Below are 71,225 nucleotides of genomic sequence, written 5' to 3'. Positions count from 1 at the left end.
GATTTTTTGGCTTTATTGAGGTCTCATTTACACACCCTAAAATGTACTGGCTTTAAATGTACAATTCAGTAGATCAGAGGGGTGTTTCTAAAGCGCAGATCTGATCATGTCACTCTACTGCTTAAAACTGTCCGTGATGCTTCATTGCCCTGAAGACCAAGATTATATATAATCTCATTCTTTCTGGAATGCTTCCTGGCCAATCCATACGCCAGTCAGGGACCCTGCCCTGATTTTTCTCCGCCCTCAAGGGTTCTTTTTGCCCCTTGAATGGGACTAAAGCTCAGATGTGTGGTCATTTGCAACCTGAATGCACTTTTGAAAAACAGCTTTATTGTAATGTAATTTACATACTGTGCAGTTCACCCACTTAAACTATACAGTTCAGTGGCTTACATTCCAGTTGTACAACCATCATCGCAAGAGATTTTAGAATTGTTTCATCATTCTAAAAAGGAATTCCACACTCCTTGGGCATCCATCCCTCCCCCCCCCCCCCCCCCCCGTTTCCCATTCCTAGGCCACCAGTAATCTCTATGGATTTGCCTATTTTGAACATTTTATATAAACGGAATCATACAATATGTGATCCTTTGTGACTGTTCTTTCACTCAGCATATTCGAGCCGAATTCACTTTTAAATGTAGATATTGATGGCGTCTTTATTTGGGGCAGATGTTTTCCCCTTCTGGGCCCCAAAGTGAAGGTGGTGGACTGGATTAGGGATCATCACAGGAGGGTGTTTACATGTTTATGTGGGGCTTTGCATGCATGTTCTTCTGGCGAGGAGACTAGCCAGCTTGCATCCCATTTATAAAGGGGTCCTTTTCCCTCCAAAGGCAAGAACGACTCTGGTCCTGAATATTCTGTGTTCACTCTGCCCATGAAGATACAGGAGAGGAAGCCAGAGCAATGGGGCTGCTTCAGGGGGGCAGCCCACGAGCTTCCTGTCGGGCCTGCTTCCACAAGGGCTGTTCCTCCTGGGGGGCTGGGCGCTGCACCAAGGGCTTAAAGGCTAAAGATTGATGCCTGTCTAGCCCAGGAGCCCGGCACACTGCCACTGGCCTTTCTCGTGGGAATGCTCAGTGGGCTCTCTGCTCCACTTGTCTCCATAGGAACCTGGTGGTGAAAGCCCACCTCTTCTGGCAGCTTTGATTGATGGGAGGGTTGGGCTCAGCGCTGCCTCCCTTCATCTTGTAATTGGGAGGCCCTGTGCTGGACAAGTAAGGGAAGCAGGGACCCCTGGACAATTCTGTCCTGGACCCAGTTTGACCCCAGGCCCCAATTCAGGGGGGGGAAGCTGCCCTTCTGTCTGCCCACCTATATGGGATTGACCCTGAAAGAGGGTTGGAGGAGATGACTTCAGAAGAGAGGCATGAGAGCTGAGACAGGAACAAGAAGTGGCCTGACGGGAGGAAGAGGGTGCCTACAACCTGTAGCAGTTCCCAGGCTGGAGCACTGCTGGGCCCTCAGCAGTTTCCAGACTTTCCCATCTTACCACTGCCCTTGCCTCGGGATATGCACGCCATGAGCTCTGCAGGAGAGGCCCTAGCCCCCATTGTGCAAGACCCAGATCAAATGTGACCCCTTCCAGCCCTGGCCATTTGGCTCAGTCGGTTGGAGCATCATCCTGTACACCAAAAGGTGGGGTCGATCCTCAGGGCGCATATAGGAGGCAACCAATTGATGTTTCTCATGTCGATGTTTCTAAAATCAATAATAAAAATGTGACGCCTTCCAGAGAGCTTGCTCTGGTTGCAGATCTGTTCCTCTTTCCCAGACACTCCCCGAATGACTCCTGGGGTAGGCGTGGCGGGGAGCAGATGAGTGGGAGGTGAGGAGAAAGGATCGGGGAAGCAGAGGGTACCTTCAGTCATTTTCTACCATAGAGACTACCTTGCTGCTATGTTCTTCCAAGTTGCACACCCCCCCCGCCCCTCCTCCCCCCCCCCCCCCCCCCCGGTATAGCTCCTGAGTCCACAGGTGATAAGGGGATGGGAAGAGACATCACTTCTAACAACTAACCCAACTAACCCAACGCCTTCTCTCAGGCCCAACCAACCCCTCCCTTCCCCCTCCCTAGTGCCTCCACTGTGTCTTGTGGCATCTGAAACACTAGGGTTAACAGGTCTGTCTCTCCCATCCCCAAGCTCCCCATAGTGGGAGCTGCTACAGGGAAAGCAAGGCCTGCGTCCTCTGTCCCCACTTCCAGTCAGGCCTGCAGAGTCTGGGCTAAGAAGGGGAAGACCAGAGCAGTTGGAACCCCACACTGCATGTGAACTCTGTTCATTGCATAAAGCTCATTGGTAAGGGTGCTCCCCCATGGGAGTGGGTTATAGGATCTGAGACCTATGGTCACTGGAGTCCTGAAGGGGAGACAATGGCCATGCTTCCCGGAAGTCCTGAAATTGTGATTGAAGAGGGGTTGCAAGGCAGAGAGACAGGGTCCCTGCTCCTGGGACACTCTGATTACAGGAAAGGGAAGGGAGCAGCCCCTTGTGAAGCCCTCCTGAGTGCCAAGTTCCGCATGAGATACTTGATGAAGTTCCTGTCAGACATGCAGGAAACAGACTCCTCAAAAAGCAGACCTGGCCCAGGCAGATCAGCCTGGCAGAGCTGGGATTCCCACCAAGTCTCTGTGAACCTACAGCCTGTGCTGCATGACAGAAGGGGTTCAAGGTAATCATCCTGCTCCCTAGGAAATCCTTCACAGTGCTGTGGCAGGTGGCAACTCTGGTGCTATAGCCAGATTGGCCTTGTTAGGCAAAAGTCCATATTGTTGAACTTGTGCATAACCTCCATGCTGGCCTATACTCCTTATGTACTGCTGTGTAACAGATTACTTCAAAACCTTAGTGGCACAAAACAATGAGTATCCCACAGATCCTGGAGGTCACAAATCTGGGCACAATGTAGCTGGGATTCTATTTCAGGGTGTCAGCTGTGCTGTAGTCGTGTATCTCAAGGCTTGACTGGGGAAGGATCTGCATCCAAGGTTACCTGGCTCTCACAGAATTCAGTACCTTGTGGGTTGTTGGACGGAGAACCTCAGTTTCTGTCTAGCTGTTGGTGGGAGGTCACCCTCAGTTTCGTTATAAAGTGGACCTTTCCGTAAGGCACCTGATAATATGGCTGCTTGCTTCATCAGACCAATCAAGTGAGGAGAGAGAAAGAGGAGAGGGAGAGGGGGAAGTTAATTGTGCATCTGCAAGGTGGAAGTCACAGTTTTTATAACCCAATCACTGAAGTGAGATCCAATCACTTTGTTTTTTACCCTAACTCTAACCCTAATGTTAACCCTAACCTCAAACTCTAACCTTAACCTCTAACCCTAACACTAACCATACGCTCTAACCCTAATCCTAAACCTAAGATCTAACACTAAACCTAACCTCAAACTCTAACCCTAACCCTAACTCTAAACTCCAACCCTAACCCTAAGCTCTAACCCTAAGTCTAACCCTAAGCTCTACCCCTAACCTCTAACCCTAACCATAACCATAACCTTAAGCTCCAACCCTAACACTAACGCTAACCCTAAGCTCTAACACAACCTAACCTCAAACTCTAACCCTAACCCTAACTCTAAACTCCAACCCTAACCCTAAGCTCTACGCTCTGACCCTAAGCCTAACCCTAAACTCTAACCCTAATCCTAACCTCTAACCCTAACCCTAACTCTAAACTCCAACCCTAACCCTAAGCTCAACGCTCTAACCCTAAGACTAACCCTAAGCTCTAACCCTAATCCTAACCTCAAAACCTAACCCTAAGCTCTAACCCTAACCCTAACACTAACTCTAAGCTCTAACCCTAACCCTAATGCTAACCCTAAACTCTAACCCTAACCCTAAGCCCTAAGCCCTAACCCAAACCCTAACGTCTAACCCTATCCCTAACCTAACCCCTAACTCTATCCCTAACCCTAATCCTAACCCTAACCCTAACCCTAACCTCTAACCCTAGCCCTAACCCTAACCTTAACCTTCCTAAGCCCAGCATGGCTGGCCTGCCCTACCCCCCTGGTCACCTATGAGTTGTTCTCTGGGCCAGGCACTGTTTCCTCACAGCACAAGAAACAGGAAAGCGGGAACATGCTCGTTCCACAAAGAAGTGCTGTGCGAAGAAGCACGGGGTGACATGGGGGGCCAAAAACCCACAGGGACCTCACCTGGGCAGTCATTCTGGATGGCCCAATCCCCTCTTCCCACTCCAGCCCCCGCCACAGCCCCGTGGACCCCAGTGGTCCAGGACAGCAGACCAATCGCTTTGACATCCCATCACTTTTGCAATATTCTACTTATTAGAAGCAAGTCACCAGGTCCAGAGCTCACTCAAGGGGAGGGGATTACACATGGCTGTGAATACCAGGAGGTGAGGATCATTGGGGGCCAACTTGGAAACTGACTACTATCATTCATTCTCTGACCCCAATGATTCACATTCCTTCCACATGCAAAATACATTCACTCCTTCCCAAGGTCTGTAAAAGCCTCATTCTATTTCAGCATTGCCTCAAAGTCCAGAATCTCAGGGGTGAACAAGGCTCCTTGGGTGTATTCCTTAAGTATGGCTCCTTAAGTACTATTTTTCTCCATCCATAGATCTATGAAACTTAGACAAATTATCTGTCCCCAACACACCCAACATACAATGATGGAACAGGCACAAGATAGCTGCTATAGGCATTCCAGTTTAAAAGGGGGGAAATGGGAGACACAAAGGAGTCGTTGGTCTATAGCAATTCTGAAATCCAATTTGAAATGATGTTCCTTGATTAGTTTTCAAAGCTGGGGATAATTCTCCATGGCTCTTGGCTCTGCTTCCTGGGCTCTTGGTTCCACCCTTGGTATCTTCCTTTCTTTTTTTAAAAAAATATATTTTTAGTAGAGGCCCAGTGCATGAAATTCATGCACTCGGAGGGTGGGGGTGTCCCTCAGCCTGGCCTGTGCCCTCTCACAGTCCAGGAGCCTCGCAATTTATTGCCCCAAAGAGGTAGGCCCCGCTCACCCTGCTGGGGCTCCGTGATCAATCACCCAACCTGCTGCAGCCTGCCGGTCAGTGGCCTGGGCCTCCCTCTTTGGGGCCATTGCAAAGCCCTCCCCACCCCCCAACCCCCGCCCGATCGATCGCTCTGCAGGCCAGGGGTCTGGGCCTCCCTCTGCAGGGCAATCGTGGGGCGATGGCAGGGCCCCCCGGACCAATCACATCGCACCTGCCTTGGCTGGACTGGCACCAGTGTGTGTCATAGTGTGGTTGTCTGGACGGTCATTCTGCTGTTCAGCCGTTAGGTCGATTTGCATATTATGCTTTTATTATTATAGACTAGAAGCCCAGCATGTGAAATTGCACAGCCCCACCCACCTGCGATGGTCTTTGGTTGTTAGGCGTTAGGGCCACAGGCCTTTTATAATATAGATTGATTTTAGAGAGGAAGGGAGAGGGGAGAGAGATAGAAACATTAATGATGAGAGAGAATCATTGATAGGCTGCCTCCTGCATGCCCCTTAATGGGGATCAAACCCAAAACCTGGGCATGTGCCCTTGACCGGAATTGAACCCAGGACCCTTTAGTCCACAGGCCAACACTCTATCCACTCAGCCAAACCGGCTATGGCCCTTCCTTTCTTTTTCATGAAAGGTAGCACATGTTTGCTGCTGAATAATTTTCCCAGTCTGCTTCCTGCCAGTACAAAACTTGGGGGTCCAATGTACTGTTTCTGTAAACAGAAGCTGCCACTGGACAATTATACCATAGAGGGACCTGGTGTTTCTGTCTTATTGGCAGGTTGGAAGTCCATATTGTGGAGCCCATGCATACCACGCCTACCACCATGGCCATTTTGTTCAGGAGTCCGTTGAGTAAGGAAAAAGGTATCAGAGATAGACGTTGACTGACATCAACAGAATGGGGCATTTGTCCATCTGATGGAGATCCTCCTTCACAGTGGATTCTCTCTGGTGCTCCATGTATGTGGGATGTGAATATCCTCACACTCTGTGCCCATTCCAAGAGGGATACCCATATGCCTCTCCCCCAGACGTTATTAACAATATTTCAACCCAGTTCTTTCTATGTCATTGACAATCCAGCCAAATCATTGGAAACTGCACGAATCAGTGGAGATCTATGCCTCCCTCTATCTTTGCGACAGGCCAATCTTTCTGCTGGGGGAATTTCCCTACAGGATGAACCCTAAGTGAGGCTGTAACACCGCAGCTAGCTACTACCAGCTGGTGGCAGCATATCATGCAGAAGCACCTGTAAACCAAACTTAAATATTGGATCCCTTAGTCATCTGGTCACAGGGAAAGGAGGCCTGAGTGAGAAAGGGATGGCAGTGCAGCTGGTGGGTGTACGATCCACCTGCTCAGGCAATGTACTCGTGTCTTCTAGACCTGCTTGTGTAAACCTATTCTAGTTGGCGGTGGAGTGCTGCTGCACAGAGACAACCTCATGGCTTGATGTGATAGTTTAACACACAGCTCACTTTTAGTGTCCTATGCTCAGGCATTCATTCACAAATCAGATCTGCTTTTCCAGTTTTATTTTTCTCTTCTGCTGAGACTCCTACTATCACGATGTGGCCACTTCTAATTTTACCCTCCATTTCTTTCAAAAATATTTTGTATCTCTTTATACTTTCCTGTTGATCTTTCCACTAACTAATTTGTTGTTCAGCTGTAGCCCTCCTAACCTCTATGCCATCTATACAGTGTGTGCTCCAATAATGTGTCCAGGAACTAGGGAAATCACCACAGGATGGGACTTAGGATTTCCTGGGCCCAAAAGGAGAAGGACTTAAGCAGCTACTTAAGTGGACCACAGTGACAGTCTAGGTCACCAGAGATTAACATTAACACAGAACCACTATCCAGTCTCTTTAATTTAATTTAATTTTTTGTTAATCCTCCATTGATTTTTAGAGAGAATGGAAGAGAGGGGGGAGAGACACAGAGAAAGAAAGCTCGATTTGAAAGAGACACATCGATTGGTTGCCTCCCACATGAGCCCTGACCTGGGCTAGGGATTGAGCCTGTAACCAAGGTACGTACTCTTGACTGGAATCGAACCCAGGACCCTTCAGTCTGCAGGCCAACACTCTATTCACTTAGCAAAAACCGGTTAGGGCTCCAGTTTCTTTGAAAACATCTAGATATTTCCCTGTCCCCAGGGCACAAATACACTGGCTGCAGGTCCCTATGGGAAAAGCAAGAAGGGAGACTTTACCATATACACTTGTAAAAAGTGTAGCAAGGTCCCTCTTGAAATGGACCCTCCCCTTCATTCAACGGCTCTACTTCATGAACTGTGAGAGAGGCTAGGACTCTACATTTTGAGGACTAGATTAGGAATCCATTTGCTAGACTAAATTTTTTTTTGTTATATAAATCAAATAGGACCTTATCAGGCTGTTCATCTATTTTAGAACTAGGGAAACCATGTTAATTAGCAACCACTACAGAACCCCATAAGTCAAACCATTCCGATTACTCCTATGGCTCTGCTGTTCATTATAGGAATGAAACCCAACATTTGTCTTTGGGCATGACCCTCACATCCCCATTGAAATCAGGGACCCATTATCATGATTACTCACTGTGACAATGACTTACCGAAAAAAAAAACACTTGCCCAGACTGTGTGGCTCAGTGGTTGAGCATTGACCCATGCACCAAGAGATCACCTGTTCGATTCCTGACACCCACCATCAGGGCACATGCCTGGGTTTCTGGCTCGATTCCCAGTGGGGGCCAGGCAGGAGGCAGACGATCCATGTTTCTCTCTCATCATTGATGTTTCTATCTCTCTCCCTTCCTCTCTTTCTAAAAATCAATAAAAACAAATTAAAGAACACAAAATAACACTGCAATGCTTTTTAAGAATGCTGATGTTCACTCATGTTAGTTAAGGTAAAGTTAGCTTCTGAGACAAAAAAAACAACAACAACACTCTGTACTTTAAGGCAATAAAAGTTTACTTCTTGCTCCTGTAATATTCCAAAAGAGATTAATAGTTGGGTTTCCCTCTTCTAAGGTGCCTGGGCACCTTCTGTCTAGAAGGTCTTCCATCTTCAAAATGGGATTACTATAAAACTCTTAGAAGAAAACATAGGGTAAGTCTTCATGACCTTGGATTTGGCAAGAGGTACTTAAGTATGACACCAAAAGCAAAAGCAACAAAAGAAAAAATAGATAAATTGGACTTAATCAAAATTAAAAACTTTGTGTACCAAGGAACATTATCAAGAAAGTAAAAAGATAACCCACAGAATGGAAGAAAATATTGCAAATCATATATATGATAAAGGTTTACAATCAGAATATATAAAAAAAACTACAACTCAATGACAAAAGACTAATAAACCAATTTTAAAAATGGGCAAAGAATTTGGAAAGACATTTCCCTAAAGAAAGTATAAAAATGACCAACAAGCAAATGAAATATTGCTCAACATCATTGGTTATTAGGAAAATAAAAATCAAAACCACAATGAGATACCACTTCACACCACTAGATGGCAATAACAACACACAAAAAAACACTGAAAAGAACGTGGAGAAATTGGAACCTTTGCACATTGATGATGGGAATGTAAAATGGTGCACCCACTGTGTAAACATTTCGTCAGTTTCCCAAAAAGTTAAATAGAGAACTACCATATGAACCAGCAATTCTACTCCTAGGTATATACCCAAGAGAATTGAAAACAAGTACTCAAACAGATACTTGTATAGCAATGTTCATTGCAGCATTATCTACAATAGCCAAAAGGTGGAAACAACTCGTGTTCATCAATAGATGAATAAACAAAATATGGTATATACATATACTGAAATATTCAGCCATGAAAAGGAATAAAGTTCAGACACATGTTACAACATGGATAAACCTTGAAGACATTATTCTAAATGAAATAATACAGACACAAAAAGACAAATACTATATGATTCCACTTATATGAAATATCTAGAATAGGCAAGTTCATATATATAGAAAGTAGCTTAAAAGTTACCAGGAACTTGGAGAGGAGGTTATATACATGTCTGATCACTAGGTTGCACACCTGTAACTAGTATAATATTGTTCATCAACTGTAATTGAAAAATAAAAATTAAAAAATCTGTGATGGCAAAGAATTGGAAGCAATCTGGGTGGCCATCCTTGGTGAGTAGATAAGAAAAATGGGAAGCTTTCACACCATAGAGTGCTATGAGGTAGTTGAGGTTGATGGAAGATATACACATAGCCTCTTGAATATATCTGCCATTATTCATGATAGCCAAAAAGTGGAAACAGCACAAATGTCCAAAACTGATGGATGGGTAAATAAAAGGTGGTAAAGCCATACAATGGACTATTATCTATACTAATAAATGGGTAATATGCTAATTAGACAGGACATCTTCCGGACATCCTTCCAGACAAAGTCATGGTGGCAGGGGCCGAAGCAGAGGCAGTTAGGGGCAACCAGGCCAGCAGGGGAGGGTGGTTAGGGACAATCAGGCCAGCAGGCAGAGGCAATTAGGGGTGATCAGGCCAGCAGGCAGAGAGGTTAGAGGCAAGCAGGCAGGCAGGGGAGCAGTAGGGTTATCAGGCAGGCATGCAGAGTGGTTAGGGGCAATCAGGCAGGCAGGCAGAGTGGTTAAGAGCGATCAGGCAGGCAGGCAGGTGAGTGGTTAGGAGCCAGCAGTCCCAGATTGCAAGAGGGATCCCAGATTGGAGAGGGTGCAGGCCAGGCTGAGGGCCCTCCCCCTGCCCCATGCACAAATTTCATGCACTGGGCCTCTAGTTTAGTAATAAAGGGGATGAAGTACTGACCCATGCTATAACATTAATGAAACTTGAAAACATTATGCTAAATGAGAGAAGCCAGACACAAAGGCAGGGGCAGTGGGGGGAGATTGGAGGGAAATGGAGAGTGACTGCTAATGGGTACAGGTTTCTTTTTTGGGGTGATGGAAATATTTTATTTTTATTTTAAAATGTTTTTTATAGATTTTAGAAAGAGAGAAAAGAAGGAGAGAGAGATAGAAATATCAATAGACTGCCTCCTGCATGTTCCCTATTGGAGATTGAGCCCACAACCCCGTTGCATGTACCCTGACCAGGAATCAAACTGATGACCTCTTGGTGCATGGGATGACAATCCACTGAGCTGTACCACTGGGCAGGGTGATGAAAATATTTTAAACTTAAATTGTGATAATGGTTGAACAATCTGTGAATATGCTAAAAGACACTAAATTGTATACTTTAAATGGGTGACTTGTGGGATATATGAATTGTATTTCAATAAAGCTGTTATATATATTACTAGGGACCCAGTGCACAAATTCGTGCACCTTGAAAGGAACTGTGGGCTCGAGAGGCTGCGGTAGGCACAGGGGCGGGTCTTGGTCCATCCTCCACGACTCTGCATGGCCCCTCCCACTGCCCCCTCCCAGTCCCTGTCTGCCGGCAGCATGCGCTGACGGCACTGGCCCCGCTTGCACCTGCTGACAGCGTGGAGCGATTGGGGCTGGCGCTGTCAGTGGATGTGAATGGCGGCTGCTACCCCAATCGCCCCTCAGGAGCAGGGGGAGGTGGAGAAGCCCTCAGGGGCAATCAAGGCCAGCAGCCGCCACTCGCACCTGCTGATGGCACCGAGTGATCAGGACCAGCGCTGGGCACCAGCAGTGGGTGCGAGTGGTGGCTCTGGCACCGGCTGCGGGTGCGAGTGGGGCCGGTGCTGGCAGCAGGTGCTAGTGCCGGGTGGGACCACGGTGCGTTGGAGCAAAGAATTTTCAGTAACCACCAGAGGCTCACCCCGATGACAGTGACAGTGACTGGCTTCCTGCCTTGGTCTGGCGCCCTGGCTCACCTGTTGTACCATCCTGCCATGGCCAACACCCACCATGTTCTGCACAAGCTCCCTGGTGGTCAGTGCATGTCATAGCGACTGATTGTTCAGTTGTTCATTTGTTCGGTCGTTCTGGTTGTTCTGCCATTCAGTCTATTTGCTTATTAGCCTTTTATTATATAGGATGTATGTATATCTCAATAAAGCTGATATACATATAAACATATTGCTGATATATAAAACATCACCAGTCATCTATCTAAACATGTTGCTGCCTCTTTGGAGAAACCGTTGATTCCAGGGATGGGATCAGAGAGTTAGAAAAGGCTTAAAAATGAGAGAAACATGTCAAAAGCACACAGGAGCCAACTTAAAGGATCCCCCAATGGCTAAATCTGGGACAACTTGAGCAACAAAATAAGTAATGGATGTAATAAATTATAATCCATAAAATGAAATAAGAATTCATGAGCACATACAGCTATAAATGAATGAATGAATGAGAGAGAATTTAGAGTCTTCATTACAGTCAAAGTCTAACTAATAAAGTGTAATAAATGTAGAAGAAATGGTGGAATCAGAAAATCACTATTTGGCAAACACCCACAGTAATAATTGTGTGAAGCATGAATCATCAGTGGGTGCTAAAATTAGTGGGTAAAAGCTTGATGAAAAACAGGATGTTTGCTTAGATACTTTGGCTATCTCCTCACAATTCAGTTCATCACAAAGGTAAAAATAGAACTTGACAGTGGCAACACCACCTAACCAAGTGATGAGGATTAACATCATCATCAATAAGACATTTAGACATAATATAACCCGTTATGATGGACTGAGAAGGATACATTGCACTGCTTCTGTGGTTTTCTTGCCCAATATGCATAGCCTAAATGTAAACATGAGAGAACATCAGAAAAGCCCAATTGAGGGATATCCTACAAAATAACTGGCCAGTCCTCTTCAAAAGTATCAAGGTCATGAAAGATGGAAGGACTGAGGAACTGTAACAGATGAGAACAGAAAAAGAACATTAGGGGAAAATCTGGTGAAATCTGAATAAATTTGAAGGTGAAATATGAATAGATTAATTAATAGTATTGTATCAATGTTAATTTCTTAGTTTTGATAATTGTACTATGATTATGTACAACAGTAACATTTGGGGAAGCTGGGTGAAAGGTATATGAGAATTCTTTGTATTAGTTTTGTAACTTTTAAAAAAAATGATTTCAGGGAGGAAGGGAAAGGGATAGAAACATCAAAGATGAGAGAGAATCACTGATCGGCTGCCTCCTGCACACCCCCTACTGGGGATTGAGGCTGCAACCCGGGCATGTGCCCCTAACTGGAATCGAACCCGGGACCCTTCAGTCCACAGGCCGATGCTCTATCCACTGAGCCAAACCAGGTAGGGCATAGTTTTGTAACTTTTTATAAGTCTGATATCATTACAAAACAAAAGGTTTTTTAAATTTTAAAAATTAAAAGCACATATTGCTGTGTCACTCAAGTAGGAAAGAGAAAATATACAAGATAACACCCTTAGATATATTACAAATACATGCAAACAAAATGCTTTGCCAGAACACATACAAAGGTTATATCTTTTAAAATTAGCTTGATTCCCTGAGAATGGCAAATGGGAAAAAAAGGAATCAACCAACTAGTCAAGTCATCATATGAAGAAACCTAAATTGGACCCTAGAAGTTTTTTCTGGAGGAAGTGAGATTGGATTTGAACTTTGCAGGAGAGTGGAGGGACTTGGAGGAATTAAGGGTGGTCTAAACAGGTAATAATGGCAAAATGTGGGAGAGAGCTAGATGGGGCTTGGCGGTAGTGCCAAGAGTCTGCCTTGGTCTAACCAGAAGGAACTGACTAGTCCAGAGGGTTGGGAGTTGAGGCTGGCTGTAGAGGGATTCAAGATGCCCTCAGGGCCAGTCTCCTCTCAGGCTATTCTATCCCCTCAACTACTGCCAGGGGGCACTGTTGGGACTGAGCCCTTTCCTGCCCTTTACCTGGTTTGGGGGCCTAATTCTCTTCTAAGGACCTCCCTGACCCCTGGACGATGGCATCTGCTGTGTTGTCCCGTAATCAGCTCTAGACAGGAGGGTAGGTAGAAGGCCAAACCTTTCCTCTCGACTAGGCTTAGGGTCAGGCTCTCTTTTTTCCCCAACTTTAGTCAGCATCACCATCTGAGCTGTCCTGCTGTGTGACTGCTGTGGTCACCTGGTCAACCTGTAGTTTGGCCTGGCATAGCCCTGATAGCCTCCACACAACTTACCACTGCAGATGAAAAGCTGATTCCAAGGGGAGCAGAAAGGGGCCCAGAAGGAGTGGGCACATTGAGGGTACTCAGGGGGGGAGGAGCTACCTACCCAGGGGCTGCAGAACTGCCTGGGTGCAAATCCTGCTTCCATCAATTGCCTGCTCTGTGGTTTTTGGCAAATTACTTAATCTCTTATAGTCTCAGTTCCTGCATCTTTATATTGAAGGATAAAAGAATAATAGTACTTACCACAGATGGTTATTATGATAATTAAATGAGATTACATAGTGTCTGGCATAAATTAAACTCTCAATAAACATTAGCTGCCATTATTATTACACTAGAAGCCCGGTGCACGAATTCATGCACCAGTGGGGTCCCTTGGCCTGGCCTGTGGGATTGGGCTGAAACCGGCTCTCCGACATCCCCTGAGGGGTCCCAGATTGTGAGAGGGCACAGGCCAGGCTGAGGGACCCCACCGGTGCATGATGGGGGGAAGGGGAGAGAGATGTGGGAGGTTGGCCAGCCGGGAAGAGACCACAGAAGGGCTCCAGGGCGTGTCCAGCCCATCTTACTCAGTTCAGATGGGCCAGACCCCAGCAGCAAGCTAACCTACCGGTCAGAGCATCTGCCCCTGGTGGTCAGTGCACATCATAGCAACTGGTCAATGAGTTGGCTATCTGCCCCCTGGTGGTCAGTGCATGTCATAGCGAGCAGTTGAGTGGCCTATGCATATCATTAGCACATTATGCTTTGATTGGTTGAATGGCCGACTGGTTGACTGGACACTTAGCATATGAGGCTTTTATTATATAGGACTATAGGCCCGGTGAGGTCCCTCAGTGCGGGGATTGGGCCAAAACTGGCTCTCCGACATCCCCCAAGGGGTCCTGGATTGCAAGAGGGTGGTTCTCGGGTGACGCATCCCAGAATTAGGCTCCCTCCTCTCTGGTTCCGGGTGCGTCATCCGAGAACTACAGCTGCCAAATCACTGCAGCTCAGCAGCTCCTGCATTGAGCATCTGCTGCCTGGTGGTCATTGCGCATCATAGCTACGGGTCAGATGGTAGGACGGTCACTTAGGCTTTTATATATATAGATGTTCTCAGTCCTGGTTCTTGGGCTCCCAGAGCTGGAGCAAAACTACCTATAGCTCAGAGGAGATAAGTAGAGCCTGGCAGTGGCTCTGGCTCTGATTTGGAGGAGGTATGTGGGTACTGCAAGGGTGACAGAAAGATAGCAAACCTTTAATTTGTATAACTAAACTATTTTCACACTTTAATGACACACATGAGCATCTTCTGTGAATGTACATTTTAGCTTAAGATTTTATGCTGAAAATGGCTACATACAATTCTTGATCAGGACTTTTCATTAATGATCTCTTCAAAATCTTGATTGTGGCTATTAAAGAGAAATGCTTTTTTTTTTTTTCTCAAGTAGGTGGTGGTAAAAAGTTAAGGATAATTTGTTTTTTTCCCCATTAGCCAGAATTTCTATTTCATTCTTAAAATCATTTAAATCCAGTTGAACAATTTAAGTTTTTAGATGGCTATTCTTTTCCTCGGGATATACACAGATGATACTCTAATCCTTTAATCCAAATTATACCACCAACATTATAGAGAAGACAAGCAACAGTAAAAACTGATCAAATCAAAGCTGGTCTTCGAAAAGACTAATAAGGGAGACAGACCTTTGACAATTTAAAACCCAACACACAGAATGAAAAGGTAGAATAACTATAGACAAAATAAATTTTTTTAAAAGAACAAGTGAATCTTTTTTAAAAACTTTTTTAAATGTTAACATTAGAGGTGTTTCCCCGTCCCCCCCCCCCTTTGACCACTTCCACCCTCCCTCCCTTGGCCTTCACCAAACTATTGTCCATGTCCATGAGATATGCATACATGATCTTTTTAAACCATAGAGGCAATTTCCAAGAGACAGTCCAACATAGGACTGTACTTCTTTTTGAGGTATGAGGGTTTGGTCTTTTCCTCTTGTAGGGATACCAGTTTAGTCTCCTGCTTTCTCTTTTTTAAAAAATTAAATTAGTGGGGTGACAATGGTTAATAAGACTATATTAGTTTCAAGTGTACAATATTATAATACATCATCTGTATATTGCACTGTGTGCTCATCACCCAAAGTTTAGTCTTTCTGTCACCATATATTTGACCCCCGCTTCCTCTCTGGGAACCTCTCTATTGGTTTTCAAGTTTTATTGTGAAATGGGCTAAGCCAAGGGCTGCATTTGAAATCCTTCAGGAATGCTGGACAGCAGAACACAGATGAAACTTTGGAGAAATGACCACTCAGAGGGGCCTTCAAAATCCTCCACCTGGGAAAACCTTCTGTAGCAACCATTTACTTGATTATAATACTCTTTGCAGTATTCATGTGATTTGGTTTCATACAGCTTGATTTTGGACCAATCAGATTTAATAAGGTTCAGCTTCTTTATCACATTCAATATTCTGGTGCAGAAGGTAGAGGAAACTGTACTCCATGGTCACATAATTATCTTTGATAAGTAGAATGTATATGTTATTTATTTACTAGAGGCCCAATGCACAAAATCCGTGCATGGGGGGGAGGGTTGTTCCCTCAGCCCAGCCTGTGCCCTCTTGCAATCTGGGGCCCCTCAGGGGGTGTCTGATTGGGCCTAAACTGGCAGTTGGACATCACTCTCACAAACCATGACCCCTTGCTCCTAACTACCCACCTGCTTGCCCCTTACCGCCCACCTGCTCACTTCTTACCACTTGGCTCGCCGCTCCTTACTGCCCACCTGCTCACTCCTTACCACTTGGCTCACCACTCCTTAGCACTGCTGTGGAGGCGGCAGAAGCTCCCACCACTGCCATTGCATTCACCAGCTGTGAGCCCCACTTCCGGCTGAGCAGTGCTCCTGCTGTGGGAACGCACTGACCACCAGGGGCAGCTTCTGTGTTGAGCATCTGCCCCCTGGTAGTCAGTGAGTGTCATAGTGACCCATTGTTCTGGTTGTTCCAATCATTCTGCCATAATGGTCGCTGGGCTTTTATATATATAAATTTGTGCATCCCATTTTCTCGTTCTCCACTCCCATTTCCAACCCTCTCCCTCCATAGGCAGGTATTCTGATGTGCTTATTGTGATTATCTTTGATTCTATATGTTCAGTCAGTTGTACATATTATTTGGTTTGAAAATTGTGTTTCTGTTAAAATTTTAAATGCACTGAACATATGGAACAGTTTCTAAAACTCGTACAGTTTAAGGAAGAATAATAAAATTCCCATCTACCTGCCAACCATGCTAAGAACTAGAACATTAAAGTATTTTAGAACCCTCCTGTTTCCCTTCACATACCTCTTCTCCTGCCCCAGAGGAAACCATTATCCTGACCTTGATGTTCTCTCTCTCTCTTACTCTCTCTCTCTCTTTTTTTTTCTTTTTTTTTTTTGCTTTTCTTGAAAGTTTTGCTTCCTGTGTAAGTATCCCTAAACAATATATGTTTTTGTTTTGAAAACCTGAGTGGCGAGCACACACCCCACTGGTTACTGAAGTCACTCCTGGGTGAAGCTGCCCAGAAGAAGAGGAGCTGAACAGAACCTCTCAGTCACTGTCTGGCTTCTGCTTCCCGAAGAGGTTACAAGAGCCCCTTCTGGGGAAGTCAGTGGGTGAGGTCACACGGGAGTCCAGGGAACTAAACACGTGGCTCCCCTCAGTCAGTGCACCGGTGGGGTTGTTGTGTGGACCAGAATGAATTGTCTGATAACAATATGGGTTGACGGAGTGGGCCCATCTATCTTCTTCTAATCTCCCCATAATCCCCTTTGCCCCCCAAGAGTAGGTGACAGCAGATCACTTCTGTGGGGTGGAATGCCTGTCCGCTCCGGAGCTGGGCTGCTGCTGTGCTTGGAGGGAGGGCTTGCAGGAGCTTTGGCAGCACGTGGTCAAGGTTAGCTAAGTACAGGTACTGTGAGTCAGGCTCACCTGGGCATTCTGTCCTCGGGTTAACAGATGACAGGTGGTGTTGTTTTCTCCTTAGCGAAGAGCAGATACTAAAGGATGAATGTCATGGAGTGGGTGACCTAAGACAAGGGAATATACACTTTATTTTTTCTTTCACCCTTTCTTGTTTATTCCGTATTATCCACATTCCCATCCCTCCCCAAGCCCTGCCATATAGGTATGTCTTTGAATGGGTTTATTCCACAAATATTTATTGAGCATCTACTAAATATTACTATGCACTGTTCTTGGAACTGGGGATACAACAGTGAACAAAACAAAAGGCCCTGCTTTGTGGAGCTTACAGTCTATTGGGGAGAGACAGACACTAATCACAATAAATAAATATGAAATATTTCAGGTGGTGATCGGTGTTTTGCAGAAAAACATAAGACAAAAAAAGTAAGATAAGGGGATAGACAGTGCTGGTGAATGAGACCAATTTAGATATGCTGGTCAGGGAATGCTTCTCTAAGGAGCATTTGAGAATACTGGATGTGGGTGGGCAAGTCATCAGATTATCTGGGTAGAAGAGTGTTCCCGGCAGTGAGAACAAGTACAAAGCCAATGAAGAGGGCGGGTACTTGTCAGTTTGAGTAACAGCAAGTAGGCCAGTGTGGCTGGAGAAGAGTGAGTGATGGGGAGAATGACAGGAAATGAAGTCAGAGAGGGGTTGAGGTCCAGAATGTGTAGAGACTTTTGGGACATGGTGAGGGCTATGGCTTTTATTCTGAGGAGCTGGGAGCCATGGGAGAGTTTTGAGCAGAGGAGGGACATCATCTGGTAGGGATTTTTAAAAAGAATTTCAGATAAGAATTAGTAATAGGTATTACAACACTAGGCAAAGAAAAAAACAGACAACTACTAAGAAAACAAAGAGGTATAAAACAAAGGATATATAATCAGAGTATACTCTGTGGTTTAGATATGAACAATATTTACAATGTCATACTTATGCAAACAGTGATCATTGGTTGAACAAAAATTGTATAAAATCTTTAAAGAAACAGGAGATGCAACCACAAAGATGAGCAAGCAACAAGAGATTATTAGGGTTGAATTAGAAAGTGAAATATATGGAGCTTATACAAATGAAAAATGCAACTGTTGAAACAAAAAACTCAGTGGACAGATGAAACAACAGATCAGACACAGCTGAAGAGTTAATTGGTAAAAATCTGGAGAAATTGCCCAGAATGAAGTGCAGGAAGACAAGGAGACAGAAAACATAAAAAAGATGTTGAGATATGGAAGATATAATGAAGAGGTAAAAAATATGACTAACTGGATTCTGAGAAAGAAAATATATAAATAATGGGAGAGGGCAACATTTGAAGAAATAATGGCTGAGAATTTTCTAGAAATTATGGGGAAAAAATCTAGAGGCATAAAGCAAGTGCATTTCTAAAGTAGAATAAATGAAAAAGAAATACATGCCTAAACATTTTAGAATGACACTGAAGAGCCCCCTGTACATCTCCCTCTGAGAGAGAGAGAGAGATCTTAAAGGTAGCCAGAATATAAGAAAACAAAAACACCTACAAAAACAGCAATTAGACTGGTAGCAGACTTCTAAATACCTATAGCACTGTCATTTAAGATGAGGATAAAATTACATTTGCATATAACAAAGACTGGGACAATTTAACACCAAGAGACCTGTACTAAAAGAGCATCTAAACACTGTATTCATAATGAAAGAAAATGATCCCAGAATGATGGTCTGAGATGCAAGAATGTATGCATGAAAATCCAAACACTATGCATATAAAATTATACTAATGATAATGTAGAATTTATGAGGTTAGAAAAAAGGAACAAACTCAACACAATAGGATGTGGTCAAGAAAGAAATGCCTACAGTTGAAGGTTCCTGTGTTCTTGAAGATGGAGGTTAAAATACTGTTTAACTTTAGACCTTATAAATTAAACATGCGTGGTAAAATGTCAAGGATAACCACAAAAAGAATAGAAAAAATGTAAATTCCAAACAGTAGGGAGGAAAATATTGCATAAGAAAGCAAACACTACAAATCTTAAAGCTGAAAAAGCAAGCGAAAGAAAGAAAGAAAGAAAGAAAGAAAGAAAGAAAGAAAGAAAGAAAATGAAGCATAGAAAAGATGTTGGTAGGAAATAGAAATAAAAAAGTATAATGGTAGAAACAAGCCCAAATATATCACAATAAATGTAAACAGATTAAACTTGCCCGTTAAAAAACAGAGATCACCAGATTACCTTAAAAAAAAAAAAAAAAAAAAAAGGTCCAGCTATATGCCATTCCCAAGAGGTATAATTGAAGCATAAGAGCATGAAAATGTTGTAAAGTAAAAGGTTGGAAAATTATATGCCACATAAATCCTAACAAGAAGAAAAGCTTGTGTTGTTATATTAATATAAGGTAAAATAGACTTCAAGGAAAAATGCATTATCAAGAATAGAGAGGGTCATTACATATTTATCAGGAATATATAACAATTCTTATTTTGAATAGTCCTAATAAAATATTCTCAAAATATATAAAATTTTAAAAAAGAACTACAAGAGAAATAGATAAATCCACCATCATAGTTGAATATTAATACACCTCTTACAATAACTGCTATATAATGACACCAAAAAATCAGTATAGATATAGAAAATTTGAACAATACAACTAACAAGCTTGATAATAGACATATGTAGAACTCTGTAAACAATTAGAGAACATACATTCTTATAAAGCACACAGGAAACATTAAAAAATATTGATCACGTACTAAGCCATAATCAAGTCTCAATAAAATTCAGAACTGTTATCACAGACAACATCCTCTGACCATAATGCAATTAAGATAGATTTCAATAACAAAGAGATAAAATTAAAAATCACCAAACATTGAGAAATTTAAAAACACACTTCTATATAACTCACAGGTCAAAGAAGTAACCATGATGAAAATGTTAAAGTACTCGGAACAGAACAATAATGAAATAGGACATGTCTGAACTTATAAAAAGCAGTATTTAGAGGGCAATTTATATCCTTAAATGCACAAATCAAAAAACAAGGAAGGCTGAAGATTAATGAGCTCAGTATTCAATATAAGAAATTAGAAAAAGAACAACAGAATAAATCCAAAAAATGTGGAAGGAAGGAGATCAAAAAAGATAAGAGCGGAAATTAAAGAAATAGAAAACAAAGACATAATAGAGAGAAGCAACAAAGCCAAAAGTTGGTTCTTTGAAAAGACTAATAAAATAGATAAACCTCTGGAGAGATTGATCATGAAAAAAAGTGAGAAGGCACAAATAACCAATAACAGCAATGAAAAAGGAGACATAACTACAGATTATGTACAGCAGAGAATCAAAAATAAGGGAAGTTGATGCCAATAAATTTGAGAATGCAGGCAAAATAGATCAATTCCTAGAAAACTTTAACGTACCAAAACTGACTCAAGAAGAAAAAGAAATCCTGAATAGTCCTCTATTAAAGGAATTGAAGCAGCAGTTAAAACTCTTTCTACCAAAAGTAAATGAACGAATGAATAAATAAATAAACAAACAAATAGCAGAAGGCAGAATTTTCTAGTTGATATGTAGATTACAGGTAAGTAAAGAGATACTGATTCCCTCAGCCCTAATGGTGTCCATGTAGAACCTAAGGCAGTGGAAACCCTAGGCAGGCTGCCTCTCTCTATGGGCAGCCTCCTGTGGAGATCCTTAGAGGGTGACCCTTAGTGAAATGTGGTCTGACAAATCCCTCTCCCGTACCTGCAGGAGGTGAGCACGAATGAGTAACATCCAGCACTCAGTTACTGCTCTGTGATTAAGTGTGTTAAGCAGAGCCGAGCTCAATCACATGGACAGCCTCTTCAGTAGACAGTTTCTGTAGTCTTCTGCTCACTGAGGACAAGGGATCTGTGGAGCTGCTGGAGGAGTCTGTGTTCCAGTTGCCAAGAAACACCATACACAGCCAAGTTGTGACTAGTTGGGGTGGGGTTGGGTGCAGGAAGGCCAAGCAGGGGCTTCTAGAGAGTGTAGCTCCTGGTAGAAGCCCTGAAACTCTGTCTTCATGAATATCAGATACTTTTATTCATTTGAAGCTGATGAGCCCTTTTAATGGTGTCCAAGCTAGCTGCAGGGCTAACAATGATGGATGTTCTGCAAATAAGAGCTTCATCATTATTTTGAAATAATTTATATGAAAGAGTTCAATTGTTTTGAAATCTAATCACATTATCGCAAGAAATTTTAACAATATATTCTTCAATAAAACAGAAAGAAAAGCTGTCAGATACCATTTCAGTTGTTGAACATTTTTGAAGACTTTAAAAATTGGTTTTAAATACTTTATCAGCTACTTGTACATAAATTTTTCTTGATCGTGACTACTGAAAATTTGAAAGAACACATCATTAAAAAGTCTTGGTCAGAATTTGGGTGTATCCATTTCAAGCATAAACCTAATATAAAAATAAACATGTTATTCAAGCAGTTTTCAAATTTTTCATTTAAAAATCTGAAAAGACTCCCAGTCAAGGCACATACCTGGGTTGTGTGTTTAATCCCGTGTGGGGGGCGACCGATCAATGTTTCTCTAAAACATCAATTTTTTTCCTCTCTCTCCCTTTCCTTTCTCTAAACATGTCCTTAGGTGAGATTAAAAAATAAATAAATAATGAAAACAAGAACTTAAAAAAAGTTGGCAGAGAACTCAGGGTCCACATACAGGGTGGAGCAAAAGTAGGTTTAGAATTTTAAGTACGTAAAAGTTTATTTGTGTATTATTACATTATTTTCCATATGAACAACTGTGAGCTGCTCTTGCCACACCCTGTAATAAAGGGAATACAGAATTCACAAGTAAAGGGCAACAAGAAAAATAACAACAACAACCACACATGCACAACCCAGAACAACAACAAACTTTGAGGGTGGAAGAGTCTGATACCAGAGTTGTTAGAGTATCTAAAATGACCAGTTTTTTTTACAAAAAAAACCCCCAACAACTGTGAGACATGCAAAGAAACAGTAAATTATGTTACATATATGGGGAAAATAGCAGCCAAAAGAACATGTCCCCAAGGGGGCTAATATTTGGGACTTAATAGACAAAGACTTTAAATTAACTATTATAAACATTTTCAAAGAACTAAAGGAACCCATATCTATAGAATTAAAGGAAAGTATGAGAACACTGTTTTATAAAATAGAGAATGTCAATAGAGATAAAAATCATAAAGAATCAAATAGAAAATCTGGAGTGAAAAGTATTACAAATGGAATGAAAAATACATTTTGAGGGGTTCAACAACAGATATGAGCTGGCAGAAGAGAAGGGTGAAGTTGATGATAGGTAAATAGAGATTATCCATTATGAAAAGCAGAAAGAAAAAAGAATGAAGAGAAAGAAACAGCCTCACAGACCTGTGAGACTACATCAGTGTACTAACATAAGTATAACAGAAATCTCAGAAGGACAAGAGGAAGACAAAGGGGCCAAAACATCACAAATTTGATGTAAAATATTAATCTATACATTCAACAACCTCAAGTAGAATAAACTCAAAGAGATCCATACCTAGATACGTAGTGAAGCTGGTCAAAATCAAAGACAAAAAGAAAATCTCAAATGCAGCAACAGGAAAATGACTTATTGTGCATAAGGGATTCTCAATAACATTAGTAGCTGATTTCTCATCAGAAACCAGAGGACAGAAGACTATGTCGCAGCATCTTCAAAATGTTGAAAGAAAAAGACTGTCAAAAGAGAATTCCACATCTAACTAAACTGTCCTTCAAAGATGAAAGAGAAGTTAAGATAAAACTGAAAGAATTCGGGGAGAACCAAGATGGCGGCATAGGTTAACGCCGGAGTTTGCTGCTTTGAACAACTACTTCAAAAGTGAAACCAAAAAACGGAAGGGACATCACCCAGAACCACAGGAACGCTGGCTGAGTGGAAGTCCTACAACTAGGAGGAAAGAGAAACGCATACGGACACTCAGAGGAGGCGCAGTGCTGAAGTCAAATTCTGAGGTGCGGAGTGCGCGGAGCGGGCTGGCGGCGGAGGGCGCGGTTGGCGTTTTCAATCGGGAGGGAGTCGCAGACTCTGAGCTCCAGATCCGGGCGAGTCTTTAGGGACCCAGACTCAAACGGGAGAAGCGGGACTGTCTGGCTTTGGTCAGAGCGAGTGCAGCTTTCTCTCTGAGCTTTGCAGCGGGTGCTGGGACTCAGAGAGGCAGAGCCCCTGGGGACAGGACTGAGAGCCGCCATAACTGCTCTCTCCGGCCCACCCTGTTGATCCTGTTCTACCCGCCCCGCCCAAGCCCTGCACAGAGGCATTTGCCGGATAGCCTCAGGCAAAGGCTAGATTAGCACCTCCCTAGAGGACAGAAGTTCTCTCACTACTGACACAGCTGATTCTCATAGCCACTTGGCCTAGAGGTCAAACCCTCCCTGGAATTAGCTACAACAATCAAGATTTAACTATAAGACTGCAAACAAAGACCACTAGGAGGTGCACCAAGGAAGCATAACAAAATGCGGAGACAAAGAAACAGGACAAAATTGTCAATGGAAGATATAGAGTTCAGAACCACACTTTTAAGGTCTCTTAAGAACTGTCTAGAAGCCGCCGATAAAAGTAGTGAGATCCTCAAGAAATCTAATGAGACCCTCGATCTTATATTGGGGAACCAACTAGAAATTAAGCATACACGGACTGAAATAACGAATATTATACAGACTCCCGACAGCAGACCAGAGGAGCGCAAGAATCAAGTCAATGATTTGAAATGCGAGGAAGCAAAAAACACCCAACCGGAAAAGCAAAATGAAAAAAGAATCCAAAAATGCGAGGATAGTGTAAGGAGCCTCTGGGACAGCTTCAAGCGTACCAACATCAGAATTATAGGGGTGCCAGAAGATGAGAGAGACCAAGATATTGAAAACCTATTTGAAGAAATAATGACAGAAAACTTCCCCCACCTGGTGAAAGAAATGGACTTACAGGTCCAAGAAGCGCGGAGAACCCCCAACAAAAGGAATCCAAAGAGGACCACACCAAGACACATCATAATTAAAATGCCAAGAGCAAAAGATAAAGAGAGAATCTTAAAAACAGCAAGAGAAAGAAACTCAGTTACCTACAAGGGAATACCCATACGACTGTCAGCTGATTTCTCAACAGAAACTTTGCAGGCCAGAAGGGAGTGGCAAGAAATATTCAAAGTGATGAATACCAAGAACCTACAACCAAGATTACTTTATCCAGCAAAGCTATCATTCAGAATTGAAGGTCAGATAAAGAGCTTCACAGATAAGGAAAAGCTAAAGGAGTTCATCACCACCAAACCAGGATTATATGAAATGCTGAAAGGTATCCTTTAAGAAGAGGAAGAGGAAGAAAAAGGTAAAGATACAAATTATGAACAACAAATATGCGTCTATCAACAAGTGAATCTAAGAATCAAGTGAATAAATAATCTGATGAACAGAATGAACTGTTGATTATAATAGAATCAGGGACATAGAAAGGGAATGGACTGACTATTCCTGTGGGGGAAAGGGGTGTGGGAGATGCGGGAAGAGACTGGACAAAAATCGTGCACCTATGGATGAGGACAGTGGGTGGGGAGTGAGGGCGGAGGGTGGGGCGGGAACTGGGAGGAGGGGAGTTATGGGGGGAAAAAAAGAGCAACAAATGTAATAATCTGAACAATAAAGATTTAATTAAAAAAAAAAAAACTGAAAGAATTCGTTGCTAGCTTCAGGCTGAAATTAGAGGACACTAGATGGTAACTTGAAGGTACCTACATGGGTATGGAAAAAATAATTTTTGTAACACTTTATTTTCCTATCTGTTATAAAAGATTGCATAAAGCAATAATAATAAAATTTGGTGATGGGCTTATTCTATATAATTAAAAGGCTAATATGCAAATCGGCTGAATGGAGGAATGACCGGTCGATATGAAGTGCACTGACCACCAGACGGCAGATGATCAATGCAGGAGCTTCTCCCTGGTGGTCAGTGCATTCCCACAGGGGAAGCACTGCTCAGCCAGAAGCCAGGCTCATAGCTGATGAGCACAGTGGTGGTGGCGGGAGCCTCTCCTGCCTCGACGGCAGCACAAAGGAGCAGTGAGCACAGCGGTAAGGAACAGTGAGCAGGTGGGTGGTAAGGGGCAAGGGGTCCTGGACTGCAAGAGGGATGTCCAACTGCCAGCTTAGGCCCGCTCCCCTGGAGAGCAGGCCTAAACCATCAGTCAGACATTCCCCAGGGGCTCTGGACTACAAGAGGACCGGGCTGAGGGACCCTCCCCAAGTGCATGGATTTTGTGCACCAGGCCTCTAGTAATGTATAAAGAAGTAATTTGCATGATAATACTACAAAGGAGGGGAGACAGGTATACTGGAGCAAAGGTTTTTACACACTATTGAAAGTAAGTTAGAATTAATCCAAAGTGGAATGTTTCAAATTAAGATGTTAATTGTAATCCCTAGAGTAACCACTAAGAAATTAACTCAAAAAATATATACTTGATAAGGAAATTAAAAAGTTAAAGTAGAAAATATCTACTTACCACAAAAGAAGAGAGGAATTAAAGAACAACGGAACCGAAGACATAAGATGTACGCAAAGCAAATATCAATCCTTCACAAACTCATCCAAAAAACAGAAAACACTTCCCAATTCATTTTATGCAGGCAGTATTACACTAACACCAAAACCAAAGACATCACAAGAAAACTACAGACCAATATCCCTTATGAATATACAGTAGATGTAAAAATCCTCAGGAAAATACTAACAAACCAAGTCCAGCACCATAGAAAAAGTATTTTATAACATGATGAATTAGGATCTATTTCAGAAATGCAAGGTTAGCTTATCATCTGAAAAGTAATCAATATAATACACCATATTAATAGAATAAAGCATAAACTCCACACGATCATCTCAATAGATGCAGAAAAGGCATTTGACAAAGCCCATTCATGGCAAAAGCACTCAGAGAACTAGGAGTAGAAGGGAACTTCTTCAACTTGGTAAAAGGTAAAACCCACAGCTAACATCATACTTAATAGAGAAAGAATCAATACTTTACCCCTAAGATCAGGAACAAGATAAGGATACTTGCTGTCATTACTTCCAGTCAGCACTGTACTAGAAAGTCTAGCCAGGGCTATTAATCAAGAAAAAAAAAAGCAAAAAAGCACCCACATTCTGGCCAGGTAGCAGGTTCAATCCCCAGTCAGGGCACATGCAAGAATCAACCAATGAATGCATAAATAAGTAGAACAACAAATCAATCTCTCTCTCTCTCTCTCTCTCTCTCTCTCTCTCTCTCTCTCTCTCTCCTCCCCCTCTGTCCCTCCCTCTTTCCCTCTCTCTCTCTCTCTCTCTCTCCCTCTGTCCCTCCCTCTTTCCCTCTCTCTCTTTCTCTCTCCCCCTTCCTCACTCTCTAAAATCAATAAATAGCCCTAGCCGGTTTGGCTCAGTGGATAGAGCGGTGGCCTGGGGATTGAAGGGTCCCAGGTTCGATTCTGGTCAAGAGCACACACCTTGGTTAGGGGCTTGATCCTCAGGAGGGGGCATGCAGGAGGCAGCCAATCAATGATTCTCATCATTGATGTTTCTCTCTCTCCCTCTCCCTTCCTCTCTGAAATCAATAAAAATATATTACAAAAATAAAATCAATCAATAAAATTTTTTTTAAGCATCCAGATTGGAAAGAAAATGTAAAACTATATTTGTAGATCACATGATCTAATATACAGTAAATCCTCAGGAATCTACTAAAAAACTATTTGAACTAATAAACAAGTTCAGCAATGTGGCAGAATAGAAGATCAATAAATAAAAATCAATTGTATCTCTACACATTAGCAATGAATAATCAGCAAGTGAAATTAAGAAAATAATCCCATTTATAATAGCAGCAAAAATAAAATACTTAGGCATAAATTTAACAAAAGTGAAAAACTTATATACTGAAAACACTTCCAAAAGAAATTAAAGACAATCTAAATGGAAAGACTTCTCATATTCACAAACAGGAAGACACAATATTGTTAAATGGCAATAATTCCTAATTGATATATAGATTCAACACAATCCCTATAAAAATTCTAGCTGATTTTCTGCAAAAACATGGCAAACTGATCCTAAAATCTATATAGAAATGCAAGGGACTTAGAAGAGCCAAAACAATCTTGAAAAAGAACAAAGGTTGAAGATTCCAATGCCTGTTTTCAAAACTTACTATATGCAACTATAGTAATCAACACAGTGTAGTCTGGCATAATGACAGACATAGATCAATAGATTAGAATTCAGAGTCCAGAAATGAACCTTTAAATTTATTATTTATGGTCAATTGATTTTTCACAAGGTTGCCAAGACAATTCAAGGGGACGGACAGAATACTCTTTTCAACAAAAAGTACTGGGACAACTAGATATTCACATGCAGAAGAATAAAATTTGGACCCCTACCTCACCACACACAAAAATTAACTCAAAATGGGTCATCAACCTAAATGCAAGAGCTAAAAATCATATAACTCCTGGAAGAAAGCACAGGAATAAATCTTTGTGACCTTGGGTTATTGACTGGTTCCTTAGATATGACATGAAAAAGTCAAGTGACAAAAGAAAAATAGGTATGGCCTGGCCAGAGTGGCTCAGTTGGTTGAGCATAGTCCTGTGCACCAAAAGGTTGCCGGTTCAATTCCTGGTCAGGGCGTTGTGGGTTTGATCCCCAGTTGGGGAGCATAGGGAAGGCAACTGATTGATGTTTCTAACATCGAGGTTTCACTCTTTCCCTTCCTCTCTCTAATTTCCTCGGGTAAGGATTAAAAAAGAAAGAAAAAATATATATAAATTGACTTCAAAATTTAAAACTTTTATGCATCAAAGAACTCCATCAAGAAGGTGAAAAGTCAACCCAGAGAAAGAGAAAAGATTTGCATTTTATATATCTGATAAGGGACTTGTCTCTAAAATACATAAAGAATTCTTACAACCTGTCCGGCTGGAATGGCTCAGTGGTTGAGCACCGACCTATGAACCAGGAGGTCACGGTTCAATTCCCGGTCAGGGCACATGCCCAGGGTTGTGGGCTCTATCCCCAGTGGGGGGCATGTAGGAGGAAGATGATCAGTGGTTCTCTCTAATCATTGACGTTTCTATCTCTCTTTCCCTTCCTCTCTGAAATCAATAAAAACATATTTTTTAAAAAAGAATTCTTACAACTCAACAATAAGACCATCCCTTCCACTCTCTCTAAAAATCAATGGAAAAAAATATCGTCAGGTGAGGGTTTTTTTTTGTTTTTTTTTTTTTTAATATATCCCATTGATTTTCCACAGAGAGGAAGGGAGAGGGACAGAGAGTCAGAAACATCGATGTGAGAGAAACAATGACCAGCTGCCTCCTGCACACCTCCCATTGGGGATGTGCCCGCAACCAAGGAACATGCCCTCGACTGGAATCGAACCTGGGACCCTTCAGTCCACAGGCCAACGCTCTATCCACTGAGCCAAACCGGTTTGGCATCAGGTGAGGATTTAAAAAGTAGTTTAAGGAGGAGGAAAAGAAAGTGTCTGGGAAGGGCAGTTAGAGTGAGGACACCTACCCCCATCTCCTGACCTCCTGGTAAGAGGGCTATGCAGGAGCTGCTGGAGGAGCAAAGAGCTCAGGGGAAAGCTAGATTTCTATTCAAGCAGTGGTTCTCAGTGGCGGGGGTCTGGACAATCAAGGGGTGTTTGGGGGCATTTTTTATTGTCACGATAGTTGGAGATCACTGGTGACATTTAGTGGGCATGGACCAGGGATGCTCAGCTGCACAAAATAGCTCCACACAGCAAAGAATTGAACCACATTCCATACAACTTTAGAATGTCCCACCAGACAACCATGTAGGTAAAAAGCCTGGTTATTCATTCATTTACTTAGTCATTCAACATTTACTAAGGGAGCCTACTATGTGCCAGGTAATAGGGATGCATCAGGGTGCGCGCGCACACACACACACACACACACACACACACACACACACACACACACACACATCTGCCCTTCTATTTTTTTTAATATATTTTATTGATTTTTTACAGAGAGGAAGGGAGAGAGATAGAGAGTTAGAAATATCAATGAGAGAGAAACATCGATCAGCTGCCCCCTGCACACCCCCTACTGGGGATGTGCCCGCAGCCAAGGTACATGCCCTTGACCAGAATCGAACCTGGGACCTTTCAGTCCGCAGGCCGACACTCTATCCACTGAGCCAAACCGGTCAGGCAATGTCTGCCCTTCTAGACCTTACAATTGAGTGGGAGAGTCAGACATAAAAAAAAATGTGAATTTTATATTCTGTAAGAGGGTGAGGAACACTATGAGAAAAATAGATCAGGTGTGTGCTAGTGGAGAGCTGCAATTTTAAAAAGGATGGTCAGGCCCGGCCGATGTGACTCAGGGGTTCAGTGTCGACCCATGAATGAAGACGTCTCGGTTCGATTCCCTGTCAGAGCACATGCCCGGGTTGCAGGCTTGATCCCCAGTATCGGGTATACAGGTGTCAGCCGATCGATGGTTTTCTCTCATTGATATTTCTATCTCTCTCTCCCTAAAATCAATAAAAAGCATATTTTTAAAAAAATAAAAGATAAAATAAAAAGGATGGTCAGGGTAGGCCTCATTGAGAAAGTGACATCTGAATAGAGACCTGAAGGAAGTGAGGGCATGAGTCGTGTGCAAGAAAAGCATTCTAGGTACAGGTGATGGCCCAGTACAAACCCCTGAGGTGGAAGTGAGCCTAATATGTTCAAGTAGCATAAAGAAGGCAAGGATGGGTGGCATAGAGAGAGCAAGTGGGGAGAGTGGTAGGATATAAGCCCAGAGAGGTTATGAAGGCCACATCATAGATTCTAATATACTAGCATACTGACTGTTCCAGAAATTCTACAACTACATAAATTGAGGGAAGACTGCACTATGTTTTGTTTAGAACTTTATGAAGAATTGCTCATCATCTAGGAAAACTGCATCATCCTACCTGCGGTTTCTGAGTCATCAATCAACACACATGTATGTAGCTGTCACATTCCCAGGCTTAAGTATCATTATATGCAAGACCATTTCATTATGACTTCTAATAGAATTACATCCCAGGCTTTACTTATTAAAATACATACTGTTTTATTATAAATTGCTCTTCCTTTACTTCTCATTTATATTACATTTAGAACATTATATTGGTTTGGGGGGATTATGTGTGTAGACAGATTCCATTATCTGTGCACTTCATTTCAGAATAGTGAAGAGGCATTTCAAAATATACACTGTAAAAATGGAGTGTTGGGTCCAACAGGTATGAGAACCTCTAAGGAATGGAAAGAAAACTAAGACTCTTCAGAAGCCAGGGTGAGAATGGAGGGGATTTTGCTGATAATTGAAGGTGAGTTCCAGAAGGCCTGGTCAAAGGATTTCAGGGAGGGGGCAGAAGGACTGTATGGGGATGTAACTAGGAGACCCTTGGTCTTCTTGTGTTGACTAACATAAAGGGCCTGATCCACTTTTTTCATTTAAATTGCTCCTCACCCTAGGGGGTCTCTACCTGATTAACACAGGAGGCTGGGGAACAAAGAGGATCTCTCTTCAATGAAGCCAGAAGCAGCCCAAGTCCAGGCTCCTTTTTTTCCCACACAGAACAGTCTAGAGCCCTTGGCTAAGTTCACAGTTGCTCTTAGGCCAACCTCATTGCTATAAACAATGCACCTTTAAGCTATTTAAGAATGGAAAAGAGACAGGTAGAAAGAGGAAACACAATAACATAGAAAGAGAACCAATGAGGGTAGGCTCAGAGACAGACAGGGAGTAAACAAAGCCAAAGACCAAAAGAGAGAATATTCTTTTCAATCACAACCGTCATTTATTGAATATTTTCTAGGGGCTGGGTATTGGGCAAAGGGATGCACAAGTATTGTCTCAGGTGGAGATGATTAGACTTCCATTTGACAGATGAGGAAAACTGAGGCCCACATCCATGAAGTAGATGGCTCAAGGTCTCATGGCTAGTTTTAACAGGATTCAGCCTTCTAGGTCTAGGTTGCTTAGTATGTCTCAGAGAGGGAGAGAAACAGAAAGATAGAGACAGACAGAAAGATGGAGACAGAGACAGACTGCGAGAGGGAAAGGCGGGGCAGAAAGAGAGGAGACTTACAGACACGGACGCAGACGATCATGTGAGCTGCAGACCTGCACAGAACGGCTTTCCAAGAGATTTGGGGGGAGGGGGCGGGAAGGTGGGCACGGGCAGTGGGCTACGCAGGGTACTCACCTAGTCGCAGTCTGGGGTCGCAGGGGCCCTCGCCCTCCCTTTGCTACCTGCGGGATCCTCCGCAACCCGCTGACCTAGGGTTGAGAGGCCGCCCAGGTAAAAGCTCACCCAGGCCCCACCCCTCACGCGCTCCCGCCCGGCCTCTTTCCCCCACGCCCCCCTCCCACCCCGGTCGTTACAGCCTCTCACCGGACAACCTCCGCCGTACAAGCCACGTGTGAGCAGATTCCAAGATCTCAGGAACCGAGAGCTGGATCTCGAGAATACCCAGGAGGTATCCCTCCCGCAGGCTGAAGCGCGAGCAGGATCGCTAGCTGCACCGCTTACAGCCTCGGGCTCCCATTGGAGGAGTGCCCTCCTGTCGGCCCTGGGATTGGCTGGAGATGGAAACACTTTTTTTTACCCCCTTCCCCCCCCCCCCCCAGGCCCGGATCCAGGAGGAAGAAAACCCCGCCCCTTCGGGGTCTTTGATTGGCTGATTAGCCAAGCCCACCCTTTAAGAGGATGAAGATGAGGACTCATCATCCTCTTTTAGCGGGTCTATTAGACTAGCTGGAAACACTCAGACTCTAAGCCCAAAGTGGGGCCTGGCGCGAGTCACCCAATGATCAGATTTCCTGACTTCCTTTTAAAAAATATATTTTTATTGATTACAGAGAGGGAGAGAGAGATAGAAACAGCAATGATGAGAGAATCATTGATCGGCTGCTCCTGCACGCCCCCTACTGGGGACCGAGCCGCAATCCCAGGCATGTGCCCTTGACTGGAATCGAACTTGGGGCCCTTCAGTCCGCAGGCTGACGCTCTATCCACTGAGCCAAGCCAGCTAGGGCTGGCTTCTTCTTTTTTTTTTATTTAATACATATTTTATTGATTTCAGAGAGGAAGGGAGAGGGAGATAGAAACATCAATGATGAGAGAGAATCATTGATCAGCTGCTTCCTGCACGCCCCCTACTGGGAATCTAACTGTGACCTCCTGGTTCATAGGTCGATGCTGAATCACTGAGCCACACCAGCCTGGCGATCCTGTCTTCTTGACATCTTACTCTGTAAGTCCTTTTGTATAAACCACTGCCCGGTTAAGAGACACGACACTGGCCGGAATTTCCTATAGCTCTACCCTCACTGCAGGGATTTCTGAGCTAGGTTTCTATCGCTCAAAATGAGTGTAGCTCCTAATTTCATCCATGGAGGAGGAAGGGGTTATGAGGGTGTGGCTAGTTACCCACTAGCCCCTGCTACTTACTGAGACATTGGTCAAGTGATAACCTCACTAGGAGCCTCAGTTCATCTGTGAAATGGGAAGACAGTTTAAAAATCTCGCCTGAAAGGTGAGGGCAGGGGGGGCGGGGCGGGGGCGGAGCAGGTAAGAGATCAACCAAAGGACGTGTATGCATGTATATGAGTATCTCCAATGGACACAGACAGTAGGAGGGTGAGACCATGTGCTGGGGGTGGGAGTGGCCGGGAGAGGTCAAGGGAGGAAAAGGAGACATATGTAATACTTAAATAATAAAGAATTTAAATTTAAAAAAAATCTCACCCGAACCTTGTATGCATATATGCATGGCCCATGGACAAAGAAAATGGGGCGTTGAGGGCCTGGGGCGGGGGGTGGGAGCTTGTTGGAGGATGTCAATTGGGGCAAAAAGGGGACATATGTAATACTTTCAACAATAAAGAATTATTTTTAAAATAAATAAATAAAAATCTCACCTGATACTATCATTGTGAGGATTAAATGAAAGAATATAAAGTAATTGCCCAGAACATTAATAGTTAAGGTCTCCTGTCCCAATTCTTGCTTTTCCCATTATTTCAGACTGAGGGAACTATGGCCCAGAGAGGCAAACTGATTGGCATGATGGTACACAGCAGTAAGACCCAAAATAAAACCCAGGCTTCTGCCCTCCAAACGATAGCTGTTTAAGAAGGAAGGAGAGACAGGAAGGTTCTTAATTTCAGTTCACAGACCTCCAATTGAGTCTGGGGACAGGGTTTGGAGTGGCCCATGAATTTGTATGGGGGAAAAAAATTACATCTTTATTTTTCACTCTCCTCTTGTTGAAATTTAAGCTCTTTTTTTTTTCAGCAAAGAATGTAACTAGCCACATTAGTCACAATTACTTGTGACTGTCACCAACAGAAATCACAGAGCTTTTCATATCACATTATAGTGGTTGCAGTTCAAAATAATGTCGCAGATCTTTTGAAATATCATGCAACCTCTATTTTAAAATCATGACTGTCATTAGACCCTCCATTGGATCTTATGATTTAGTGAATTAACGAGGAGCACATATATTATTATAGCACATATTTGCTTTTGCCATATTTTAATAATTATATTTCCATATAATCACTTTCTTTTGTAACCAAAGGTATTTTATTTTATGCATTTAAAAGATAGTATTTTATGAAGTTCTATAAGCTTCACCAGACCATCAAACAGATCCGTGTATACAAAGAGTTAAGAATACTTGTCTTACACAGAGAACCTGGTGGTTGGGGGGGAGGAGAGGGGGGAGTAGAGAACTAGGTTTTTGAAAGATGGGAGGGGGCATAAGAAATATAGTCAACAATATTGTAATTAACTATATATGGTGTCAGATGGATACAAGATGTATTGGAGTTGCCCTGGTTGGTGTGGCTCAGTTGGTTGGTTGGGTGTCATCCCATGCACCAAAAGGTTGCTGGTTTTATTCTGGTCAGGGCACATGCCCAGTTGTGGTTTTGATCCCTGGTGGAGGGCATGAAGGAGACAGCTGATCGATGTTTCCCTCTCACATTGAAGTTTCTCTCTCTCCCTCTCCCTTCCTCTCTCTCTAAAAATCAATTTTAAAATCTTTAAAAAAAGATTTATTGGGGTGATCACTTAGTTATATAATGTCCAATCACTGGGTTTTACACCTGAAACTAATATAATATTGTATGTCAAATGTAATTGAAAAAGTAAAAGAAAATTTTAAATAAAAGTAAAAAAAAATTACAGTCAAGGACAAAAAAACAAACAAACCACAAAAAAAACCTTGTTTTTAAACTCTGGGCTCCAGGAGAAGAAAGACTCAGTCTGTCATGTCTCCTTGTTATATCTCTATCACCCAGTTTAGTATCAGGCATACAGTAGGTGCTTAATAAATGTTTACCGGATGAATAATAGGATTCCTTCCTAACCATCCTACGCACCCCCAAACGAGGGAGCCAGTGCTGGCCCTTTTGATGACCTAAAAAGGAGGGATATTCCTGAATCTAGTTTTGGTTAAATTTTGCCAATCTTTGGCTCACAGCAGTGAGTGGCATTTTAAAGGTCTGGCCCCAGGACATTCTGGGGACTTCATGCCCAGGAGCAGGGCCCTCAGCTGCAGAGGAATGGAGTGAGCTGTGAAGGACACAAAGACAATTAGCTTCAGCATGGGAACAGGCCCTGGGGTACATTGGGTCCACAACTCCCCCTTTTCCTCCTGGTTTCTGTTTAGGGCCTGTATTTTCTGGTCTTCAGCAAAGACTATACTTTGGAGTTAGATGTGGCCTTAAAGACCTTCTAGAACAGTCCATTCGTTTTGGAGGCCGAGATTGGGCAGGACCTGAAGCCATACCATACACCAAGGAGTGAGGGCACAAGGAACAACAAGATGTCACTCTAGGCAAAGAACATCCTCTCCTCCCATGCCTCAGGCCAGGGCATGAGCACCCTGGTTAAGTACATTAGAATCCCATACTTGGCTCCTAATAGTGCCCCTGAAGCCAGAGGCCCTCTCTGACAGAGTGGGTGAAGCAGAGCCTCAAATTCCAAGATGAGGGCCTACGGATTTGATTAGGAAGACAGAGAGGAATCAGGGAAGAGTATGATGAAGGCGAGGCTTCACAGGTCTACTTTGGGGCTGGATTCCATCTGGAGAACTTAGGCAGGTTACTTCTTCTGGGCTGATGCCTAAGCTTGCAGATGGGAAAACTGAGGCCCTCTACAGAGGGCGAGGGAGTCATGTTGTGAGGTAGAGCAGATTGAGGCAAGGGTACCCAGGCCATCTGTCTCTCAGACTGGCTGGGATCTCCTTGCCAGGCTGACCTTTCCTGGCCCACTCCAGGCCTTTGCCCCTGCTGCTTTCTCCTCCCCTTCACTTCACCACCTGCTCACTGGGACTGGCTGCAGATATCGCACATAGTTATCTCAATGGACTGTTCTAGAAGGTCTTTAAGGCCACATCCAACTCTAAAATATAGTCTTGGTCTTGACTCAGGATCCTACACTCTCAGCTCTGGCTCTGTTCCCTTTTCTGGGTCAGAGTTTCCCCTCCCCACTTCTGACAGTGTAGTCCCAGGTCAGAACTAGAGGGCATCCAAGCCCCCATGCTCTTCCCAAAATATTTATCAGAATCATGGAGTATGTTCAAGATCTGGTGTTCCAACCATTTCATAGAAGAGGCCCAGAGAGGAAAGGGCCTTGCTAAAGGTTCCACAGCAACCTGGTAGTCATCCTTGACTTCTCTCAATCCTTCTTTTCCCATATCTAAAGCCTGTCAGTTTCTGCCACTCCTGGTGCTGCTTGTGTGCACATCTGGTGTGGACCTGGTGCCTCTTTTGTGAAGCTACAGCTGAGAAGACTCCAGTGCTCACCATGACTGACAAAAAGCCCAAAGAAGGAGTCAAGACTGAGAACAATGGTCATATTAATTTGAAGGTGGTGGGGTAGGATGGTTCTGTGGTTTAAGATTAAGAGACATACACACTTAGTAAATTAACAAAAGCCTATTGTGAACAACAGGGTTTGTCAATGAGGCAGATCAGATTCCAATTTGATGGGCAGCCAATCAATGATACAGACACACCTGCACAGTTGGAAATGGTGGATGAAGATACAACTGATGTGTTCCAGCAGCAGACAGGAGGTGTCTGCTAAAAAGGGAACCTGCTATTTACTCCAGAACTCTGTTCCTCCAGCCAAGAAGACATTCTCAGTTAGAAAACTGCAATTTGGATCCACTGCATCCTGACTATTACAGTACAGTTTTCTCTGTTCTTTCATTTTCCCCTTCCCTGCTCCTTTATTATACATAAATTAACTGATGTATGTGCACAAGCATTTGCATGTTTTAAACTAAATGGCCAATGGTATGTTTTGATTGACATCAAATGGAAATGAGATGGGGAAAAAGACTGGTTCGGTGAAAATACCCCCTTTTCTTCAGTGGATGCTCATTCAGCTCTTATCTCCTATTTAAGTAAGTTATTTTACTTCTCACTGTTTAACAACAACAACAACATAAAAGTCCTTGCATACCTTGTTCAATTGGAGAATTTTAATGTTTTTCATTTATCATTGTAAACCCAAGGACAGTTTTTATAACTTTTTTATACACAGCTGTTACATGTAGGGCAATCTGTCTGTATGTAAAGGTAAATTACTCTAAAAGAAATGAATCCTAGATAGTTTCTCCTTCATGCCCAGCATCTTGTTGTTTAAATAAACTTTTTGTTTAAAGTGGAAAAAATAAAGCCTGTCAGTTCCAGCATCTTAAAAGCTCTCATAGAACAGAGACGTTCATAGTGTGGGACAATGCCAATTAGTTTATGTAGACACTTCGCCCTCAGGGAGATGGAGCATAACCCTCCACTCCTTAAGCATGAGCTACACTTAGTGGCTTCCTTCCAAAGCAGTGTGGAAAGGGGGAGGAGTAATTTTACAGCATAGAGATCTGACATACACTACCTCAGCCATGACAGCAATGTTAGCATGGACAGTAATAAGGCATATTGATAGCACACACCCTTGATATGATGCAATGAGAACAGGACTTTATTTCTGTGGTCTTCCTTCCCCAACCTCACAACCCCACTCTAATCATGAAGAAAATATCAGACAAATCCTAATTGAGAAAATTATACAAAATACCTGACCAGTACTCCTCAAATGTTGATGACTCCAGGCCATTAAAAACAAGGAAAGTCTGAGAAACTGTCACAGCCAATAGGAGCCTACAGGGACATGATGACTAAATGTAAGGTGGCATCCTGGAACAGACAAAGGAAATTAGGTAAAAACTAATAAGATATGAATAAAGTATGGACTTTAGTTAACAATACAGTATTAATACTGGTTTATTAATTGTGACAGATGTACCATACCAATGTGAGATGTTAACACTAGCAGAAACTGGCTGTAGGGTATATGGGAACTCTCCGTATTACCTTAGCAATAATTCTGTAAATCTAAGATTTTGAAAATAAATTAAAAAAACCTATATCCACCCCATCACACCTCTCAACTTAAGGTATAGCTTTGTTCACTGCTCTCCCTTCCTCCAATCCATTCTGCTGGCAGCCAGCAGAGGGCATTCTCTAAAACACAAATCTGAATCCTTCCAGCAAAATAAGGGCGTTGGATGGAAAGTTCTGGAGGTATCTTGCAGAACACTGACCCTGATGACTACATTGGTTGCCATTATGATCCAGAAAGAATCTGGGTGTTATTGCCGATGTCTCTTGAAATAAAATTACTGTATTCAAAATTTGAAACATCTCCCAGATAGAGCCCGCCTTTCAGACTCCCAACTCACGACTCCTCCCGCCCTCAATCACGCAGCTACATAGTAATTTCCCTTTGCTTTGCAAACTCCTCGACCTGAGCCATCTTTTCTTGCCTTCTCTCCCAGACCCAGCGCCAGGGACTCTGCAACCCCTCCCTAAGACGAGAGAGCATCCCTGCATTATCCAACTGATGTTTTTTTCTACCACATGCGAGAAAAATGGATTCCTCTGGCTCATTCCGCCCCCGCTCAGCTCACACTAGGCCCGAAGAAAGGTTTGACGCAAGATAAATTAAAAGATGAATCACTGAATAAATGGATGTTCTAGGGCGCAGAGCTTTTCTGCGCGCATGCGCGAGGGGAAGGCGTGGGAAGCTGTTTGATACCTGGCTGAGGCCACTGCAGCAGCCAGGAGAGGGAGGGGCTTCCTCAGCCTCGTCTTGCCATTGGTCAGGATGGTCCGCATTGGCCTGACGCCACAGCTCTGCAGTCCCGCAGAGCTCGACCCCCTGCCCGCCAAATCCCCCCACCCTAACAACTCGCAACTACCATCTCGCAGGCCAGTGGCGTAGATAGGCCTATAGTAAGGGGGACTGCTGCTGTTGGGAACTGGGCACCGGGCGGAACAAAAGACTCAAAGCAGCACTTTGAACTTGCTGGGAATTTTATTAGGATTACCAGGGTTCACAGGGAATGAACTGGGCTTCTGGGGGGTGGGGGGCAGGAATACCGCAATGGCGAAGCGGCCTTGCATAGACACCGATGCGGGCTAGCGGGCACAGCAGGTGGAAAAGTGAGGGGAAGAGAAAGACTTAGGACAACTGGGAGGCAGCAGCTCTCCCAAGGCCACAGCAGCCCTCCCCGCTTCGGGATCAGGGGTGTTCACTCCAAACAGCACGAGGAGGGGGATAGAGGGGCCGTGGCCAAGGCATCACAATAAATACGTAGCAGCACACAGAAGCCTGCGAGGGAGGAGGGCCGAAAGAAGGGGGGGGTCCCCCTTTCCCTCCCCCCAAAATAAGAACTCTGCAATTACTAAACCATAAAAATAAACTTCAAACCCGTGTACGAAGTGGTCACCCCCCAGAAGTGCAATGTGGGGCCTCAAGGCCCTAGCTGAGGGGGAGGGCAAATGGGACAGAGGGAGAGGGACACAGAGGCAGTAGCCACAAGGGCAAGGGTGAGACATCTGTTTATCCGGTTTTGCCCCTCTTCCGGGGGTTGGCCCAAGCATTCTGGACCTGAAGCACCTCCTCCACGTCAGAGTCTTCCCAGTCTTCTTCGATTCCTTCCTCCTCCTCATCTTCCTCCTCCTCCTCACTTCCTTCCTCCTCATCGCTGTCCTCATCTTCTGGCAGCACAGGGGAAAGAGAGGAAAAAAACAGAAAATGGAGAAGGGTGGTTAGATGGGCAAGTACATGTCACTCCTAATGGAACACAGCCCCTAACTAGGGCGGTTGGGGGCCAGAGACCACTTGCCAAGCACCTCTGCTTGGAGCAAACAGCCAAGTGTGTGTGGGGGGGAAACAAGCAGGAAGGTAGGGTGGGCTCCTTGCCTCTGCCCTATCAAAATGGATACATATCTGAAAGCAGCTTCTCCTCCTCCTGTATGTAACAATGTGTGTCTCTTCCTGAGCTGCGATCTCAGCTGAATAAACCTATTCATCCCCAGGCAGCTCCCTCACTCCTTCCCCATAGTCTGATGCAAACAGGCCCAGTCTGTCTTCTTCAGCCCAACCCCCACCCCCACTCCCACCCTAGGGCTGGGCAGATAGCGCTGCCTCTCCTCCTCCAAAAGAACAGGTGTTATTAGGTGGGAGGGAATGGGGCCAGCAACTCCCTCAATTTCCCTAGGCAAGCTGAAAATTTCGAGATTGACTGTACTCATTCACTCAATGCCTCCTTCCTTGGTCCCCTGCCCTCAATGGAACTTTTTGACTGTGAGGTCAAAACTCTGAGTGGTTGGTCTTCCCCCAGAGGCCTGCCTTATGTCCTGTGTTTCTCCCTGCATCCCATCAATCTCACCACCATGCCCTTTCCCTTCCCAAAAAATGGTTCACTTCTCCAGTCATTCAAGGCCAGAACCAAACCTGGAAGTCACCTGAAATACCATCTTTTCCCTCAAACCCCATACTCATTTCTCAAAAGGCATTCTTTGGTGAGAAAAAATGGCTTCTGTGGTCAAGAAGCTTGAAAAATGCTGGGTTCTATGAAGTTTAAATAGGTTTCTTAAGCAGGACTTCTCAGAGCCTTTAAGGTGTTAATGTACATGTGACTACATGAAGATATTCATGTATGCAGTATTTTCCCCAACATATGCAACCACTGAACCTTTTTGTGAGAAGCAGCTTTCAGAACTGGTGAAGGGTCCTCAGAAGACAATTTGGTAAACTGTGCCCAACATATGCATTTTCACCCTTCCAGGTCCTTGTTCATGTGATCCCTTCTACTGAGAATGCCCCATAACACCCCTTAAGACGAATGCAGCCTCCAATTCAAATGTCAGTTCCTTTATCTAGTTCTCCCCTTCCTCATTCTTGAGGTACAATTAGCTGTTCCCTCCTCTGGGCTCACAGAGCATAATGTTCACTTTGCCCCCAGCTCCCCGAACAGGACTGGGAGTTCCCAGAAGGCTAGGGCTGGGTACAAAGTGTACTGAATTATAATGTGTTTGCTGCTTCATTTCTCTCTCTCTTTCTCTTCTCTCTTCTCTCTCTCTCTCTCTCTCTCTCTCTCTCTCTCTCTCTCTCTCTCTCTCTCTCTCTCTGCCAGTCCTTAATTTCGCACAGACTCTCTCCTATATCTTCCCTCCTCTTTGTATTTTGCTGTTGCAACCTATCTACCCATCAGCTAGAACTGAAATGTATTTCTTTGGTTTTGTTACATTTGTAAGTTAAATGTTCCTGGCCTTGATTTGTTTTGCAAGTTGCACAGATGCTTTTTTCTTTTCACCACAGGGCAGATTGTGCTCATGTCTCCATTCCCTGATCCTGGCCAGCTTTTCCCTGAGGGAAGAGAAAGGAGGGAGGACAAGAGGGGGTCCAGCTCACCTTCCTCACTGCCCTCCTCATCCTCCTCCTCCATTGACGATTCTTCTTCAAAGATGTTCTCTACCTCATCCTCATAGTAGCCCAGGTTGCTGATGTTAAGCTGATTCTTCCGAGGCTCTGCAATGGCATTCTCATAGTAACCAATGTCTCTGTCATCATCATCACTGCCTTCATTGTCACCTTCATTGCCGTCATCATCACTGCCTTCATTGTCACCTTCGTTGCCATCATTATCTTCATCATCGCTGGTCTCATTGTCTCCGTAGTCACTGTCGCTGCTGTCAAGGTTGTTGCCACAGCCGCCACCTTTGGAGTTCTCACCACCATAAGTGTGCTCATCAGCACTGTCACTGTTTTCGGTGGTGAGGTGGCGGTCTGGGCTTTCACAGTCATAGACGCTCTCACTGTCACAGAAACTCTCACTGAAGTCAGTTATCTCGTTGTCCGTGGTCTCGAAGCAGTCGGTGGTCTCCATGAAGTCAGAGATCTTGATGTCGTGAACAGTCTCATTGTCAGTGATAAAATCACTGTCTGAGGTCTCGCCAATAATGTCTTGCATCAGTTGATAGTCATCAAAGTCATCCATGATCACCAACTCATATCTGTTCTTCTTTTTAATCTGGGAAAACCTGTGGTTGAATATAAGTTTGGGGGGAGGTACAAGATAGACACTGAAAGATGGGAAGTAACTGGGAAGGCAGTGGGCTACAAGGGCTCCCAGGGATGAAGCTAGGGTGGGGGGAGTCCCATTTCTGCCCCTGACTGTGTAACCTAAGGCTAATCACACCCCATTTCTGGGCATCATTCCCACTTGTAAAACATATTGGACTGAATTGTCTCAAATATCCCTTTTGGCTTTATAAACCCTGTGTGATACTAAAACATCATCTCTCAGCCTCTAACCCCCCATCACCTTTCTTTCTTTTCTTGCTTCTTTCTCTTTGCTCGGTAGCCGGCTTCTCCCATCATGTAGTAGCGCACAGGGTTGACCCACAGGTCATTCTTGATAATCTGTTGAGAGAGGAGAAAGGAGAGAACAGAGCTATGAGTACAAGCCCCAGAACCTACTCCCAGCACCTAGAGGCAAGCCCAGCAAGGACTTTCCAGGAGGGACCCCACCTCAGCAATCCTGTCAGCCTCTGGGAGGCTGTGATTTGAGAACCAGCTGAAGAAGCTATAGTTGGTGTCCTGGTTCCTTTCCTTGTGAGCCTGGGGTTCCTGGCCCCGGTGCCAGCGGATTGGGGTGGAGTGAGACACCAGCCGGCCTAGGGAAAAAGGAGGCTGTGGAGAAGGCACTGAGCAAGGGTAGGTGTGGGTCCCATGGATTTGCCCTGGGGACTGTCTCTTACCTGATCGGTTGCACTGGAACTCCTTGACAATCACCATATTTGTGAAATAGGGGTTTGTCTTGAAGTACAGCTTCATTTTGTAGCCCATGGAGATATGTCTGAGGTCCTGTACCTGCTCAGGGTGGGGGTAATGATGGAATCACCACCCCACCATTTCCCCCACCTCACCTTCAAGAACCAGATTCCTTGGCTGGTCTTAGTAAAAACATCTCTTTGGCCTGACCTGCAGATTGGTCAAGTAGCGGAAAATGTCTTCATCGCGTTGACTGATCAAGACTGAAATTTTGGGGTGGTTGAGGAACTGCGGGAGGGAGCGGTTTAGGTTAAGGAGTGACTACTCTTTGAGAGGAGGGAGGGAAGGCCACGCAAGTCAGGTCAGGCAGGGCAAAGCAAAAGAGAAGCTGGAGCAGAATTCCTTCTGTGTGCTTTTGATGTGTGTGGAACAAGTGGGTCATGGGACATGACCTGTACTTTACTATATTTCCATGATACTATGTGGTGAGAGCTCGTGTTTATGCTTTGTAAAACCTCTATTAGGTGGCCTTGCCATGGTTCTTACTTGTTGTGTCTGGGTGCTGAGGGTCTATGTCCATGTGATTGTGTCTCTGGATGCTGAGGGCTTGTGTTCACGAAACATTGTGTATCTGGGGGCTGAAGGCCCATGTCCAAGTAATGCTGTATCTGGTTGCTGAGGACCTATAGTCACGATATTATATATTTAAGTGTTATGGGTCTTTATCCACATGCTATGTATCTAGGTCTGAGGGGTTCTGTCCAAATTAAATTGGGTACTGAGGGTCTGTGATCATGGATCCTTTGTATGGGAGTGTCAAGGATCTATATCTATGTAATTCTATGTTAAATCCATGTGTTCCTAACATGTTGCATGTCTATATGTGTGTCCCCCAGAGATGGGGTTATCACTAGTGAATGTGATTTTTTTTACTCCACTTTCCTTCATTTAACTCCTTGATATCTATTCCTAGGTATTCCTTCTGATCCTTTAGGGGCTCCAGTCCCTTTCTAGCCCCCTTTTCTCCAGCCAGGATTAGGGTCTCCGTAGCATCTAAGCAGACACCCAGGCTTTAAGAGCCATGTGTGAGTTAGGCACCCATTCTGGGCAATTTCCCCATTATGGAGCCCATTACTATCTCAGAGTCAGTTTATTTTCTGTGTACCCCTCCCTCCTCCTTTCACCATCTATGGTCCAATTTTTCTATGTGCCCCTCTACTACCCACCCCTTTTTACCGCCTGTGATCCATTTCTTTCTTTATTTTAAATTCTTTATAGTATTATATATGTGTGATCCATTTCTTTATGTTATGCTCTTCATCTTCACCCTTCCCCATCTGTGGTTCAGTTTTTATGTTGTGTGGCTCCTCCCCCCACCCCCGCCCCCCCTCCCCATCTCCAATCCAGCTTCTCTGATGTCTCGCCCCCCTCCTTCCCTCCCTCCTCCACCAAACGTAGTCATTCTTTCAATAGAGGCCCGCCCCCACACACTTTCACCCTGTCTCCCTCCCCCCATCTCCCCCCTTTCTGTCATGGGCTCGTAGCCCATGGGTATAGGTATCAAGGATACTGCTTTGACCCAGAAGCCTGGGATGTGCTGGATGATAAGGTCTCTGCGCTCCAGGAAGGGTCTCCGCATCTGGATGAACTTGCGCTTGAGGCGGAGGAAGGCCTTGCCGGCCTTGACGTTCACCGCCTCCAGGTCTAGCTGAACGCTTTCTAGTGCCTGCAGGACGTACTGTATCTTCTCGGGATTCACCTCTCTGCTTTGCTTCTTCACCTTCCTCTGCTTCCTCCTCCTCCTTCTTCTCTTCTTCCTCACATTCTCCTTCACCTCCTCCTCGTCATCTTCTACTATAATGATGGCCTCTTCCTTCCCCTGTAGACCGGCTAACACCTGGTACTCCCGTCCCCCTATGCTACAGGTATCTATGGCCTCTCCACTAAAGCCGCTCGGCTCCGGCTCGGGCTCCGGCTCCGGCTCGGGCTCGGTAACCTGAATGTCGATCTCCAGGCTTCCCCCCGCCACCTCCTCAGGAGAGAATGTTTCAAGGCTCTCCGCGGGAGGGGGCGCCTCCCCATACCCAGACTCGAATTCGGGATCCCAGTAGGAACACCCGGCACCTAGGGTGAAGTACGCGCGCACTCCCCCCTCCTCCAGAATAACATAGGGGGGCGGCGGGGGCAGAGTGGGGCCCAATCCCACCCCCCTCATGTCAGCCAGCACCTGTGCCGCCTCCGTTTCCTCCCGGAGCCTCGGGCGCTGCTCCGGTGGAGGCAGGGGCAGTCGCATGAGCGGCGGCGGCGGCGGAGGCGGCGGCGGTGGCGGCGCGTCATCCTGAGAGGGCTCGGAGCTGCTGAGGCGGCGGGCCTTGGCAGGAGGCCCCTCATCCGGGCGGTCCATGCTGACTGCGCTTAGGGCACCGAGCTCGCCCCTTCCCCTCTCAGGCCGCTGCGGCCAGTCAGTCACACCTGAAGCGAGACCCTGCGCCTGCACACCACCCGCACCGCTCGCCGCTCCGCTCCGCTCTGCGCTCCCTCCCACGGAGCCTGTCCTATTCCCTCCGCGCCAACTGCTCAGGTCCCTCCCCTCGCTGACGTCAAGAGCCTATTCTGCCTCGCCATTGGCTGTCAGCTGCAGGGGCGGCACTTACGTTTCCCAGACCGCTGCCCGCTCTCACGCAATCTGCTTGCCAACACCCCACTCATCACTTTCCCATTGGCTCCCCTCAACTCTGCCAATCATGGAGCTGACGCCCCCGCGCGACTTGAGGGAAAGCTGAGGGGCAATTGGCTGAGAGAAAAGCTTGGGGAAGAAGCCCCTCTCCCTCACCCTTTCGCGTTTTATCCAATGGGAAAAGTACCAGTGGTTTTTGTGTGTGTGTGTGTGTGTGTGTGTGTGTGTGTGTGTGTTTATTGAATCAGAGGGTATGGGGGGAGGGGGGATAAATGGCGATAGAAGACTTGGCTTGCGGTAGTGAACGCCATACATTATACAGATGTATTATAAAACCGTACCCCTGAAACCGATGTAATTTTATTCATCAATCTTACCAGTGGTTCTTAAGACCAAAAAATCAAAACAAAAAACGAAGGCAGGCGCTGAGCACGACGTGCTCGAATCAAATTGGAGAGCCTCGCTGTCGTTCATCCATCCCCCCTCCTCCGCTTCCCTCCCCTCCTTTTCCCTGCCGCAACTACGCACTTCTTAAATCTGCCTCGTCTCCAGCCCCTGCCCCCAGCTTTTGACATGCAGCAGACAGCAATGAGGCCCCCTGCGGGTTCAGGTTGCTCTAACCCCGAGCCGGTACTTCAGTGGAGACCTAGGGACTTTGATTTGAGGCCAGGTTTTGACGTGGCGTTTTTCATCTCTGCAAAATGGCTCTAGAAATAATCACGCAAAAAAAAAAAAAAAAAAAAAAGTAACATCTATGCGTCACTAAAATGATGTGATTCAGTTCGTATGCTAGATTTTTCTAGGTCTTTCTCTTCACGTACTCAATACTTCTTCCCCTCCCTTCCTCTCCCTTTCCTCGGTGTAGACTGTATTTAATTGTATTTGAAAAAAAATTTTTTTGGCCAGATGGACAGGTCTCTGATGAAGCGTGGTAGGGTTCTGGCTCTGGTAAGGATTCAAATCAGGGGTCTATTCCCTCACTTTGTAACTCTGAGCCTCAGTTTCCTCTCCTCTAAATGAGGTGTCCTTAAAGAGAAGTGTAGGAAACTACCCATTGCAGCCTTGTAGTAGAGAACTGGAAGCAACCTAGAGACCCATCTCCAGGGGAATGGCTAAGGAAAATGTGATATATGTGGATAAGATGACAACTAGAATGAATTAGATCTACATACAGCAATATGGCTGGATCTCTCAAAAACAGAATGTTGAGTGAAAAAAGAAACAACAAGATTTATAGTACAATACTGTTTATGTAAATTAAAACACATAACAATACCATATATTTTTTCACAGATACACATATATGTAAATAAACACATGAATGGTAGATTGGAAGGACATATGTTAAATACACAAGAGTGGGTGCCTATGTGGGAGGGGGATGGGATCAGGGATGGCTGATGAAGGGGACAAAACAAAACAAAATAAAGACTAAAAGGACTTCGCATGGATCAATGATGATATAGTTGTGCCAAGAACTGAGGAGTATGGTCACCTCAATTCTGTGCACCTGAGAGAATAAGTAAATAAATAATAATTGAGTGCCCAGGCAACAGTCTGGTTGGGTAGACTCCCAAGCTTGGGTTCCCTCCTGTGACATCCCTCCCTCTGAATTTAGGCAAAGCTTACCAAAGTGCCAGCTGCATAAAGTGGATCCTTCAGAAGATCTCCCATCCCAGATTGAGCAGGCCCTCCAGAAGCCATTACTTTGTGGGGGGCATTTCCTAACCTCATCAGCTCTCCCCAAGTTGGATCCCTAATTCCCAGTCCCCATTCTCCATGGTGGTCCAGTTTCAGGAACACCTTGTTTGGGTTTTGGAGAAGAGGCTGATTCAGGAAGTTGAAAGTGATACCTGGGGGCTCCGGGCTTTGGGAAGAGAATGGGGTTCTCAAGTATTCTGTCTGCCATGTTCAGAACCTGGGCCAAGGGAGGAAGATCTGATGAGATGGGAGTCTCCCTCTTGCTACATGCATATGTACTTTTCAAGTTCTATCTCACCGGCCACTCTACTTCCTGCTGCAGGCACATACTGTAGTTTGTCTCCTCTCAGTTAGGTGCATACATGTATGTGTGTGTGCATGCCATATATGTCTCTACATACAGGCATTTACTCACGCATGTGTAGCAGGCAGGGGTGCCTCCCCATAAAAAGTCACACAAACACACTGTCTCACTCAATCATACTTCCCCACATGTGGTCATGCAGACAGGACACACAGACACACAGACACACGCAGACACACACACACACACACACAGTCAGAAAGAGAAAACATCCAATATAGCATTGTTCATTTCAGTTTTCCATTTACAAAATCCAATGGTGAATCCAGGCAGTTAGAAAAAAGAAATGGAGGAAAACCCTCCTGAATGTACCCTATTTACCCCACCCCCGTGGCCCCCCCACCCCACCCCCTGGAAAAGGCACCCCCATCACTATCACTGAGAGAACAGGTACCCTCCCACCCCCAGCCTCTCAGCCACTCTGGCCTGCCTTTCCAGGACAACTCCACAGCCAGGCTCATTAATGTCTCTCCTGCCTAGAGTGCCCTCCCCATTCTTCTGGGGTCAAGGCTTAGGACTAGGGTTTCAATAGGGAAGGAAAAGGGGGTGGATAAATACAGATCTGCCCCGCCCACAGAGAACCTGGGCAAGACCGGGCAAAGGAGTGCCAGCTTGGATCCCCAGTCCACAAGAACTGTCCTTGGTGTGAACCCAGAGTGGACTCTGCCCTGAGAGGGAAGCTTGGGATCACCCACCTGGGGAATCTGGCTACAGTCTGTTCCACTTTGGGAGGAGGTAAGGGTGGAGGGTGGCAAGTTGGGAGCTGAGGACCCGGATGACCAAGGGCTACCACGGAGGGGCTTGAGGGCCCTGAGGCTTGAAGAGGACGAAAAGAGGTTGGATAGGGATGGATTCAAATCCACAGTGCCTTGGAGCTTATCCACTATGAGATACCAAGCCCTCCCCCGCCCCCCAATTTTCATCTTTGGGAGAGTAGTGTGAACCCAGGAGACAATTCTGGGGCTGAATTCCACTCTGATGCCAGGCTCTGGGATCCAGCTACTCTGGGGAGGTCAGCTCTCTCCCTATACTTCCGGGGAGGGGGTGCTCCTGCCTGTATGGCACCCACATCAGCCCTAGTGGAGCTGGAGTGGATTTCCATCCTTAGAAAGAAGAGCTGGGGGCTGGGGATCCAGGAGGCAGCTCAAGAGAATACAGTCAAGCTCACGTCTCTTCAGCTCCAGGCGTGCAGCTCACATCCTGATCTTCACTAGCCTGGGCCCATCCTGAGGGCCCTTCTCCCTCCCCTCCTGGCTTCTCAGATGCTCAAGAAACACTTGGGATGTCTGGACATGGGTAGCAAGAGGAGACTGGGCTTGGGACCAGAGTTAGCCTAAAACAACATTGCACACAACATAGCAATTAAACATCCCTGCTCCCTGGGGACCCTGCACCCCCTTTGGTCCCTCTTGTCAACAGATCAGTTTCCCCCTAAATATCCAGGCCTTGCTAGAGGACTTGGAAGGGGAGGGTGCATGGGAGCAGAGGGGGCCAGAAGAGCTCTGAAAGTCTATTTTACAGGACAAATTTCCCCATTCTAGACAGTATCAGAAGGAGAGACATTAAAGCAAGAAAGCCTGATTCCTCAGCTGATAGTAGAAAAACCTGCATTTTCACTTTTGTTTTCTTTTTCTGAATGAGAGAGAGAGAGAGAGAGAGAGAGAGAGAGAGAGAGAGAGAGAGAGAGAGAGAGAAAATGAGAGAGAGAGGAAAGAGATTGTAGAAGTGGAAAAGGCGGCAGCAGAGACAGGCCCTAGAACTAGAAACACCTCTTTCCCAGTCCCCCACCCCTGGGGAGGTGTTGGCAAAGGTGCCTAGATTCCGGGTGGTTTGAGGGGCTGGGGCTGGAGCTCAGAAAGAAAGGCTCCTGTATGGGGCCCTACCCCTCCCTTTCTGTTTGCCCCATCATGGTGGCCATGACCTTCACCCTGTCTGTCTGCCTATCAGCCTGCTTCACATGACACAGTAGGGTTCTCTGGGAGCTGGGGCACCTCCTGTGCCCCAGCAGGGGGCGTGAGTCCTCAGGCACTTCTTGAGGTCCTTGTTGAGCAGGAAGCAGACGATCGGGTTGACGGCAGCCTGGGCGAAACTCATCCAAACAGCAGTGGCCAGGTAACGGTGGGGCACAGCGCAGGCTTTAACAAACACTCGCCAGTAGCAGGCCACGATGTAAGGTGACCAGAGGAGCAGGAAGAGCAGTGTGATCGCGTAGAACATGCGGCCCAGCTGCTTCTCACCCTTGACCTCGTCCATGCCCAGCAGCCGCCGGCTGGCTGCATGCCCATTCTGCCGGATACCCAGCAGGGTTGGTGGCATGGGCCCACGGCCAAAGCCAGCGATCCAGTTGGCAGCAGCCTGGCCGGTGGCCCCAGGGCCATGGAATGTCCAGTTCTGGCTAATGGCTGGCACCATCTGCACTGGCTTCATCTTGCGGTGACGATACTCAAAGAGGAGCAGTTTGCCATAGACAGCATGTGTGGCTGCCATGAGCACAGCCAACATAAGCATGAAACCCAGCGTGTCATTGGCCTTGAAGTAACGATGCTCAAAGATGCACTGGTCCTCCTCACGGATAAACTTGTAGGTGCCCACGTCGAAGACGGGTGGGAAGGCCATGGCCACAGACAGGGTCCAGGCCATGCAGATGACAGCTGCACATGTCCAGAGTGTCATGCGTTTGGCATAGAAGCGGTGGTGGGCGATGGCCATGTAGCGGGTGACGCTGATGCAGAACAGCATGAAGGCCGCATGGAAGCAAAAGAGCACAGCCATAAAGGCCACAATCTTGCAGCTGAGCGCACTGAAGGTCCATGAGGAGCCGTGGCGCACAGAAGCCAGCACAAAGGGAAAGCAGACGGCAGAGCGGATGCCGTCGGCCAGGCACAGGTCCAGGAGAAAGTAGTAAGGAGCCTTGTGCAGGGCACGCTCCTTGAGCACCAGCAGGGACAAGATGGCGTTGCCCGCCAGGCTCACGCACATGATCAGTCCCAGCAGCACCAGCTTGACATACGCCGATGCTGATGGTGGGGACAGAGCACCGCTCACCTCCTCGGGCTCTCCAGTGGTGTTGGCCATAATGAAGGGCAGGGGGTGCTCCCAACCCTATGGAGTCAGCCAGCCCGGTACTCGATGGGCTCTGGGGGACTCCATCAGTTGTCCTGCTGGGCTGCACCTGCAAATGGGGGTAGTGGGAGAGACACAGACATAGAGACAGAGAGATGAGGGTAAGAGAGAGAGAGACAGAGAGGAGAAAACACACAGAGGTACAGAGAAGGAGTGAGAAAGGATAGACCAAAGAGATAGAAAATGGCAACAAAGATATAAATGGGTAAAAAATTGAGACAGAAATGGAGGGGGTAAAAAGAGAGAGACAGGGGAAAAGAAGATGAGAGAGGGACAGAGAGGGAGAGGGACAGGGTGATAGGGGAGAGGAGGAGAGAGGGAGAAGAGGAGAGAGGGAAAAGAGGGAGAGAAACAAGACAGAGACAGGAAGAAACAGATGCAAAGAAAAAGTGAGGAAGAAAAAGAAAGGGCAGTGTTAGCGTGTCTGTGTAGCCACCTCCCCATGTCCCCACCCCTGCTTACTCTCTGGCTGGTGTCAGGCCCTGTCCCTGGCCCACTGCTGCTTCTATCCTGTCCTTGCTGAGTGAGGGCACTTCATATCTCTAGGTGTACTTGGTTACCTGTTTGCTATGTTGATGGGTCTGTGGGGCAGGGATGTTGATGTGGCTCTTTTCCCTTTTTAAAAAAACACACAAACATTTTTATTGATTTCAGAGAGGAAGGGAGAGGGAGAGAGAGAAACATCAATGATGAGAGAGAATCATTGATCAGCTGCCTCCTGCATGCCCCACACTGGGCATACAGCCAGCAACCCAGGTATGCACCCTGACCGGGAAGCAAACTGTGACCTGCTGGTTCATAGGTCCATGTTCAACCACTCAGCCATGCCAGCCAGGCTCTTCCCCCTTTTTTATTGCCATCCACATTGCAATGCAGCACACACACACACACACACACACACACATACATGGCTGAATCAAAAGTTTCACAGAACAGTACTGAGTCTATGTCTAATATACTCTCATTAGTTTCTACTCTATTTCATTCTTTTGGTTGTTTTTTGTTGTTCTTGTTAATGCTGGTAGCCACTCATTAAATAGGTGTATTTATTCATGATCAGGAATGCGCTTAGCCTGCTTAAGGAGCAGTGGGAAAACCCAGTGTGGTTGGAATAGGGCAGTAATAGAAAGTAAGGTCGTAGAGGTGTCCAAGGCCAGGTCATGGAGGGCTGTGGGCGATGACGAGGACTTGGGTTTTTGGTTTAAGTAAGGCAGAGACTGTGTGAATATAAAGATGTAGATATGCTTGTGTGTATTCCTTCATTGAAAAACCATTTATTGCCCTGGCTGGGTATCTCAGTGGTTAGAGCATCATCCCAATAGGTCAAGGTTGTGGGTTTGATTCCCAGTCACAGCACATACAAGAAGCAACCAATGAAGGCATACATAAGTGGAACAACAAATCAACCTCTCTCTCTCTTTCTCTCTCTCTCTCTCTCTCTCATAAATAAAATATTTTTTTAAAAAAAGAGAAACCGCTGAAACCGGTTTGGCTCAGTGGATAGAGCGTCGGCCTGCGGACTGAAGGGTCCGGGGTTCGATTCCGGTCAAGGGCATGTACCTGGGTTGCGGGCACATCCCCAGTAGGAGATGTGCAGGAGGCAGCTGATCGATGTTTCTCTCTCATCAATGTTTCTGACTCTCTATCTCTCTCCCTTCCTCTCTCTGTAAAAAATCAATAAAATATATTTTTAAAAAAAAGAGAGAGAGAAACCATTTATTGAGTATCTATTGTGTGCCAGGCATGGTGGATGCAGCTGTGAACCAGAAAAGGATCCCTGCCCTTGTGGAGCTGACATTCTAGATAAAAAAAGAAGATTGCCCTAACCGGTTTGGCTCAGTGAAAAGAGCGTCGGCCTGCGGACTGAAAGGTCCCAGGTTCGATTCCGGCCAAGGGCATGTACCTTGGTTGCGGGCACATCTCTAGTAGGAGGTGTGCAGGAGGCAGCTGATCGATATTTCTCTCTCATCGATGTTTCTAACTCTCTATCCCTCTCCCTTCCTCTCTGTAAAATATCAATAAAATATATTTAAAAAAAAAAAAAGAAGATACATGGATGAAGTATAGTAGGTCAGATGATGATAAATTCCTACAAATAAAAAAGGAGAAGAGGGGGATAGGAAGTGTTGGGGGGGTGAGATGCAATTTTTGATGAGGTGGACAGGGAAGGTTTTATAGAGGTGTCATCTGAACAATGATCTGAAGGAGGGGAGAGAGTTACTCATGTGGGTATCTGGGGGAAGAGAAGTCCAGGCAGAGGGAACAGCCAGAGCAAAGGCCCTGAGGTGGGACCACAGATGGTACGTTTGAAGAAGCACAGGAGGCCACTGTGGGTGGAACAGAGTGAGTAAGGGGCAAGTGATGTGAGGTGCGGTCACAAAGGTGGCAAGGCCAGATCATGTAGGCATGGTGGGAACTTTGACTTCTATTCTGAGTGAGGTGGGAGCCATAGGAGGGGCCGTGAGCAGAGGTCAGATATGATATGACTAGGGATTGAACGGGATCCTGCTTGCTGCTATGAGGAGCACAGACCATGAGGACAAGTGTGGAAGTTGGGAGACTAGTTAGGAGGCTCCTGCAGTAATCTGGGTGAAAAATAAGAGCACCCCCGTGCCTTTTGCCCTGCTTTAGTTCTTTTTCCTAGAATTTATCTTTTTAAAAATACATATATTTTTATTGATTTCAGAGTGGGAGAGGGAAAGAGAGATAGAAACATCAGTGATGAGAAACAGTCATTGATTGGCTGCCTCCTGCACACCCCCTGCTGGGGATTGAGCCCACAACCCAGGCATGTGCCCTGACCCGGAATCTAACCAGGACTTCTTGATTCCTAGGTCGATGCTCAACCATTGAGCCATGCTGGTCAGGCTAGAATTTATCTCTTTTAACACACTGTATTAATTTACTTAAAAAATTTATGTTTTTATTAATTTCAGAGTGGAAGGGACAGAAATATAGAAGCATCAATGATGAGAGAGAATCATTGATCAGCGGCCTCCTGCACATCCCACACTGTGGCTCGAGCCTGCAACTCAGGCATGTGCCCTGACCGGGAATTGAACTGTGACCTCCTGGTTCATAGGTTGATACTCAACCACTGAGCCATGCTGGCCGGGCTTAATTTACCTTTAAATTTTGCTTTATTGTCTGTCTCTCCCTATGAGAACAAAAGCTCCACAGGGCAGGGCTTATAGACTCACACACTCTCCAATTGACTGAGGGACTAAATGGGCTGGTGGCTCAGGGAGGGCTGCTTGGAAGCATCCAGGTAGTATTTGCTGAGAGAGCAGCCAGTCAATGATTCTCTCTCATCTCATGTTTCTATCCCTCTCCCACCCTGAAATCAATACAAATATATTTATTTTTAAAAAGAGATAACTTCTAGGAAAAGAACTAAAGCAGGGCAGTGCATGAGTGGGAGGGCACAGGCAACACTGGGCAGGAAACAGGTAGAATCCTGGTGTGTGCAGGTTGGGGCAGAGGGTATGGGATTTGATAAGATAACAGGGAAGGTTCAAGAGGGAAGGTTACAAGGCAGACACTGGAAAAGACCAGAGTTACTTTTGAGGCTGGGATGAACTTGAGGTTGGTGAAGGCGGGACTTGAGTGGGTGTCTTTCTAACCCCTCCTCTCTCAGGAAAAAGTGTCCCATCTTGCATTGTTTTCCAGCTCAATCCAACCTGGTCTGCCACAGCTAGCCGGGGCCAGGCTTGTTGATGGCACCCGGAAGTCTCAGAACCAGTGCCAATAGGCCACAAGAAGGTGCTGGGGCAGGGACACAGGGGAAATGGGTTGACAGGTCCCTTTCAGTTGGCCCTCAAGGCCTGATAGTTCCCATAGAACTGTGGACCAGCCAACAGACAGCTGGCTATGTGTAAATGTGTACACACACACACACACACACACACACACACACACACCCCTACCTTAGCCTTGAGAGGAGATAGGGTAGGAAGTTAAAGAGACAAAAATGGAGTGTAAGAGAGAGAGTCAAAGAGACACATGGAGTAACAGAGAGGAGAAAGAGATAGGAGCAGAGAGAGAGACAGAGGGAGAGGAAGGTGGGGGGAGAGAGACAGAGACAAAGAAAGGGGAGACAGCCTTACACACAGAGAGGAAGAGATAAAAAGAGAAACAGAAAGGGGAAGAAGAGAAAAAGGGAGTGAGACAAAAGAAACAGAGGTACACAGAGAGAAAAGGAAAGAGCAGGAGAGAGATAAAAAATAAAGACAGAGATAGAGATACAAAAATAGAGATAGTGAGGGAGAAAGACAGAGATAGAGAGAAAGAGACAGAAAACAAAACAAAACAGAAACAGCCAGAAAAGGAGGGACAAAGGGAGGGAGGGAGAGAGATAGGTAGATATTGAGGTAGATAGATAGCAGGGGAGGGAGAAAACCAGGAAACAAAGAAAGATATAGAGAAATAGAGATGGGGTGGGGGAGTGAGAGACAGATGAAGAGAGGGGGGTGGAGATAGAGGCAGAGAAAGAGAGAGGCAGAAATAAAGATGAAGATACAGAGAGGGGGACAGGGAGACATACTAAGACCAAGAAGGTGGATAATGTGTACATAGTCCAGAATGAAAACAAAAGCAAATGCTAAAATAAAACAAAAGAAAAAAAGAATAGCAGCAAAGGAACAAAACCCTGGTGTTGCTTGGAAAGCTGGGGCACTTATATAAGCCACTGAGGAGAGAGTTCTTCTGAGCACAGACTCAGCCTGGTGCCCAGACGTCTTTAGACACAGATACACAAGACACCTGCACACTCACACTGACACACAGCCTACTGCAATGGAGACCCATGGACAGCAACCAGTTCACACATAGGGACATCGTGCCTGCGCGCGCGAGCGTGCGCGCGCGCGCGCGCACACACACACACACACACACACACACACACACACACGGAGGGCGTACCATGTACGCTGCCTTCGTCGCACAGGTACAGTGTACCCGGCCTAAACGCCAGTGCTTCGTCCTCAATTGAGGCATTACTGCCCCCTAGGGGACATTTTCGAAATTTGTAGGTGCATTTTTGGTTGTCACCATGCTGGGGTGTAGGGTGTCATTCTAACATTTAGGGGTACCAGGTGAGGATACTGGCGACCCAACAATGTGTGGGGCAGTCCCACACAGCCAACATATTGTCCCGTATCCCCTAGGACTTTGGATTTGTAAGGAACTGAACCTAGAATCTACCTCTATTTCAGAGATAAACACAATTTCCCTCATTTTTAATATACAGTAGGTCCTCGAATAAGGTTTCATTCAATGTTGTATGGTTATAACGTTGACAAGATGCATTTAGGAACTTAAATCTTGTTTACATCAGTCAGCCTGTGGTAAAACTGGTTTTGTTATACGTCATTTTGCCACAATTTCAAGAACCCATTGATGATGTTAAGCGAGGATTTACTACACTCAGAATTATCCAGGAGTGTGGCTAAGTTCACAGGAGACTGTATTTTGTTTTGTGGAGCACTTTCCTTGAGCTGTTTGATATTTCAGAAAAATCTTAGCCCTAAGCCTTTGCCTGTCATTTTCCTGCAGTTTTTACAAGGGGCAGCTTCTGACTTCCCCCTTCTTAATCCATGTAATCAGTGTAAGATGTTACATACCTCTAACTACTTCTTTGAATCTCCTGGGGAGGGTTATGGCCAAGCACTTACATATTGAAATACAAATTGTTTTCTTATAAACCACTTCCTTTTTATTTCTTATTTATTTGTACTAGAGTTAATACAATATGACTATTGTATAAAATACTATATGGATTTTCTTTTGAAATTGTATGTGGAGAAAGATTATATTATTTAAGAACTTCGTGTACAGATAGTAAAGAGGCATTGCAAAATGTTACATAAAAGAGGGTGTTGGGTATAAGAGGGCTGAGAATTACATACACAGTCAGACACACTCACACATATACTTGTGCAATGGTTCATAAACCCACAATTATAACCCCCCCCCCTCAAATACACACACGTGAACTCTCAAATCCTGACAGATACACACCTGTAAACCTACTCGCTGTCACACATAGACTCAGATATTCCCTTTGTATCAATGTACCTGCTTATTCAAATCCTCTCACATATCCAGACAAGCTCTTCCAACACAGGTATGCAACCAGTGGCATACCTATATCGTCACATATACAAACACTATTACACACATTAACAGTCAGCTTCAAAGTCACTTACACGGGCCACCATGCTCACATGCACTTGAACCTTGCTACACACATACACACAACACAAAGAGAAAAACTGCCCATGTGTACAGTCATACTCACAGACATGTGTACACACACAAACTTGCTCACAATACAGATACACTTACATGATATACACATCTTGCAACAGGTATACACCAAGAGGTAGTCCTGTGCATGTGCAGACAAGCCAAGCCCTGCACACGCAAGTGGAAACATTAGCAGATCTGCCAGGCTGGTGGGCACCTGCCACAGAAGGGGGCCAGAACAAGATGGGATTCTTGTTCATCTTCAGTGAGGTTTTATTGGTTTTCCCCATAAGTATACAATGTTTGTTTTTCTTTTAATTTGATCGCATTTTTATTGTTTCACAACTATTTTTCCTACAGAAATAGAAGGGTTGTGTGATTGTTGCTATTATTACTATTATATGGTATTAGGTGTTCCTAAGAGGAATATAATTAGCTTGCTAATTTCCTTCATCGTTGCTTCTTTATAAAAGAAACTGTTTTCTTCTAGAACATTTGAGACAGAAAAAAGTAGAAAGAATCCTGTAATGAACCTCAGTGCACCTATCACCCAGGTTCACCAATGACCAACTCATAGGGTCTTATTTCACCTATACCCTCACACACTGCCCCCACTTACAGAATATTTTGAAGCATATCTATTATACCATTTTATTCATAAGTATTTTAGTATTTTTAAAAGAATACATTTAAAAACATTAAAATAATACCATATTTTTATTATTTCTTAGAGTATTCATTTACTTGCTATTGGCTTTTAATACTAACAATTAGCCAAATCTGATTCTTGGTGGAATGTCATAATTAGTTATTATCCTTTGTTTTTAGATAAAAATATTTGTCAGTAAATGAATGAAGCCTGACTGTAGTTGAATGGAATTGATTCACTGAAGAGAAAGCTAGGCTTTTATGGCTGCTTTCTTAACACTGCAAAAGACCTAAAATTTGTTTACTGAAAAACTCAGTTTTCAGAAGTCACAAAGCTCGGCTGACCCCTTCAATATTTTATTTTATATTTTATTTTTTTTAAGAGAGAGTGGAAGGGAGAGGGAGAGACAGACAGAGACATCAAAGTGAGAGAGACACATGGATTGGTTGCCTCTTTCATGTGACTGGGCAAGGATTGAGCCTGCAACTGAGGTACATGCCCTTGACTGGGAATCAAACCCAAGATCCTTCCGTCTGCGGGCCAACGTTCTATCCACTGAGCCAAACTGGCTAGGACTCTTCAATGTTTTATATTCAAGTAAATTCAATTGTTAAGAAATGTTTTCCCCCATCATGATGGACTTTTTATTATTATTATTAAAGCTGGAAAATCAGGAGACTCACAGGACAAACACAGGAATTTCCCGTCCCAAAAAAATCCGGGATGTCCATAATTTAAGCAATCTACCGAAGATTGTCTCAAATTTGCATTTAGCTGCCCAATTAGTCCTTTCTTTCTCAGCCTAAATGTCTGATTTGTGTGGAAAAGTTATCAAAAGAAACTTCATTTCTTAGTAGGCTATGTTGGTCAACTGACCACAAAACATTATCACACAGAGAAAGATCTGGACTTCTTAAAGCATCTGGAAGTGCAAATTAAGAAACCAAGGCTCATTTATGAGATGGATTAGAACATTTTTAGATAGAGCTCAACCAGCTAGTGACAGGGTTACAAGATTAGCAAGTAAACCTAAGATGCCCTTCCCAGTAGAATCTCACATGTTAGCAGTCTGCCAGGATTGTCCATGCTATACTTGAAACCCAGGAGGTAAAAATAGGAAAGGGGCCACTTTCAATGATTGCTATTAGGAGATAGTGTGGACAGGTCAAAGGACATCAAGATGACATTAACCCAGAAGACTACTGAATCAAAGAGTTTTCATTTTACATTGATGCATCTCTGGATGTTAACTAATTGTCATGGTTCATAGGATTAGTCAGAAACCCTGAAGAGACATGCAAGAAGCACTGAAAAAACTAAGGTTGAAATTCAAGGTGATACATATTTTTAAATATTGTGGAAACTGCATATGTCTGTGAACTGGTGCTGTTTTTGTGATGGCAGGAAGTTTATATCTGGAATTTGTTCTGAAAACACTGAGATTCATTCACCGAGGAGCCCTTAACTTATAAAGCTTGCCTGTAGCCTGATGGTGTGGGTCAGTGGTTGAGGGTCGACCTTTGGAACCAGTAAGTTAGGGTTTGATTCCGAGTCAGGGCACATGCCTGTGTTGCAGGTTTGATCCCCAGTGGGGTTTGTGCAGGAGGCAGCCAATCAATGATTCTCATCATTGATGTTTCTCTCTTTCCCTCTCCCTTGCTCTCTGAAATCAATAGAAATTATATATATATATATAGTTGCCTATAGGTTTAATGTCTACAGTAAATGATCCTAGGTGAATTTAATTAAATTCAAAGCACCACCCACCTGCATGTCAGCTTTCTGTGAAGCAGTGGGATCAGTACACCCTTCTCTGTTGCTTTAAACCTAAGTGTGTAAGGATTTGGTAAAAGATTTATGAGTCAAAAGAAGTTTCAGCATTTCTTTGTGAACGATCATCACGTTGCAGATTTGATGCTTACTGGTTTAAACAAATGGCATTTTGAGCACATGAATAAAATTATATAAAAATTTTTAAGACGCTAAAAAATATGTAAAGGTGTACTGACAAGGTTGCTTTTTTTAAAAGTACAATGACAAGGTTTATGGATTCAAAGCCAAACTTCAACTTAGAAGCAGTAAGGTCAAGCATGGCTCCCTGGATGATGGTTAGTTGGCATTAGAAGCTGAATACTAAAAAGAGACTTATTAAGACGAGTGGAGTAATGTCTGTGTCTACTTAGGGGGGAAGCTTCATGACTATTTTGAAATACTCAAAATGAAAATTTTCTGTTGGATTCAAAACTTATGAGCATTCGTTGCAAGAAATTTCAACATTACATTCGACTGAAAGAAAAGAAAAAGGCATTAGATTTAAAGGCATGTGTGCTTTAAAGCCACCTTTGAAGCACAAAATTCAAAGACTATGAATTATCCAAGTTCTGCTTATTGATGAGAAAGGAGTTTTAACCAATTAAAAACATACTCTTCAAAAAAGATAGAAAAAGAAAAGAAAGAAAGAAAGAAAGAAAGAAAGAAAGAAAAAAAGAAAGAAAGAAAGAAAGAAAGAAAATACTATTTGACCTATTTGACCATTTGCTGCCACCTACTTAATGCAAGCAGTTTCCTGTTGATGGTGACTACCAAGAGATAGAAGCGATCATGTAGCTACTTTGGGCATAAAACCTGGGTTTCTGCCTGGCCATGGCAAGAACAAGTGAGTTATCAAAGGGAGGTGAAATGAGGAGGCACGAACAAACAATTGTTCCATTTCTTTGGAAAGGTTGGTATCATCAGCCATATTCAACACTAGAAACTGCATCTGATGCTTCAAAAATGGTACTTGATGACTCCAAAGTTCATGCCTTTGAGGTGAGCTTTGCTGATCTGCAGAACTACGCAGCTTCATTTCAGACATTCAAGCTAATTATTGAGGGCATTGGGGCAAATTGTGCCTGAGCATCCTCCATGGAATGGATCTTACCTTCAACAACATGCCTTCCAAGATCAAGGAGTGGCAGGCCATGGTGGAAGTTTATATCCATGTCAAAACTGGTTATTTTAATTTATTTGGGGTGTGTGTGTGTTTACCAAGAAACAAAATAACTTAATGTAGATCTATGCTCAGCACCAAGTGATTTACCAATCATGATAAAAATGACCATAAATGAATTAAATGACCAAAAACTAAATCAAGGCCATCAGACCAAAGTCTCACAATTATGTTGACCACTACTAATTTGCATGAGGGAATAAAAAAGTTATAGTTCCAGAAGTGAGTCAAGTGTGCTATGAGAAAATTTCATTTCAAAGTTGTAATCAAATTTTATAAATTCCCTAAAACGTTGCATTTTTGTTTTTCTTACCAATTTACAAATTAATAATATCAAGAAAATGTAAGGAATTTATTTTCATCAAACCCCAGTACCCCTAAATTAAATCCTCTTCAGTTTACTCCAGTGTGCCATATACCTATTTCACCTTCTCTGTGTGCTGGGTTACTAATGCCCTAGCACATTACATCGAGTCACATTGCATAGACACACTAGCATACACAGACAGATACATGCACACAGGCACATGCGCACACGGAGATTCAAATTTGCATTCCCTTTCAGACTTATATCAGCCAATAAGTGCAGCAAAGTGCACACACACACACACATACACCCTTCCATAGAAATATAGGCCTAGGCAGAGACACATTCACCATTCACATGGACACACGTGCAGACACATACACCTACAAACCAAATCGTATGGACCCACATGCTGTCAGACATAGTCATGAATGCACGGAACTGACATTCATTTAGACACAGGCAAGTCCTGCTCACATCCTCCAGATCCAGGCCTTCCCCCACCTTATGCTCTTACGCTAAGGTATTAAAACCCACTCTCTTATACAAACTCTGCCCTCCCACACATACACATACACATACACATACACACAGTATAAAAATCGCCCCTGGCACATATACACACAGTACAGACATGCTTGCACATACAGGCACATCGCTCAGGCTCACTGCTACACACACAGAAGCAGGCAGGCATGGGGAGCAGTGCAGACTCATGCATTTATACCCACAGAACCACTCATGCTTATAAACACAGATAGGAACAAATCCTCTGATGCACACACCCATTCACACCTACATGTACATTCACACAACAGAGATACACATCCTAGCACATGGCCAGATAGGCACAAATCTTTTACACACACACACTTACATCATCACATATAAGCGTGGATACCAACATTCTTACATTTATAGACCCTCACAACAGAGATTCATAAGCACACATTTACATTCTAACCACTACAAACATGTTTACATATTCAGATAAAAAGACACTCTCACACATGCACACACACATATGCAGGCACATCAGCAATGAAGGTAACACCTGCACTCACATGGACACAACACTGCCACAAATACAGGTGTGTGCACTCATACACCAGATGTCCATGCACTGGGAAATACACACTCAGGACCATATCCCTGCCATCAACCTACTAGACACACACTTCCTTCCTCATACATCCACAGATGTATACACACACACTGCGACACATAAAAGTACAAACCTAGTTTTATGTACAAACACTCTCACATATACACAGGATCTGCTCATTCTGTCATACATACACATGGATACAGGTGTATAAAATGTGCACACAGAAATAATCCCATTCACACCCCCAGGTGGACACATAATGTTACTTACACATCAGCACATGTAATAATTACAGCACGGGATAACACCCTATTTGGCACAGAGGACTCATTACGTGTCAGGCACTGTCCTAAGCACTTTTCAAATATTAACTCAACCAATCCTCCCCCTCAGAGACAGGCTGTATTATTACCCTTTCTTACAAGTAAGAAACTGGAGCTTAGTTGAGGTTAGGTGACTTGCCCAAAGCTGCACAGCTAAAAAATGGCAGAACTAGGATTCAAACCCAGAGTCTGGCTCCAGAGACCTTGCAGATTCAACTTATTCATGTGTAGAAATGCATTCACCTCATGCACATATACATATACACACCATCCTAGCACAAGTATGTGCACACACAAGCCATGTACCAACATGCTCAGGTACAGATGCTCACACATACGCATGTATGTGTGCACAGACACTCCAGCAGAGGTATAGATGCCCTAGGAAAGATATATATTCATACACACACTCACAATCACGCATACAGACACACCCACACTATCAAACACACAAAACACCCAGATACACCACCTACACAGCATCCAGATAAGTCCACATTTACATACAGATACACCCGCATTTTCAGGTACTTCCCCACCCAAATACACCAAACACTTTTATACAAACTAACCATATTTGCTCACAAGCACACCCCCTGACCCAGTTACATTCACACTCACACACCCTGCACAGATTTAGCTATACACTCTCTCTTTCACGTACCCAGATAACCTGATCTCTTTCTTATACACCATCCAGAAAGAAACCCACATATCCTGCTTAAATATACCCATTCTCATACACCCTGATCCAGCTAGGTGCACATTCTCACACACACTATTCAGATGCACTCACTTTCACATGCATACTCAATACTGATACAGCTATACTTTCTTGCACACATCCCATCTCAACACACCCACTCTTATACACACACACACACACACACACACCCCTCAAATACACTTACAGTTACAGGCACTCCACCCAGATACAGCCACACTTACACAAACTCCAAACTCAGTATATCCACACTCTTACATACAATATTAAGATACACTCAAACGCACCCCCCATCCCAGAGCCCTCATATCCAACCCAAGCACACCTACAATCTCTTACAGACATTATCAAGACACACCCAAAATGAGACACACACCATTCAAAGACACTACACTGTCACACACCCCACCCAGACACTCACATTCACAAATTCCCAACTCAAATACATTCACACACAGATACCCACCTACATATAATCCAGAGACACCTACTCACACACAAATCCTATCCATATACATCCAGACTTTCTCATGTTGTTTCTCTGTCTGTTTCTTTGTCTCTCTGTTTCTGTCTGTCTGTCTGTCTGTCTTTCTCTCACCCACCTCCCATCAAACACAGCTCCAGTCACATGGCTCTACCCAGATCCATCCACCCTCTCACACACCCTCCAGATTCCTCCCATATGGACCATTGAGATATAATCACTCCCTACACACATAATCTAGATACACTCCACTACTGTCTATACATCTGCATTTACACACATCCCACTGAGATATATCCAACTCTCACACATGCCATCCAGGTGCACATCTCCAGACACTCCACTGCCTAGATACATCCAATGCTCTCAACCCCTCAACACCATCCACACACACACCAAACACAAACTTCCCACCCAGATATGCCCCCAAACTCTCTTTCACACCCGCCATCCAGTTATATACACACTCACATACATACCCAAGTACATACATACCCAGATACAAAACCAAAGCTCTCACAGCACACCATCTAGATTACCTTAGCACACGCTCTGCCACCCAAACATACCTGTGCTCTCAACCACCCATCATCCAGATACACTCACATTCAAATACATTCCCTCAAAATACACCCACATACTATCTCACACACAGCCTAGGTGTACTCATCATCCAGATACACCCACTCACACCCTAATACACCCACACTCACTCCAACCCAATTAAACCCAAACACACCCCATCCAGATACACTCACACACTCCTCCTACCAAACACATCTGTGCTCTCAGACCCCCACCGCACTCAGAAACACCTACTCTCTCTTACACATACACACAATCCAGATCCTCCTCCTCCTCTTAATCACCATCATCTAGAATACTCACAGTCCATACACACAACGCAGATACACCCATTCTCTCTCAATACACCCCTACACACCATCCATAGTACCCTCCAATTATATGTACATTCACATACGCCCCCATCCTCACCAAGATGTGCCCAAATTCTTTCTCTGACACACATACACCCTCTAGATATACTCCATCATACACTTTCATTGCCTAAATACACTTGTGCTCTCACCCACCTACACATCATCTAGGTATGCTCTCACTTGAATGCCCCATCCCATTACACCCATACTCTCTCATACACATACTCTACCCCCAAACACCCACATCCTCTTACACATACAACACAGATATATCCACATTATCAAACATATATATATATATATATATATATATATATATAATTCAGATACTCCCACTCTCTCTTGCATCATCCAGATACATCCATCCTCACATACCCCACAAATATACACATCCTCACACATGTTCCCACCCAGCCACACCCAATCTCTTCCTCATATGATCTTCCACCCAAATAGGCTGATACTCTCAGAGTACCTTACAAACACACCATTTACATACATCCACACTCACATTCATCCTTCCCAAATAAAGGTTTCCCCTCTATCCAAAACTACAGCATTCCTATGAAACCTTTTGTAAGTCGAAATGGTGTAAAGTCAGAAGTATCTCCCTCTTTCTGAAAGTTTGTGTTATGCCACTTTGCTTTTATGAAAAAAAGCCATTACCTTACTAAAGTAGGTCTTTCATGAAAGGGAAATGGCTTAATGAGAACGTTTGGAAAGCGGAGTATACCTGTACACCCAAATAGCTCACATATACACCCTAACCAGAAACACCAAGGCTCTCTCTTACATACATACAATGCAAATACTTTCTCTCTCCCTCTGCCTCCCTACTTTCCCCAGATATACTTTCACTTACACATACACATTCACATCTAGATTTCTGCCTGGATGGCATAATTTGGGTGCTTTCTGTGAAAATTATTTATATAGATAAGTATATTCACACACATTTACACATGGGTGTACTCACACATATAAACACTCAGGTATGTACATGCTTGTCAATGAGATGATATATTCATATAGAGACATTCTAACACACATAGACTTACACACACAACTGAGCATGTACACCTGTGAGCATATTCACATGCACACAGATTTGTACAGCATTCATTTTTCTCTGTACACAATCAGGCATAAATATATTTTTAAAACACACAAATCACAGATGTGCACATCATGCATGTTCCCACATGTTCATGCATCCATATGAGAAGTATGTAAACAAAAGAAGATTCATTTACACTTACATTCCCGGATAGACTTGGACACAAAGGTATGTCCACACACATGCACACAGGGAAGAAAAATCACATATTCCACATACTTGTACATCTGCAAAAGAAGAATTGGTAACACTCATCATGACACACACATGCAAAGTCATCCTCATACACACACATACACACTTATAGGCCAATAGTGGCATGGACACACATTCATTTACACTGTTCCACAACATATGTTCCAGAACAAACGATAGTATATAAGCACAACACACATATGCAAATAATTAGAACTGTGAAAACTGGTACATTCACATATCTGTACATTCAGCTAGGTACACACACAGGCATATTCACACACACACACACTTAGATGTGCATGGGCACAAGAAATGTGCTTGGACACAGGAAATATTTAATGCACAAAATATTCACTCAAATGCACACATGGCCAGATGTTAACACATACTAACATAGACACATATATACATTCAGTCACATATCCACACTCACACTTAGAAATTCAAACAAAACATGAGACATGTGCACTCAAGTATTATGAAATGTAGTTATTCAAGCATACCACAATCAGCCATGCACTCACACATAACAGCGTACCCACAAACAATGAGACATATACACAAATGCATCTATTCACCTTGCACACAGCCTTTTGTGCAGATACATACAGGTGTACACCTCCCCCAGCCCTACCCATCCATATACATAATCAAATGGGCACACACAAAATATATTTCCATACACAAAACATGTTTTCACACACTCACCCTTACCCACACAATTAGTTCTCCTTATACTAATGTGGCCATCTACACTAAACATTTCCCCAATCAGATGTAAACCCAGAGGGATGTCTACAAACAAAATGTACTCAAGCATGCACACAGACATATACACAATTAAAAATACTGGAGAATCCACATGGACATTCACATACTTACATATGAGGCCTACTCATACATATACATGGCAGACACACCCATATAGAAGCATGTGCACACACATACCCTGTCATACATTCATGGACATATAAACATGCCTTGCACTCACAAACATACCATTTAGATGCACCTACACACATATGCACACATGGGCACATACAGATATACATGATCAGATACAACTCGGCATTCACCTATTTGGACATGTAGTCCCAGACATTCTGAAACCCTCACACTCACACACATACACTCAAAGACAAATTGATACCACACACATACAACCAGACATTCAACAGGCTTACTTACTCAGAGCAACACACCCTCATCCAGACTCAGAATCACACATGCCCATTTGCTTACCCAGAGAGACATGCAAAGTCATACCCACTCCCCTATACACACACACAAGCCTACCCAAACATGCACACACTTGCACACACCTTCACGTGGCCTGCTCACAGACACAGACTCATACACATCCACAGTGCTCATGAACAGACACACAAACACAAACAGACTACACACACAGCCACATTTTCAGTTGCACATACACACCCACACTGAGGGCCAGATGCCTCCGGACCGCAAGCTGGGTCCTTTCCCTTCTGCACCAAATGCTTCTTCAGAAAAGTCTACTCTAGACCTCAAAGCCCCACCCTTCCCTGCCCCCACATAGGGCATTTTCTGGGCCTCAGTCTTTCTCCTCCTCCTCCTCCCCAGCCTTGAGGACCCTTCTCCAGCCACCAACCCCTCACCCAGTGTTCCACCACATGTCCACACCCAAAAACCAGCCAGCAGACCCCACTGTTTCCCTAGCCCAGGCTCTAGGTTAGCAACTCTCTGGGACCCGTCCTCCACAGGTCTGACTGCTGCATGGGCCACACCCCAGCTCTACCCAAAGCCCTGAGATCTCAGAAGCTTCAGCCTTGTCAATAGGCCATGCCAACCACTGACCACAGGCCAAACTCTTGCCAAGTCTCCCCTCAACAGGGAGACGCATACATCACCAGGGCCAGGAATGCTGCAGGCTGCAAGCCAGGCCTCTGCTAGATCATAGGGGGGAGGGGGCAGCTCAAGCCTCTGTGTGTGTGTGTGTGTGTGTGTGTGTGTGTGTGTGTGTGTGTTTCTGCACAGACAGGGGACTGGGCAAGTGCAAGAAAAGGAGCCTGGAGTGGGGTGGGGACAGGAGGCTTTGCTCATAGCCACCACTTATCACTCCCTACAAATGAGGAGCTATAACACAGAGCTGATCTGCCTCCACTCTACTACTCCCCATATGCCTACCTGCTGCCCTGTCCAGATCTCTACCAAGACCCTGGAGAAGAGGGGTCAGCGTCTCCCCTGAATAATCAATAACAATATTAATCATGAATAATCAGCAACAGTATTGACTATGAGCTTTGCTGACACTGCTTCAGAGCCACTTCTATACACATCTTTTATTTCCATGCACCAACTCATTTAGTCACTACACACACCCATGATGGAAGGGTCACCAGTCTCTTTGTCAGATGGGAAAACAGGTTTAGTGAGAGGCCCGCTTTCACTAAAGTTGCAGTTAGGGGAAGTGCCCCTGGAGAATCCATGCTCTCCATGTACCAGGCTTTCTTGCCCCTCCAGACATAGAGAACACTGGCCACTATGCACAAGGCTATAAGATCTTGGGGTCCCAGACACAGCATGCATGTCTGAAACAAAGACAGACAGCCTTGAGATGGAGGCTGGGGTCCACACTGTGGGGACAATCATGTTGTGTCTGGCCCCTGCAGGTTGATGTGTGGTGTGGTCCTTGTCCCCACAGAGCCATTAGACAGCCTAGGGCCTGGAAATGCTCCCCGCCCCCTCCCTCACCTTCCTTTTAGCCCTACAGTGTGGCTTCCTCCCCCTATCTTGGAATCGCAGCAATATCTTCGGTGGTGAGTGAGCAAAAGTCTACTACCTGTGGGGGAAAACAGGGGAAGAAGGGAAGGAAGCAATGGAGGGAGGGAGGGAGAGATGAAGGAAAGAAGGAGTGGGGGGTGGTCTGGGCTGGGAGCAGCTTCTCTATCATGTCTACCCACTTGCCTGCTCACACAGACAGGCAGACAATATGCATGCAGGCCAAGGAACCTGGAGGAGAGTGGAAGAGGAGGGAGAGGGAGAGGAGGCAGCTGCAGGAGGCTGAGCCTGCTTAGGGTGCAGGCATTGTGAGGAGAGCACCACCGGCTCCCAGGCATGCCTTCCACAGCTAGCACACAAGGCAATGTTAGCACAGCCTCTTGTCCAAATGCAACCATGATGATAACAGACCCCGTGCTGGGGAAACAGGTGGTGGTACCCTTTCTCATGGGACATTTGGGATTGGGAAAGATGGGGATGGCTAGAGGACTCTCCAAGCTTGGGTGTCCAAGTAGCCCTTGTGATGGAGCAGAAAGAGAGAGAGACTAACAGAGAGAGAGAGAGAGAGAGAGAGAGAGAGAGAGAGAGAGAGAGAGAGAGAGAGAGAATGCAGTGATGGAGACTCTGAAATCTGTGTGGGGAGACAGAAGAGAAGTCCCAGCCCCCATCCTTGGTGGAGGGATGCTGACTACTTACCTGGGCTCCTTTCAGCAGGGCTGTCTTGGAATCCAGGGAGGGAGCTCAAGCTGTCTCACCCAGGATAAATCACATCCCAGGCCACATTGTGGGACCCTCCGTGATCTGGCGGCCAGTGACACTCCTGCTTCTGTTGCCGTGGATACAGCTGGGCTGGTCTAAATCGCAGACATCAGGGGAAGCAGGCACCGGAGGGGTGCACTGAGCAGGGCTGGGGGTGTTGGGGAACACCAGGTGGGCAGCACACAGCCTTGGGGTGCCCAGCTAGCTGGCAGGTGGGGGTCCGGGCAGGTGCTTCCCCCACTACACACTCCCACCCCCATCTTCATGCCACCGCCAAGCTGGGAGGGGGCCAGCGCTGGCCCCTGCTACCCGTCTGCCCGTCTGGCTGCCGGTCCCTCCGCCCCCCCCCCCGCCCCCCCTGTCTGCCTGCTGGCCGCCGCCTTTTGTCCTCAGAAGACACGGTCCCCGCGGAGCCTCTGCCAAGCCTCTAGCAGATGCTCAGGGTCCGGGGCTCCTCCCTGGGAGCACTTGGGCCATGGCCTGGGAGAGCCCCAGGTTGAGGGGGCTCTCATCCAGGTTCCCCCTGCTCCCTGGGCCTGGAGGGGATGGGGAAGAGGTGCAGGTCCACAGCCAGAGGCAGCAGCAAAGGTGGTGTTGGGGAGGGGATGGACGCCAGAAAGGGGGGTTGGGGTGGAGAGAGAGGCTGGCCTGAGAGCTGTGTCCCGGGTTTTAGATCCGGGTTGAGGAGGGTGGCTCAGAGCATCCGAGGGGGGGTCCTGGTGCAAAACGGGGGCACCACGGGCCTCCCGGGGGGACCCTCCAGGTCTGGGAACCACCGCAGCTCACACAAATCCAGGTTCTAAGATTCCGGGACACTCAGCCTGAATAGAGCATCAATGGGGAGCCCAGGGCCCTCAGCTGGACCCCATCCTGACTGTCCGTCCCCCCTCTCCTCGATTTGCACGGTCCCTACCTCAGGGGCGGGCGGAGGGAGGGAGGAGGGAGGGAGGCAAGGAGAGAGAAGGAGGGAAGGAGGGAGGCTGAGCCGGCAGGGAGACTCCCAGCCGCCAGCCTGGTCCTCCCTGGGGCGGGGCGGGGGGCTGGGGAGGCCGGGAGCAGCCGGCTGGCTGGCTGGCCGACTGGGTGGGGATGCTGGCGTGGCGGCTGTGCTGCCAGGACAATAGCTGGCTGGGGAAGTCAGACTCGGGCTTTTCTGAGATGCTCGAGAGAGGCATGCGTGGAGGTGGGGAGAGGTGGCCAAAAGGCTGCTGAGAGAGGAACTCACAGGGGCTACAAGTGCAGAGGGGACAAGGGTGGGGGCTCTGAGGTTGGGGAGGGGCAGAAAGGTCCTGTGGAAGTTTTGCAAAGGCTTGGGGATGGGAGGGATGCTTAGAGCTCTGAGAGGTGGGGTAGATAACCTTATTTAGAATGGATTCTATGGGCATTTTCCCAGCCAAGACCTAGAGGTGGGCTGGGGGTTGGGGTGGGGGTGGGAAGGGCAGGGAATGCTGCCCAGCTCTGAACAACCCCTCTCAGGAAATCTCCGGTACCACCCTTACCTTCTTGGGGCTGCTAGACTGGCAGGCAGCCATACTTAAGTCCATGTTCCAGGACAGCAGAACGGGACAGGTGAAGAGACAGCCTGGTTGGCAGAGATTGGAAGACAAAAAAATATTTCTGTGCTGAATGGACTAAATTGGGACCAAATGATGCCATAGTGGATTCCCTAATTTATAGCTTTCAAGAATCCCAATTCTCTCAATATAAGCAATTTTACTTCCTTTCTCCCCCAACCCATTGGTTCACCCACTTTTTAAACATGCTTTATGCTAGGCCCAGGGGTGGCTACTGACAATTTTGGGTGAATCAGTCTTGCTCTCTGCCCTCAGGAAACCCTTGCTTTGCTACCCAACTGTGGTCCTGCAGCCCAACTGTGTCTAAATCCCTTGGAGAGCTTGTGAATGTGGATCCCCAGGCCTACCTCCCAGAAGTACTAACCTAGGAGGTTTGGGATGAAACCCTATTTTGACAAGGTCCTCAGGTAGTAGCTTTTATGTCCACTGAAGTTTGGATACCATACTTTGAAGAGGGAGGAAAGCCCATGAGTCAAAGATAAATTCACAATGGAAATTAAAATTTATTTATTTATTTTTAAAAAATATATATTTTATTGACTTTTTTACAGAGAGGAAGGGAGAGGGAGAGTTAGAAACATCGATGAGAGAGAAACATCGATCAGCTGCCTCCTGCACACCCCCTACTGGGGATGTGTCCACAACCAAGGTACATGCCCTTGACCGGAATCGAACCTGGGACCCTTCAGTCCGCAGGCCGACGCTCTATCCACTGAGCAAAACCGGCCAGGGCTAAAATTTATTTTGAATTGGCAGTTAATAAAAAGATTACATCTGAAATCCTGTGGATACTCCTC

The 71,225-nt window shown here is 45.0% G+C and overlaps 2 protein-coding genes, 1 long non-coding RNA gene and 1 pseudogene across 4 annotated transcripts; 1 reads left to right on the top strand and 3 right to left on the bottom strand.

Moving 5' to 3' along the window:
* Positions 1-16,794: 16,794 nt before the first annotated feature.
* On the bottom strand, positions 16,795-31,730 carry LOC118653259. Its single transcript, XR_004966828.1, has 3 exons — positions 31,633-31,730; positions 31,444-31,517; positions 16,795-17,194 (listed from the first exon to the last, which is right to left on the bottom strand). It is a non-coding gene; the product is annotated as an uncharacterized LOC118653259 (long non-coding RNA).
* Positions 31,731-36,060: 4,330 nt separating this feature from the next.
* On the top strand, positions 36,061-36,342 carry LOC118654294 (annotated as a pseudogene).
* Positions 36,343-38,615: 2,273 nt separating this feature from the next.
* On the bottom strand, positions 38,616-44,933 carry TSPYL2 (TSPY like 2). Of its 2 annotated transcripts, none has more exons than XM_036304935.1 (7): positions 43,952-44,933; positions 42,592-42,669; positions 42,369-42,480; positions 42,139-42,284; positions 41,933-42,030; positions 41,020-41,648; positions 38,616-39,320 (listed from the first exon to the last, which is right to left on the bottom strand). In XM_036304935.1, exons 1-7 carry the CDS (start codon positions 44,783-44,785, stop codon positions 39,163-39,165), a joined length of 2,055 nt encoding a protein of 684 aa, XP_036160828.1. In that variant the 5' UTR covers positions 44,786-44,933; the 3' UTR covers positions 38,616-39,162. The 2 variants fall into 2 exon arrangements, with proteins under 2 accessions (XP_036160828.1, XP_036160829.1); XM_036304936.1 differs by having other exon boundaries at positions 38,616-39,317.
* A 3,832-nt stretch (positions 44,934-48,765) lies between these two features.
* GPR173 (G protein-coupled receptor 173) lies at positions 48,766-69,126 on the bottom strand. The gene is made up of 2 exons (XM_036306191.1): positions 68,792-69,126; positions 48,766-50,295 (listed from the first exon to the last, which is right to left on the bottom strand). Exon 2 carries the CDS (start codon positions 50,196-50,198, stop codon positions 49,077-49,079), a length of 1,122 nt encoding a protein of 373 aa, XP_036162084.1. The 5' UTR covers positions 50,199-50,295; positions 68,792-69,126; the 3' UTR covers positions 48,766-49,076.
* Positions 69,127-71,225: the final 2,099 nt, after the last annotated feature.

This window comes from Myotis myotis, unplaced genomic scaffold (genome assembly GCF_014108235.1).
Source record: "Myotis myotis isolate mMyoMyo1 unplaced genomic scaffold, mMyoMyo1.p scaffold_m19_p_4, whole genome shotgun sequence".
Classification (NCBI taxonomy): Eukaryota; Metazoa; Chordata; class Mammalia; order Chiroptera; family Vespertilionidae; genus Myotis; species Myotis myotis.
The sequence above is the reverse complement of the archived record's forward strand: the minus strand, read 5'-3'. Positions and strand labels throughout refer to the sequence as shown.

Coding starts and splice junctions, on each gene's coding strand:
- TSPYL2 (XM_036304935.1), bottom strand. CDS start 44,785: ATGGACCGCCCGGATGAGGGGCCTCCTGCCAAGGCCCGCCGCCTCAGC. Junction 42,670..43,951: donor CAGGCTTCTGGGTCAAAGCA/GTATCCTTGATA, acceptor TCCCTCCCGCAG/TTCCTCAACCACCCCAAAAT. Junction 42,481..42,591: donor GCTACTTGACCAATCTGCAG/GTCAGGCCAAAG, acceptor CACCCTGAGCAG/GTACAGGACCTCAGACATAT.
- GPR173 (XM_036306191.1), bottom strand. CDS start 50,198: ATGGCCAACACCACTGGAGAGCCCGAGGAGGTGAGCGGTGCTCTGTCC.